We start from the raw sequence: 71,052 nt of genomic DNA, 5'->3' as shown, positions 1-71,052 counted from the left end.
GAGTAAAGAAATTAGCGTACTCCAAACTTTCCTTATTCGGGATTTTCTTCCATACATTGTGTATTAGTCAGCCAAAGGGGTGCTGATGCAAAATACCACAATTTGTTGGTTTTTATAAAGGGTATCTATGTGGGGTAGGAGCTTACAGATACCAGGCCATAAAGCCCAAGTTACTTCCCTCAGCAAAATCTGTTTTCACATGTTGGAGCAAGCTGGCTGCTGACGTCTGTGAGGGTTCAGGCTTCCTGGGATCCTCCCTTCCTTGGGCTGGTTTCTCTTTCCTCTGTGTGCTTACTTCCTGGGGCTCCAGCTTAAGGCTTCAGCATCAAACTCCAACATTAAAAGCCTTCAACTCTGTCCTTTGCCATGCTTTTTATCTGCGAGTCCCCACCCACCAAGGGGCAGGTACTCAATGCCCTACTGCCACAAGAGGTTTACTTGTGTCAAGTAAACCTCTGAATCCAATATAATCTCATATGCCCAGAGGAAAAGATCAGTTTACAACCATAATCCAATATTTCTTTTTGGAATTCATCAACAATATCAAACTGCTCTGCACTGTCAATGATATTCAGAGCAATTTTTTACATAATTGTAAATTTTGGCAGTTTTGATAAAGGGCAGTCCTCAGAAGACAATGAGGGGATGGTCTTCAAACCTATTTAGAAATAACTTACTTTAGACAGTTCTGTAAATCTTTTCTAAATTTTAAAAAAAAATTTTTGTAAATTTTTTCTGAAGGAAATGGTCAGCAGTGGTAGTGCCGCCTACCACCCTGGCTCCGTTCTGACAGCACCTGCTGCAGGATGTCTCCAAAGAGAGAGTCATGTCTAGGCCAAGACTTGGGTACTGGAAAGAAGACCCTCAGAATTATTCTCAACCAGCCTGGTCTCCACCCTTTCTCATCCCAGCTGCTCTCCTGGGCTTAGGGTCTCCAGGTTGTACCCACCAGCTTCACGGAACACGGAGAACAAATGTCAGTCATGGAGATGAGATGTTGGGTTAATCTTTCAGTCTGCTATCCTTTTGGGCTTGTCCTCAGAGTGAGTATTGAGCCAAGTGAATAATGGTTATTTTGAAGATCAGCAAGAGTTATAAAACACAAGATTCCCCAACGACAGGGGGCAGATGCTAAGGCTCTAGGCAGTAAGAAAATGGGAAATTTTCTTCTCCTTTTCTACTTAAAAAAAAAAAAAAAAAGAGTAGGAGGAAATAGAAGGGATTTGCAAAAATTTGCTGCTCTTAGAAATTAGTCTTTACCTTTAATCACCCAACTCAAGTTCCTTTGCTGCCCTATGCTTTGGTTTGGGGTTGCCAGGATACCTGGGAACACTTGGTTTCATATCTGGTGTGAGCCAGGACACCAAACTTCCTTCTATCATATATTTTCCGTGCATGGTTTACTCTTTGATGCCCAGAAGTGCCTAGGACATAGCATGCCTCTGCATCCATGTCTGACTGGCCATCTTGATCCTTTCTCTTGGGTCAGCTCATGATCATTGTCCACCGTGACTGCCCATCTCATCCATGTCTGTCTTCTGAACCAGCTCCTCTGGCAGAGGGTTGGGGGCTTCATGCCAGCAGATTAGGGGCTATGTTTCTGAAGCTGGCAGCTTGGCAGTCATCTAATTCCTCCAGTACCTTGGTCAGCATCTACCCCATCTATTGAGATGGGTGTTATAGTTATCTTTTGCTGTGTAACAAATTACCCCAAAACATAGTATCTTTTTTTTTTAATATTTATTTATTTATTTAATTTCCCCCCCTCCCGTGGTTGTCTGTTCTCTGTGTCTATTTGTTGCCTCTTGTTTCTTTGTCCGCTTCTGTTGTCATCAGCAGCACGGGAAGTGTGGGCGGCGCCATTCCTGGGCAGGCTGCACTTTCTTTCGCCCTGGGCGGCTCTTCTTATGGGGTGCACTCCTTGCGCGTGGGGCTCCCCTACGCGGGGGACACCCCTGCGTGGCAGGGCACTCCTTATGCGCATCAGCACTGCACATGGGCAGCTCCACACGGGTCAAGGAGGCCCGGGGCTTGAACCGCGGACCTCCCATGTGGTAGATGGACGCCTTAACCACTGGGCCAAGTCCGTTTCCCAAAACATAGCATCTTAAAACACCAAACATTTATCTCTGTTTCTAAGGAGGAGGCATCTGGAATTGACTTAGCTATGTGGTTCTTGTTAACAGTCTATTATGTGCTTGCAACCAAGTTGTCAGCTGGGGCTGCAGGCCTCACAAGGCCTGACAGGGGCTGGAGAATCTCCCTCCATGCTCACTCACGGGGTCCTTGGCAGGCCTGTTGCTTGCAGGTTGCTGCGCTGAGGTCCTCAGTTCCTCACTGGTTACTGTTCAGAGGCTTCACTTCTTCACCACGTGGGCCCCTCCTCAAGAGTTCACAACATGATCACTTGCTTTCCCAGTACAAATGATCCCAGAGAGAGAGCCCAACCCAGAAACTGTGGTCTTTCTCACCTAACCCTGGAAGTGACTTACCAGCAGTTCCGCTGTATGCTATTGGTCATATAGACCAATCCTGGGACAACGGGGGGAGGTAGGTGACAACCGAAGGGTGTGACTGTCAGGAGGCAAGGCTCACTAGGGGCCTCTTGGAGGTCAGACTCTGGCACCCTATCTGCTGACCCTGGCCCAAAGGTGTAGTTTGACCCATGCCACTTTTTGTTAGAAACTGTTGCCAGCACTTCAACTGAAGGATTTTGCATAAATTGAGTTTCAGGCTTGCATGGACAATCCTACATGGTCACTGCAGACTCACATTCCAGTGGAGCAATAATGGCCAGTGCTGAACAGCTGCCCTACAGTGGCACCTGACCCCCCCCTGACCCCCCAACCCCCTGCTCACCTCAGTCTGCACCAAACCAATTCGCTGTCCTTATCCCTTGCTGACCCTATGGGCATCCGTGTCTGTTGTTCCTGCTCTAGTTTCGAGGGCATGTACCCCAGCACTCACAGGCTGATTGCTCTGGACATTCTTTTTAACTTAAGGCCTGCCCAGCATGTTGGGCTGAACTGAATACAAGGAGAAGAAAGTTCAAACCATGCCATCTACATATTGTGAAAATTAGGAAGGGCCTTCTTGAACAGTTTGCCCCATTGGCTAATGTCAGCCAAAATCATACCGTTTCCTGTTTAGTAGGCAACCCCCAGTTTATCACTGGTTTATGTCTCACAATCCCAAGCAGCAATTTTTCTTGTGTGTCTGTCTTGATGTACACATTTTGCAGTTTAGTCAGGGCTGAAGAGATCTTTATTGGATGGAAATGTTTGTCCTTTCCATTGGAAGTTCAATTTATTCTCCAAAATGGACCTGAATTTGGGGTGGCAAGTGTAAAGGCCCTGGAGCGAGAGTGTGGTACCAGGGGGTGGGGTAAGTAAGCGAGGGGGTGCGCTCACCGGGGACTGGGGTGTCCAGTGCAGGTGACAGTATAGGAAGGGGGCGACTCTGGATTTGCATCGGGTCAACCTACGTGAGGTCCCCCAGGCCATCCTGCAGTGCAGGGGGCTAAGCAGGGCTCCTGAGGCTCACCTTTGAGGACAGTCCCAGGAGAAGTTTCTGGGCTGCCCTGTGACATGTGACAGCCTGCGCCGAGGCCCCAGGAAAGTGAGCAAATGCCCAAGGCTGCAGTTGGCAGTGCACAGGTCTAGGCCTTAGCTCCTGTGTGCAGAATTTCTGGACGTTCCCAGCAGGAGCTTTGCTCGAGCTCTGGGAGTTATCCCAGGGAAGGAGGCTCTTTACCCACCCCAGAGCCACAGGCAGTTGTGAAGTGTCTGACTTACAGCTCTAAATCTCCATCTTCCCAATTTTTTCATTGCCTTCTGGCTCATGCTCATGACCTCTCTCTCCCTAGAATGGGTCCAGCACAGAGCGGGCTTGACTTTGGAGACTGTTTTACAAAGCACAGTTAAGCCATGCTTTGACACGGCTTAAAGGAACACCATGAGTTTGATCAGCCACAGTCCCTTCCTTCAATCCTGGGATTGAACAAATGGCCCATAGTGGATCAGGAATGCTGAGCAGTACAGGCTGTTGCTCAGAGGCACCTTTTATTTCAATTTCTCCCTACAGTGTAGGCCAATTAAAGAGGAAGCCAGCAGGGTGAGGACCCCTGGTGAAACTTCAGAGGGCGGGAGGCTGGAGGGCTGCCTCACCAAAGGCTCTCCTCCTCCATTCACACCCTGGGCAAGATGCAAACCGGGAGGCCTGCCAGCTGGACCGAGGGCTACCCCAGGAACAGGAGCTGCAGCCCAGCACAGATGCCAGCACGAGTGGCAGGCACATGGCACGGTGTCTCCAGGGCTGAAACTTCCCAAATGAGATTTACCGTTCTCCTGACCCCCTTTCGAGAGGAAACACCTGCTCTGGCAGCTTCGGGAATGGCCTCTTATTATCAGCTTCCATGCAGGGATCGGACTTTGCAACTCACTTTTGCTTCGTGTGAAATAAAAGCTCTTTAGAGATGGGGGAATTCTCCACCATGTCCTCTTTGCGTTTGGGTCCTGATGAACTCCCCTTCAAGCCTTTACTGCAGAGTCCTTTTCCTTCCACAGTCCTTCCAGCTCTAACTTACTTTCTAACCCACTCTGCTCTCTCAATTTTCAGAACCTGTGTTCTGAAGATCAGGCCTGGGCCCACCAGGGGTTCCTAATCCTACCTGCCCGTCAGCATCATCTGAGGCATAAAACTATCCCTGGACACTTTCCAGGCCATGGAAATCGGCATCTCTAATGGGAAGTCTCTGGTAGAGAGCTGTGAGCCCCCATATGACTCTAATGTACAGCCAAGGTCGGGAACTGGTGGCCGCACAAAGGATGCTGAGAAAGCAGGCAGATCTGACCTGCCTGATCCTTCGGGGTTAGCTGATGCCACCTGCTGGACCCTAGAAACAGGACTTACCCCCAAAGGTGAGCTACAGGGAATTAGATGATTTTTTCCTTAGCTCTTCTCTGATTATTCAAACATTACCTTCCCATTGCATATGATTTATAAAAGACAGAGTAAAAAAACTACAATCTAACCACTCTGAACCACTGTCAGTATTTCGGTGTATGTATGTGTGAGTTCCTTTTACTCTTTCTGCACATGCACAGAGAGCTTGTTGCTTAAGAACAGGATCCCAGAGACGTGGCCTCGTGGCTCTTTTCTCTTAATATCATGACCACCTTTCCATGTGAGTAGATCAAGACAGGACAATTTTAATTGATGGCATACTCTTTTATAATCAGTCTACTGTAAATGGATTTTCAGCTACTGTGTTGTTCTCATGATAAACAGTGTCAACCCTTGTAGCTGCATCTTCAGACACCTCCATGGTATTGGCTCTTCACCATGACAAAGAAGGCATGTTTGGGCAGGAATAAAATGTCTGGTGTGCAGTGGCAGCTTTTGTGTCAAAAGGGAACTCATGGCTAGGCCAGGCAGGGTAACGAGGCCCCAAACAGAATTTATGTCATTACAATCTACCCTGTGCCACCTCAACATCATTTTTTCTCAGGTGTGAACATGACCATCGTGCCAAGCAGTCAGGACCAGCTTCTGGGGCTGCCACTTGTAGCATGACAGCCGGACCTGGGGCTGGCTCCCTGCGTGAGAGACTGCAGCAGGTGTTCTCTCGGGGCTGGCTCTCTGTCGCATTTGCCAGCCTGGGAGGTCGTGCCTGGCATGGGTAGCAGGCACTCGTGGTGGGGAAAGTGCCATCCTTCTTGATGTCAGGACCAACCCAATTAGCTCTTCTTCACCTCTAAAGCTGACCCGGTCTGTTCTGCCGATTGGTTTGGGAGCTATCATCTCCATTTCCTGGTGGCTCCAGAGTGCTGGGAAGTGTTCCTGTGTAAGGAATATGGTGATGGGGGAAAGGATTCACCCACTCCACAGAAACAACACCATCTACAGAGTCAGCGTTTGGTTAGGGAGCAGAAGACAAAGCCTTGCCACTATTTTGGCCTTTGGTGGTCCACTCCTCCAGGGCAGAGGAGCCTGTGAGGCCTGAGTTGTTAGGGACCCAGAGGCCCCGTTGGTGGGGGAAGCTTGCAGGGGCCAAGGGGGTGATCTCCAAGGGACCCGTTGGATATGCTGTGTAAGACTAAATTATAGGTGGCTTATCGGTAGTGTCATTGAACAGTGACTCTGCTTTGAATGGAGCATGTTTGGAAGTGGGTGAGGCTGTGCGGAGACCCCCACAAGGGCCTTTCTTGTGTGGGAGAACTATTTTGTTTCCATTGGCCTGTTCCATCCACCACCAGCCCTTTGGACACTCCTCACAAATTAGTGAAGATGTGGAGATTGGGCAATGGCAGCTCAGAGCCTCCTGGAGGGCTAACTGGATCGCTTCCAGCTCTGCCAACTGTGCATCTTGGCAAAGTGGGGTCTGAGGCGGGGAGATATGCTGTGGTTCTCCAGTGAACTGCATTGCGAAGAACCATAGCACAACCGCCGGTGAGATATACTCACTCCCTTCCCGTTCAGACGTTGGTCTAAAGGAGCTCCCCACTTGGTTAGAGGAGGGACCGCGGGGGTGCCACTGCTAGTGTACTGATATCTGACGGCAAGGGACTGAGTATGAGGGAAAGAAACCTCGTGCTCCTGTAATCTGGAAAAGATCTGTTTGTCAGGTTTAGCCCTATCCTGTAAGTACATTTCCATCTTTTTGTTACTATTATTATTACGGAAGTTTGGGTTTACAACTTCCATTTCCCAGTGGCCCTGCTGAGCTCCTGCTGGGAATCCTCTTACCCATAGCATTTGGGAATCTGCAGTGCAGGCTGGCCTGGTGTGCTTTGTATGCACCTCCATTTTTTTTTTTTTATGAGGTCTGGGAATTGAATCCAGGACTGCATACATGCAAATTATGCGCTCAACCACTGAGCTACCCACTCCACCATATATCCGTATTTTAAAAATTCTTTTTATTTTTAAAGAAGCTTTAGATAACATAAATGTTACATGAAAAATATAAGGGATTCCCATATGTTACACTCCTCCCCTTCCCACACTTTCCCCCATTAACAACATCTTTTGGATTATATTTACATTATAGTTTACACTCTGTCCTGCACAATTTGGTGTGTTAGGACAAAATATACAATGGCCTGTATCCATCACTGCAATATCATGCAGGACAACTCCAATGTCCTAAAAAGGCCCCCATAGTAAACCTATTCTCCCCTCTCCCATCCCTCAGAACCGTTGGTGGCCACTGCCTTTATATCTCTATTGAGAGTTTTTCCATTGCTAGAATAATAAGTCTGTAGTAGAATAATAACCGGAACTTTTTATAACTTCACAGAAGAGGTTATATAAGTAACATTTCCAGTTAACAGTGGCAATTTAAATACATGCATTTAATTCTGTTTGTTTAAAATACACCCAAATTCCAATATAATGAATGTAAAATGATTTTTTTATAAGTTATAATCATGTGAAGGGAAAAAGCATGGAAGGGTAAAATTAATAAAAACAACAAAACAACAAAAATGATCAAAACTTGAAAGCAGAGTTAGTGGTAATTACTTGTACATTATGTGTTTTATAAGGAGCCATGATTACTTATAATATATGATGCTTCTTTCCATGAAAATGTTTATCTTTTTTTAAAAAGATAGATAGATCACAAAAAATGTTACATTAAAAAATATGAGGTTCCCATATACTCCCCACACCCCCCAATGCTCCCACATCGACAATTTCTTCCATTAGTGTGGTACATTCATTGCATTTGATGAATACATTTTGGAGCACTGCTACACAGCACGGATTACAGTTTACATTTTAGTTTACACTCTCTCCCGGTCCATTCAGTGGGTTATGGCAGGATATATAATGTCCTGCATCTGTCCCTGCAATATCATTCAGGGCAACTCCAAGTCCCGAAAACGCCCCCATATCACACCTTTTTCCCTCTCCCTGCCTTCAGCAACTCTCGTGGCTGCTGTCTCCACATCAATGATACAGTTTCTTCCATTGCTAGAGTCACCATAATTCTATAGTAGAATACCGGTAAGTCTACTCTAATCCATATTTTATTCCTCCAGCCTGAGGACCCTGGGATGGCGATGTCCACTTCACCTCTAAATTGAGGGGGCTTAGCTCTCACAGGCTGATGGATGGAATTCTCCTGCTTGCAGCTGTAGATTCTCTCGGTTCCCTGGTGTGGTGGTTGACCACACTCACCTCCCTTAGCTGACCTGGGTATGTCCAATAAACTGGAAAGTAGGTGTTGCAACTCTGCTGAGGCTCAGGGCCCAGTCGGCACATATGCAGTTCAGAGATTCAACTCTCCTGAGAATGCACCACCCCCATTATGTCCATATTTAAGAGCCCAACAAGCAGCCGGGACTTGCCCTGCTTAGTGCAAGGGCTCCAAGAGGCACCAAGGTCTCTAGTTTAAAACCTGTTCAGTGGGACAAGAGGCATGCCTTAGGAAATGGCCTTCTGGGACAACTCTAGGTGCATTACTAAGATCTTCCCAAGTGAAAAGCTGCAGGTGTACGTGTGATTTGGTATTAAGGCTGTAATGAGAGTGAGAGGTGGAGTGACTTCCTCTAGAGGAGGAATAAGCCTCCTCGGTGTGCATGTCTGAGTGTCTGCAGGGGCGATGTGTTCAGCGAGAACCTGGCTGCCCTTCAATGATGAGGTGATGTTCAGGAATTTGGCAGGGTTTGGCCCTTGTATTTCATGGGTGCAATTGCCCTGTCTCATTTTTGTAAATGAATGAGGCTATGTCCTTCAGAGGCCCATTGTACAGTTCAAAATGGCTCCAGCGGGAGGCTGTTTTCATAGGATCCAGCAAGGGTAAGGAGCAAGTTAGGGAGTCAGGCAGGAGTCCCTTCGCTGAGAAAGCGGGGACACCGGAAGGGCACTGATCACTCGGAGCGGTTGGGAAAGGTCCCGGTACTGCGGTCTTCATTGAAATGACGGTCGATGAGCCTCCCGGCATTTTCCAGGGCTTCCAGCAGGGCTGCACAGACACAGCAGGAGGCGCTCAGGACACCAGTTTAGGGAAAAAGTCATAAAAAGAGGAAAATTAAAAGAAAACCCCAGCTCAGAGGCAGTCGGGCGCGGCGACTTGACGCATTTCCGGTTTCTTTGGACGGAGCTGGGCGGCAGCCTCGGGGCGCCCCTTCCCCGCCCCGCCGCTAGGGAGCGCTGCAGCAGGCGCCGTCGTCCCGGGGAGGCGCCGCTCTGGGCGCTGGAGGCGGGGCTCAGCGCCTCAGCTGATTCTTCCTGCTGCGTCTGGAGGGACGCACCGGCCCTTCCTGGGGCTGAGAAAAGTCATTCCCACCATGTGCACGTGCAGTAGAAATGGAAATGTCACAGCAGCTGTCTGCCAGAATGGAAGCAAACAGATCTGAGATTGAAATTTGACAGTTCATCTTAAATTCCACTATAAACAGACTCATGAACTGGGCACAGACACTTCTTGCCTGGCCTTTTCTTATGATGGTCATGTGCTTGCCTCTCATGGGAGTGGTGATACTTTAAAATTATGGGATGTCCGATGGTTTACTAAGCCACTTTTCTCAGCCTCTGGTCTTCCTAATATGTTCCCAGTGACTGTTGTTTCAGTCCAGATGATAAACTCCTAGTCACTGGTACATCTGCTCAAAAGGGATGTGGCAGTGGCAAACTTGTTTTCTTTGAGCACAGGACTTTCCAAGGAGTGCATGAAATAGACATCACAGACATGAGCATTATCTGCTAAAGTGTATTATGTCTGCAAGAAGAGTCAGAGAGGAGCAAAGTTGTGCGTGGCTAAAACCCAGCAGACGTAAAAACTAACCAAGACTCTAATCCAAGACGACATCATCACCCCTCATGCCTTGCCTACATTCCTTGAGCCCCGAGACTGGAGTACAAGGAAACAGCTGGAGAAGGACAGACTGGATCCCCTGAAGTCTCACAGATCAGAACCTCTTGTAGTGAGTCCAGGTGTTGGTGGCCAGGTTGGAACCCACGGGGGCACTCCATCATCATACATTGTGAAGAACATTGCTTTGGAGAAGACTGATGACAGCAATCCCTGGGAATTCATTTTGCAGCATGCCAAAGCAGCTGCGGACAATCCATATTGGGTTGTTCCCAGCATATTGCAAGACTCAACCCAAAACCATATTTGTCCAAGTAGAATCGGATGATGAGGAAGCAAAGATCAAGCCAGAATGGAAAAAAAAACCATGAAATTTGAAGAATCTCATGTGAGAGATATTTGCATAAGACATAGGTAACAGTTCTTTTTCATGATTATGAAATTAAAGTGAATATTTCAATAAAAGAAAAAAGAAAAGACTCCAGCAGGCTTAGGACCAGCGATCTCAACTTAGGGCACTGTCCTCTTCCACCTGACTGGGTTTGAGCCTTTACCTCCTGCTTCAATTCTCCAGTGTCCAACAATGCTTTGCCTACCACTTTGTCCCTCGGCTCCAGTAAAAGTTGCCTAGGCAGCCAAGAGGTGCAGTGATACTGCACTATCATAGAGTTGCTCAGGAGAAAGTCTGTCCCTCTGTGCATTCTGACACTTGGAGGTTTTTTGCTCAACACTGACATCTGCCTCTTTACATCAGATTGAAACTCACTTGCATTTCACAGAACCAAATAGTAAAGGATTAATGCATGGGAAACTGAGCAAAATTGGGCTCACAGAGATGAGATGATTACTGGAGCAAGTCACTCTGAGGCCGAAAGTGAGGACAACAGGAACTGTGTGCCCTATGTGACCTTGTGGCAGAGCCAACAACTGCTCCAGAAACTGCTGCAGTGACTGCAGAATACAAGCAGCAGGATAGTGGCAGCGGTCCCCAGGGTGCCATCCCTCTGGGGCCACAGTCCAGTATCAGCCTCCTGTGCCCAACCAGCTCATCAAAGGGAAGGCCAAGGCCCACAGAAAGTCTGTTAAAGAGAATCAATTAAAGGAAGAAGAAGATTCTGGAGAGTGTGACTGAGGGCTAAGTCTTGATGCCTTTGTAGGAGATGGCCAAGGAAATCGTATGTGACTACCCATCTGTGATGGTTAGGCTAACATGTCAACTGGGCCAGGTAATTGTGCCCAGTTGTTTGGTCAAGCAAGCACTGGGCTAACTGTAATACAAGGGCATTTATGGACTTTAGTCACCATTGACTTTACTGCAGTGGTAAATCATAGATAGCTGACTACAGTTACATCGATCATGGAGATTGCCATCAGCAATGAGTCACGCATAACCCAATCAGTTGAATGCCTTAAAAGGAGAAGTGATTCTAGCATTGAGATAATTTCCCAGCTCATCTTTGGACAGCAAACATCTCCCAGAACTTGTCAAGAACCTTCACTGGACTTTCATTAGAGCCCCTGGCTGCAGCCTGCCTGTGGAACCTGGACTTGTGCATCCCCACAGCTACGTGAGATACTCTGATAAAAGCGCATACTATCGACAGATATCTCTTATTGATTCTGTTTACCTAGAGAACCCTGACTAATACACCATCACTGTTCTACTTGTGGGTCTCTTTATTACCTATAAATAGTAATCCCTAAAAAGGGGCCTTCTTCCTCAAGATCTTCTCCTCCTAGATCAGGGACTTTAATTAAAACCAAGAATGGAAAGAAAAACAATGATGGATTCAACAGATAACTATCCAAATCTTCTGCTCAATGAAAGTTATGGTAGACAGATTTAAAAGACAGGTTACCAGTGGAGAAAACACTGGAGATATATAAAACCAGGAAAGTGGAATTATTTTTTAGAAAGTGCCTAAAAAATCCATAGAAAAAGGAAAAAAACTACCCTATGACCAGCAAGTCCACTCCTGTATCCTGAAGAAATTTATGTAAACATGCACCAGAATACATGTACAAAAATGTATATAGCAGTATTATTTATAAGACCCAAAACTCCATACAAGTGAAATGTCCATAAAGAATACAAATTTATAAATTGGGGTACATTAATACAATGAGATCTTGTCCAGGAATGGAATTGACCAAAGTCCAGCCACAAAATAGATGAGTATTGGCAACATGATATCAAACAAGACAAAAACTTCATGCTCTATGAGTCCCTTAAATAAAGTTCAAAATGAGGCAAATCTTCACTAGGTTGTTTAGTGCTAAGTGCATAAGTAGTAAAACTACAAAGGAGAGCAAGAAAAATGGTGAACACAACGGGCAGGAAGGGGGGAGGGCAGGCGGGCATCCCATAATCTGGCAAAGGCTCTGGGTGGTGCTCACACAGGAGTCTGTGTTACAGCTGTGTATTAAGTTATTCTTTTATCTACGAAGACTGCATTGCCCAATTAAAAACTAATTAGGAGTATTTGTAAAATACACGCACAGATTTGGTTCTTCTTGCTGCTCCCACTGTGTGAGGAGATTGGCTTGTAGGCATTTACATGAACTAGTTTATAACAATTGCAAACCGCCCCTTCTGCCTTCACGAGGATTTCAGTATGAAACTGTGGAACACGCTTCAGTTCCGTGGGTGTCAGCAGGGAGAGGAGAAGGAAGAGAGAGGAGACCTGAGGTCACCTGCACCAGGTTATCAGCCTCCGGTGACCTCAGAGGAACTCCTCAGCTCACGAGCCGGAAGGGGAGCTGAGGGGAAGGCCAGCGAGCGTGAGGGCCGGGGGGTGCTGCCCGAGAAGACGGGTTCTCGGCTGGCGGCGTGAGGCTGGGCTGAGAAAGAGGACCCCAAGTGCCCGCCCAGGGGAGGGCTGCAGCCACGAAGGCTTTGGTGCGGGCTGTGCGGTGAAATCCAGCGGCTCAAGAGAGGCTCCGGCTGAACGCGCAGGCTCCTGGGCGCTGGGGCACTGGACACAGCGCCCCTTCCCCGAATTTTTAATCCTTTCAACTGAAGCTTCTGTCAAAGAGACGGGCGGCTTTCTTGGTTGAGCCCCTATCGTCCAAATAAGAGGAGTTTTTTTCTTTAATGGACTGTCTTTGAGGTATTCTGAGATCTCCTATTCTTCAAGGTCTGGTCAGTGACCTAGAGGATCTCTATCAAAAAATCTAGAAATGGCCAAAACTTTCTGGCTAAACTAAGTGAAACTCTGTTTTACTCTGGGTTTTGGCAGCATGCTGGGACGCGGGGTCTCTGCACCCCGTCATCCTGAGGCAGAGCCGGCCCTCGGGTCGGGGCTGCCTCCACACGCCTGCTACCTTCTGCAGCAAAGCAGGTCCCTTCTCTCTTCTACTTCTGTCCCAATCTCCCCCTGATGGTTGTTCTTGCTTTACATGCACTTGTTCTTCCCTTTGACTCAAGGGTCCCCAGCCTTTCTCAGTGGTGGGTGTATGCGGGTAACTAAAATTCTCTTCTTAATTCTTCACGGGATATTCTCAACCAGAGGGGAAGGGTCATTCTCCAAGGTGATGCAGCATGGGGTGGAGGGAGTTACAGAGATTTTATTATTATTATATATTTTTAAAAATTTATTTCTCTCTCCTGTCCCCCACCCCTTGTCTGTTCTCTGTGTCTATTTGCTGTGTGTTCTTCTATGTCCACTTGTATTCTTGTCAGTGGCACCAGGAATCTGTGTCTCTTTTTGTTGTGTCATCTTGCTGTGTCAGCTCTCTGTGTGTGGCGCCACTCCTGAGCAGGCTGTGCTTTTTTCGAGTAGGGTGGCTCTCCTTGAGGGGCATGCTCCTTGCATATGGGGCTCCCCCATGCGGGGGACACCCCTGCATGGCACAGCATTCCTTGCATGTGTCAGCACTGTGCATGGGCCAGCTCCACACGGGTCAGGAGGCCTGAGTTTGAACCCTGGACCTCCCATGTGGTAGGTGGACGCTCTATTAGTTGAGCCAAATCCGCTTCCCTACAGAGATTTTAGAGCCTTGATGTTTGGAAGGAAGACCTGCCAGGCTCATAAAGATCATCCCATCTACTATTTGATGAAAATGAATTTCTTCCTAAAAAGTTTGCTTCACCAAACGTTGCTCAAAGGAGCCGATGGCCAGAACTCCCCTCCCTCCCTTGTCTGAGGGGAGAAGCGGATTCTCGGGGGTGAAGCGAGTCTTGCTGGGGATTTCCCTGGAGAGAAGCAAAGGGCTGCCCAGAGGCCCGGCCTGCGGGCTGAGCTGGGCCGAGCGCAGGTTCCCTGGGAACGTGGCACCTGCGCACCTGCGGGTGGGGCAGGCGAGGCAGACTGACAGGTGCAGGGGCGCACGAAGGCTCCCCCTCCCTGGGGAGCTGCTCCCGGTGATCTCCAGGGGCAGGGGCCGCAGGTCCCGGGAAACCCGCGCCTCTCAGGCTTTGGGAGGCGGTGCTGGGAGCAGCGGGAGCGTCTTCAACGCACCCCGTTGGGCCCGGCTCCCGCCCTGGAGGTGCTGGTCAGGTCAGGCGCCCAGGAGGAGGACGGCACCGGGGGAGGGGGCGGCGGCCCGGTGAGGCCTGCGGAGCTGGGGCTGCGGGCTGGGGGACCTCGGGGCCACGTGTGGAAACCGACGTGGTGACCCCAGGAGGGCCCCAGCTGCCCCGGCTCCTGCCCCAATCCTACCCTTCTCCACTTAGATGAGGGGCATGAAAATGACCTCCAGAGGACCCCTTGGTCCTCAGAGGGGACAGACCCTGGGGCCTCAGCTTACGACGAGCCTGCAGCTGCCTCCCTGCTGGCTTACTGCCCAGGGAAGGTGCCAGGAGGTCATGGGGCTGCCTGATCGGGGCTGGGGGTCCCTGACGCCCGGCCCTTCTGCTGGCTTCCCATGCTGGGGTGCAATGCTCCCCCAAGCCAGCAGGCTCCTGCCTCACTGCTCGGAACCGGAGGCGTGGCAGTGGTATGCCGGGGTGGCTCAGGTTGGGGGGGCTCATGAGGTGGTGGAGAATCACTGTGGCTGCATTCTGTGAGGAATGGGGTCCTCCAGCTTAGGAGGCCCCCGTGTGCGGGCAAGCCCAGCGGGGGAGGACACTGCTGAGTGACTCGGAGTCGGGTGCCCTTTCCTCAAGCCGCAGCTGCATCGGATTCAAGGTCAGTCGAAGGGCAGCAGGCATCGGTGAGGAGTCCAAGCCAATCCCAGGAAAACCTCCACCCCACCAAGCGCGACTGTCGCCCATCCCCGCACGGTCAGCTGAGCGCTGTCTGGAACCTGCCGAGAGGCGGCTCAGAGCAGGCTTCCCGCCCAGCGCTACCCGGAATCCCACCCCACTGAATCTCACGAGCCGGGCACGAAGGGATTCGCCACCAGATCTCTGACTAGACCCTCGTTTTCCAACTGAAGCCACATCAGAATGCCCTGGAGACGCTGCTAAGGCGCAGGTGTAAGGCCCCGCGCCGGGGGCTCCGATGTCAGAGTCTCAGCCAGGAGTTTGCGTTCCTGACATTCGCGGAGGCTGATGTGGAGCAGGAGAGCTCTAGGTGCGCCTCGCGGCAGAAACGGCAGAAGCGCTGTGCCTCCAAGCGCGGGGCTGGAGATGGTGAGTTAGGTTTGGAAGCGAGGGGAGATTTCTTACCAAGTCCCTTACTGTGTGTTCCTTATTCTGAACACAGTGGATGAAGGCTGGATCGTGGCTGCCTGAGTCGAGGAGGTTTCCTTTAACCTCCGACAGGCATTGCTGACCTTTTCGGTAAAGGGTTGTTTTGAGAAAGTCATAAAACTACCAAAGACCCTGCAGCAAGTGTTTAAAGACGAGAACTGCTGAGCTGCATTTGCTGTCTCACGGACCCGTTACTGATATGGGTGAAGTATTTGTCATCACAGCATAGCCAGAAAAAGTCTTAAGTAAATAAAAAAATTTTTGCATGATTAATTGATCTCATTTCCTTCGCTTGATTCCCTGTTTTTTTGTCACTCCTGAGTATATATTGTAGTGGGGAAATTGCTGTTTCGCTTTTCTATAGGTAGAGCTTGCATTTGGTGACCACATTGTTCAACTTACAATACACCGGTAATAGCCTGACGATTTCAACTTACAGAATGTGCCGTGATGTTTATCAAGACATCTGAGCTGCATTTTCAGGATGCTAAGTATAGCATGCTTGTTTCTTCTCTTTATCTCAGGTGACTTTGAGCATGTTGGAAATTCAGGTGGAAGTTGTGATAAAAAGTAAAATCAGAAGTCAAGTCTTAATCGATATAATGAATTCTGACTTTAGCATTCCCTCTGGGTGGGTGACATGAGTTTTGAGTGTTTGGCTTTTAGGTGGTTCTTCAAAACGTTTCTATACTGAGGGATTTTTCCCCTCGATGGCTCCCTCGTCTGTCTCCTTGTTGTCTGTTCATCTTCTTTAGGAGGCGCTGGGAACCGAATCCAGGACCTCCCATGTGGGAGCAAGTGCCCAACCTCTTGAGCCACATCCACGGCCCTGATTGAATTTTTAACAAAATACATTATAGAGTTCAGGAAGGTCACAGGGTCACCCTCACTTCTGACACCAATTTCAAGTTCGGGGGGTCCCCAAGATCATGCTGAGGTGTGCTTGTTCATTAGAAGGAAGCACAGACCTCAATGAATGCAGCTATGCTTAGGTTTTGGCTCAGTCCAGTGAAAGGATACAGGCTGAAACGGGCCCAGGCAGGAGACTCAGGAGGCAGAGGCAGGAGACTTCCGCCAGCCGAGCTCCCAGTTGTGCTCCCCCAGCTGAGCTCTGGAATGTGCTAAGTCCTCCTGACAGCGGTGTGACGAGGCGCACAGTAATGCAGGCAGGGAGGCTCAGCCAGCCTTGGTGTCCAGAGGCTCTGCCGGGGCTGAGGCATACACATGGTGGGGGGGGGGGCCACGTGGCTGACCTTTGCTCTCCAGCCCCTCTGCAGAGGGAGCTGACTGTGGCCCAAAGGCCAACAGAGATCACTTATCAGGCTGTGCTGTGCAGCCAAGGCCCCCAGGAAACAAGGACTCCTACAGGGCAGGAAATCCCAAGGCGTCAAGATCACATCGAGGAGTCTTCCTTTTGGGTGAGGTTCGTTCTTTGCTACACAGGCATGTATTTTTCTCACCAAAATAGACACAGATACTAGCTTTGGAAACATAAGAACTTTATATTTTCTCCACGAATTGCTCTTCCTTTTGTCATCTTCCAAACTCCGGGAGCTTTCAGTGTTCCTGTTACTTCTGGGCTTCAGAACAGCCATGGCTGTCTCCTTGCTTTCTCATCCTTCGTGCTAACAGATCATCTAGTGAGAGTGCTAGAATTAATTACATAACCCCAGACAGCCATTAAGGCGAGAAAAAAACGTGCTTGTCCATGAACGTGAAAATAAACTGGTACTAAAAGTGACTTGGTTGAGTCTAATGCCCTTTTGTTTTCTCTGAAATCTGCTCTTTTGAATACGTCAAGAGGCAATGCGATGTCTGTGTAAACAGAAGGTGCTCAAATATCAGTTTTAGTATTCTTGTGCAATGTCCCCAGTTCAAACATTGTGTTGTTGCCAGCTCCTGCTTATGGGAAATCAGGATGATAAGGGAGAGAATATAAAATGTAATAGCTATTCTCTATAAAAACATAGATCCAAATAGTAAAATGATGTGCTATAAGGAGGTGCGACTGCCACTGCTGGCTTTGGAGATGGAGGAAGGCGCCGTGAGTTCTAGACTGTGAGCAGATTTCCAGCGGCTGCAAAAGGCAAGAAAGCTTTTCTCCCCTAGAGCCCCCAGAACGAGCAGAGAACGCCACTGCCTTGATCCAGCCCAGTGAGACCCACCTCGCATTCTAGACCTCTCGAGCTGCAAGATCATAAATCTGTGTTGTAAGCCACTAATTTTGTGGTAATTTGTTACAGCAGCAAAAGGAAACTGATACAAATGGGGAATAGAGGTGAAACCAGGAAATTCCCACGTGGCACCACTGCCAGTGACAGATCAGCACATGAATTCTGAAGGTAGAAAAGTTACTTAGCTTTTTGTGCCTCAGTTTCCTCATCTGTAAAATAGGCTGATAGCAGCAGTACTTAGAAGAGTGCTTTGCGTAGAACAAGTGCTTAAGAGAGACCATCAGGAGCATCTATTACTATTAGGATGGTATGGGGGTGTCTAGAGTATTTCCCTGATCTGGACGATACCCCCTCTTGAAAATCATCAAAGAAACATCAAGATTCCCCAGTCACCCCCAGATTCTGCATATCCTCAGCTCTGACCCCAGCTCGCAGCCCCCTTCCACAGCGCCTCCTGGAACCCGCCAGGGAGGGCGTCCATCGCCGTTGTCCTCCTGCTGGTCTCAGCTTCTCCCCTGAGCTCACTCTGCTTCTGGCTTCCCCTCACCCGGGCCCCAGTCCTGTCAGCGTCCGTCCTGGCTGAAGAGGGCAGCAGCTACTCAGCCCCCACGGACGTACTTGGGCTTCTTAGGGCAGCAATGTGTGCAGATCCTCAGTTTTTACGAAAGATTATAAGCCCAGACTTTTAAAAAAAAAGTTTTTTAAAAAGATTTATTTATTTATTTCCCCCCCCTTCCCCCCGGTTGTCTGTTCTCTGTGTCTACTATTTGCTGTGTGTTCTTCTTTGTCTGCTTCTGTTGTTGTCAGCGGCACGGGAATCTGTATCTCTTTTTGTTGTGTCATCTTGCTGTGTCAGCTCTCCGTGTGTGCAGCGCCATTCCTGGGCAGGCTGCACTTTCTTTTCACGCTGGGCAGCTCTCCTTAAGGGGCGCACTCCTTGCGCGTGGGGCTCCCCTACGCGGGGGACACCCCTGCGTGGCGTGGCACTCCTTGCGCGCATCAGCACTGCGCATGGGCCAGCTCCACACGGGTCAAGGACCCCGGGGTTTGAACCGCGGACCTCCCATGTGGTAGGCGGACGCCCTAACCACTGGGCCACGTCCGCTTCCCCTGGATAAGCGCAGACTTTTATGGCGTTTTCCTGCCATTTAAATGTGGGCAGATGACCTAACAGGGCACAGCGGGTTTTGCTGGTTTTGCGGTTACACTGGCGTGTTTTCTGGCTGCAGAGACGGGGCTGAGAGCGCGCTGGTGACTCCTGACGTTCCCTTGTCCCGTCTTCTCAGCCCCTGCCCTGCTGCCCTCCTCCTCCACGCCACGCTGGCCTTCGGCTGCGCCCGCCGCACTCTCGCCGCAAGGACCCGCAGTCCCTGTGTTCCCTGTGCCTAGAACCTTCTGCCCCGGCTCTTTCAAGACTCCCTCCTTCCCCTTCCCTCCTGGTACTTTTTCAGGGGTGTCTGGCTGCCGTGTTCACGTGGCGAGCATTCCCTACGCCCTTCCCACCCCTGTCATCACCTCATCACCTGCCCCCTGCTTTTGAAGCACCTCGGAAGGCCCGTGCGGCTGAGCCTCTGTCTCCCCCAGGAACGTGGGCTCCAGGAAGCAGGGGCGTCCTTCTGCTGGACCCTGGGTCTAAAGCAGCCCTGAGGAGGTCGTGGGCCTCATACACTTAATTGTTCAACCACCTCTGTACCTCGGTGTTTTAGGCACAAATGCAGATTTATTTTTCCTTTTAAATGGTTCATATTTTTCCTTGCTCTGGGGGTTTCTACTCAGAAGACATTGCTTGAGAATAAGTACCTGCCAGTGACATCATAAGAAATGTAGTTAAAATCTAAATTATTCCAGTAAATGTTGATAGAACTTGCCCTTGACATTGACCACATTTGACCTAGAAGTGGATATCAGAAGTGGTGGTCAGGGGTGGGCAGGAAGGGAGAAGATTGGAGATGGTCGGTGTCCACATCCAGTATTGGTGGGTCAGATATTCAGGAGAATCACCGTCCCACTGAAGATAACTAGGGAAGCCAACTAAGCGTGAAAACTAACCTGCTAGAAGGACTAAACTCTACCGACCTAATGAGGGATTTCCAAGGCCAAGAGCCAGAAAACAGAAAAAGAAAAAGGCGAGTCTGGCAATAGGGAGCTCTAATTGTCGAGCAGTGGAGGTAAAGCAGGCTAGTAAGACAGGAGATCAATAGATGGATCTGGAACCTGGCAGAGAGTCCACGTGGACACCAATAACTCCCAAGACGGCTGCTGGAAGACCCTCCCCAAGATTCTGCTGTTCAGAACAAAGACTTCTTCTGGAAGCATGGAGAAGCCCCAGATACTCCCCGAGGGGAATAGCACTGGGCCCTCAAGGGGAATTGCTGGCGGGATAATCAGTCAAAACAGCAAACAGCTGGAGCCCCTCCCCGCCATTAGCAACGGGGTGGGATAATTAACAGTTTAAAAGCCAGACACAGGCCTGAGTGCTCCGGCATTTGCTCTCTCGCCTCTGAAACCATTCCTGCCCTCTGCACTCCACGCTCACCATTTTTCCTCTGCCATGTGACCACGCAAGTAAAACCTCGGGATTTATAACCTATAATGGGAAATTGTAGTGTGTAAATCAGCCCTCTTTATACCTTTTTAGTCCCTTCTTCTCTACCTGGGACCCCTGCTCTGTTCTTTTCTCCCATTTCTCTTCCCTCCCTACCTGAATAAATTACTGGCCTAACTCACCCAGTGTGCTCTTGAAATTCATTTCTGCAGCATAGCCAAGAACCTAAATAAAATCCAGTAACAGAGGTAGGGTTACCTGATTAAAAAAAAAAAAAAGTGAAATTTGGATTTCAGATAACCAACAAACTTGTCAGTATAAGTATGTCTCAAATATTGTGTTGGCATATTTATGCTAAAAAATTTATCCAATTTTGATCTAAAATTAAAATTTAACTGGGTGTTCGGCATTTTTATTTGCTAGCTTTGGGAACCTTAAATCCAGGAGCTGAGAGGATGTCTTTCTCCTGGGACAGCCTCTCCAGGATAGGGGTCAAAAGACAGCTGGGAGCTTATGAAAAGAGCTCAACCCCCACCACCACCACCGCTTAGAGTGTGCACTTGGTGGGCTGATCCTAGAAGTCCAAGTGAACCAAAGCAAACCCGTCCCTGCATCAACTCCGAAAGCCATTTACCTGGCCTGGAAAATCTCAAGTACTTGAGATTTTATTTCAGATGATCCCAGATTTCTATGGTCTCAGGTCCCTGGAAGAGAGAACTGGGAATCTTGTCTGGAGGATGTATCATCCTATGCACGATGTCATTCTGTGCACTTGTTTTCAAACATAACATTCAGCACACAAATATAAGCCACACAAAGAGCTAAGAAATATGACCAAGAACCAGCACATACAGATAACAGAACCAACCCACAAGTGGTACAGGGAGTGGAACTACCAGATGAAAGCATAAAGCACCTATGCTCCTGGAGATGAAATGTAAACAACATTTCAGCAAGGTCCCTGAAACTAGAAGTGACATTTTTAAGTCTGCAAGGAGGCAAAGAACCAGAGAACCAGCTACAAATTCCAGAACTGTGAAGATTAGAGACATTGTTTATGTGTATGTGTATGTGTGTAAATACACCATTGATGCACAAGGATGGTCGCCTTTTACTTTGGCAGGTTTAAGTCAATATACTGAAAGGGACTTAGCACCATATTACTAGATTATCTTCTGAATAGCTGAATTAAATATCAGAGGACAACTTCCAGACTTCCAAACTGAGCATACCCAATGGCTCATCCCTCTCTGAAATTCAGTTCTTCTAGATTTCCTATCCCATGTCTTTAAGAAAGTCATATTTAAAAATTTTTCTGAGTGTCATGATAGGAGCAATGATCTACTGCCATCTCTTACATCCTAGATGAAATCTGGAAGTCTGGAAGAAAAAACAATGAGAGACACAACAAAGCAGGGAATGGGGGTGGCTCAAGTGATTAGGTGCCTCCTTCCCACATTGGAGGTCCTAAGTTCAATTTCTGGTGCCTCCTAAAGACACAGCACATTTGAATGTAATATTAAAAAAATAAAGACAAAAAAAAAAAAAAGAGCACACAGCAAGTTCAAACAATAAGGGTGGGGAGAAATAAATAAATAAAATAAATCTTTAAAAAAACAACAACTGAGAATAATAGCTACAAACATGTGAGTAAAATATGACAATATTTTAAAGGGAGGGAGAGGATAAATGGAATTTTATTGTTAGAGTTCCTCATAAAGGTCATGAAGTGGTAAAATGCCAATTTGTGTATATGGAATGGGTTAAGGAGGTATACTGTAATCTTCCAGTTATGAAAAAAATAAGATTATAAAAAAGCCACAAAGAACAAAAAACAGAATAATGAAATATACTTGATTACTTTTTTAAAAGACAGGAATGGACAGTAAATGAACAGTTAGGATGATTAGAGAACAAACAGCAATGGTGGACTTAATCCAAACATATCAGTAATTAATTGGACTACTAATGGCTAAGCACTTAAGAGATTAAAATTAAAAGAGATTTGCAAAAAGAAAACAGCTAAGGCCCAGCTCTGAGCTCTTTCCCAGAGGCCCACAGAAAGGCTGAAGGTAAAACTCCACGTGTCCTCAAGGTGAGGCTTCTCCCAACTGGCCTTCCCGGCTGCCCGCCCGGCCCTGGGTCCTGGCCTTGCCGGCACCTGGCGTCACCTGGCGTCACCTGGCGTCACCTGGCGATGCACGTGGCGGCCTCTCCTCACTGCTCCCTCCTCCTCCAGGTTCCACTGACTCAGCTTCTGGCTGCTCCCTGGAGCCTTCTCTGTCTGTCTGTCTGTCTGACTGTCTGTCCCTCTCTCTCCCCTTCCCTACAAGGTCTTCAGTAATAGGACTGAGACCCATCCTGACTCACCTGGGCCGCACCTGAACTGAAGTTGCCTCAGCAAAAGGTCCCATTACGCACAGGCATGGACCAACTCTAAGGACGTGTGTTTTGGGGAACACAGCTCCAAGCACAGCAGACATCACGTGAAGGAGTCTCACCAGGAGAAGGAGGGGCGCTTCCTGGAGACAAAGGCAGGTGCTTCAGGAAGACACAGCGATCGGAAGTGAGGTGCTGGGGCAGGGTGGCCTGGGCGCAGCCTGTCCCTGTTCCCCGAGACCCACACGTACATCCTGTGCTTGGAAGAGTTGGCCTGCGAGGAGACACCTCCCCAGCAGAGGGGGAAGCGCTGCCACGTTCTTCCTCTGTGGTCCAGGGCGCAGGGAACGTTCCTGGAGGCAGGCTGGCTAACGCGGGTCCACTTTGCAGCATCGCTGACACCTCCACCCCGGGTGGCAAATCTTTCTGGCAGGGAGGGAGCAGGTCCTTTCACTAAGGCACAAGCGGGCTGTGCTAGGTGAGCTCTCCCTGCACGGGTGGCGGTGGCGTTTCAGGACCTCTGGCCCTGGTAAGTGGCGTCCCCTAGGGAAGCTGGCTTTGTTCTGTCCCTTGACATCAGCCTCTAAGCCGTGCTCATGCTGGCGACCCCGACACCGTGTTGACGAGTCGGCACCTCTTAGGTCTGGCCTTCCGGTCGACAGTTTGGCATAGAAAGCAGGGTGCTGACAATTCAACAGAGGACAGATGCAATTAATAATAAAGACGGAGGGAAGGGAAACAGATGTGGCTCAACCACTTGGGCACCCACCTACCACATGCGAGGTCCTGGGTTTGGGTCCCTGTGCCTCCTAAAAGAAGACGAGCAGATGCCACCTCCCGACACATCAGAGGGAAATGCTGCCCCACCGCGATGAGCTGGACTCTGCCTCTGGCACAACGAGCAGCCGGCACATGCGGCAGCAGCCCGCGGGGAGCAGATGTGGCTCAGTCCGTTCGGCACTCACCCCTGATGTGGGAGGTCCCAGGTTCAGTTCCCGGTGCCTCCTGGAGAAGGTGAGCAAACAATGGACAGACAGATGAGAGAACCATCCGGGGGAAAGGGGGCTATCAATTAAATTGAAAATAAGTTAACTTTTTTTTAAAAATTGAGGGAAGCTAATATGGCTCAGTGATTGAGTGCCAGCTTCCCACATGCGAGGTCTGGGTTCAATCCACAGCCCCGGAACTGCAAGAGAAAAAGAAACAAACAAACAAATAAACAGGATAAAGTACATTATTAAAACAGTTTTTAAAAAATGGACAGAACTAAAACTTGAAACAGATGAATACCAGAAACAAATATAAATTTAAAAACTTTTAATCATATTTCAATTTCATTTCTAACTCTTTAAATATTCATCCCTGCTATGGGAAAAATACAAAAAAATGCCGTACCTTCCCTACTCCTTCCAAATCAGGGGTTCCTAACCAGGGGTCCACGGTCCTCCAAGGGGTCCATGGAAAGATTTCAGGGGGTCCATGAGCTTGAACTGAAATTTTTTAAAAATCCACATTCTTGTGGGGACGCGTTGGTGTGGGTGTGATATATTTATTAAATAATACACAGTATGGTGTGGACTTAGTAGGGGGCCCGTGGTTTTCACCTGCCTGGCAAAGGGGTCTGTGGAACAAGTAAGGGTAAAAACTGCTGTTCTAAATTATCCCCTTGGTTATGGAAAAGCTTTATTTTGGGAGCTAAATTCCAAATAATATTTGCTTTGGCCATGGTATAGAAGAATACAGTTTCTTCAGTAAAAACTGAAAAAAATCAATGTCTAAAACATGTATTGGGGAAACAATAAAGTGGGGCAAGTTGCACAGTAGAAAATGCTTTGTTTGGAGGAGAAAGTTGTTTCTATAAAAAGTGTCTGTGTTTTCTAGGTATGTTTCTTGTCTATAGAACATCTGAGAAGTGGACACCAAGTCTAACAGCAGCCCTGGGGAGGGTGGTGGGAGGGGCGCCCGCCTTTAGCTCTGTGCTCCTGCGCTGCTGGACCTGCTCCCTGCACACGGAGCCCTGAGCGCCCAGCACTGGCTGAGCCCCCGCCTGGCACGTTGTCCTAGTGGCGGGCAGGGTGTGGAGAAGGCCCTGGACTAACACCCGAGCCCTCTCTCGCTCTCCAACGTTATCCTGTCTGGAACAGATTCCTTTGACAATGTTTTCAAGAGTATCTGTTTTCTTGACTGGACTCTAAGCTACAGTAAGGGCTACACTGGGAAAGTGTCTGGCACGTAGTAGCTGCTTGAGTACTTGTTGAGCAAATGGACCAATTTCCACTACCTGCACCTCACAGAGGGTGTCACTGGGTTTGCCAGGTTTTACGTGTAGAGAAGTAAGTGGTTTCTGGGGAGTGGGTGGAGCTCCGTGGTTGAGCACCTGCTTCCCACGCATGAGGTCCTGGGTTCAATTCCCAGTATGTCCTAAAAGGAAAAAAAAAGTAAATTAGTTCCTGCTTCCCCCCAAGCCAGCATCTTTTGACTTATGCCCTGTGCTTGGTAGCACAGCTTTGCCAGAGACTGCAAATTAGAGAGAGAGGACCCAGGGAATGTTGGAGAAGCCTTTGCAGTTTGTCAAGACATGAATGTGACCTTGAGCAAACCATTTGACCTTTGGGTCCTCATTTTTCTGTCTTGTAAAATACCAAGAGCTGTCACTGTGAAGTTTGTTTCAGTCAAAATACTGCCATTTCTCTCAGAAGAGTCATAAATGTGATGTTTTCCTAAAAAAAAAAAAATATATATATATATGTATATGTGTATGTATATATATATATTACTCCTAAGTATACTCCATATCCTACATTTCATGTACTTTTCCCCAAACCCACTTTATTATTAATACCCTGTATTAGTATTAAATATTTGAGAAAGAAAAAATGAATGGTGGTAAATCATGTGAAATCCCTGTGAGGAATGGATGCACCTGAGGCCGTGTGTGCGCTCAGCTCTCCAGGCAACCTTCTAGATTCTTCTCTTGGCAGAGAGGAGGAAACAATACTGAATATGACGTCATGAAGAACCTGGGACTGGAAGCTACAATCATTCACAGAGGATGTCCAAAGCTCCTGTTCCGCCGCGGCCTTCCCTCGTGCCCCGCGCTGTCTTAAACTGCTCTTAGAGCCTCAGGACAGTTGTTGAGATCCGTGCTATTTTTACTGAAGTAGAAACCGAGGCCGAGAGCGAGCACCTCCCCAGCTGAGGCTGCGCAGCTGGTCACTGCTGAGCGGGACTGTGACCTGGTCATCCACGCTGGAGCCGCTGTCCACTTTTTTTTTTTTTTTAAGATTTATGTATGTATATATGTATGTATGTATTTATTTATTTTTATTTCTCTCCCCTTCCCGCCTCCCCCCAGCCATCAGCTCTCTGTGTCCATTCGCTGTGTGTTCTTTTGTGACCGCTTCTATCATTATCAGTGGCACCGGGAATCTATGTTCCTTTTTGTTGCATCATCTTGTTGTGTCAGCTCTCCGTGTGTGCGGCGCCATTCCTGGGCAGGCTGCACTTTCTTTCACGCTGGGAGGCTCTCCTTATGGACGCACTCCTTGTGCAGGGGACACCCCCGCGTGGCAGGGCACTCCTTGCGCGCATCAGCACTGTGCATGGGCCAGCTCCACACGGGTCAAGGAGGCCCGGGGTTTGAACCTTGGACCTCCCATGTGGTAGACGGACGCCCCAACCACTGGGCCAAGTCTGCTTCCCCACTATCCATTTCTAACCCGTGTTGTGGCGGGTCCACGCCGGTGGTCAGTGCTGACGGATCCTGAGGGGATGGCGACAGGCCCAGGCCTCCAGGCTCCTCAGGCCCAGGGCTTGGCCCACGAGGGGGCCCCCGCGCAGAGGCTGCTGGGAGATGGTCTGGGGCTGCCCGCGCAGAGGCTGCTGGGAGATGGCCTTGGGGTCACCTGCGCAGAGGCTGCTGGGAGATGGCCTTGGGCGGTCTGGCCCAGAGTGCGCTGTTCTCCTGTAATCCCAGCCTTAGAGGGCAAGCAGGTGCTGAGGGAGCGCCGCGCGGGGCCCTCCTCTCCCTCCTCCCGCGCCCGCCCTCCTCCGTGTCTGGGGTCCTGGGGCACGAAGCCCCCGTAACTCCTCCCAGCCTGCCTGGACCCTCCAGGGGCCACGGGAACGCCACGTGACTGTGGTTTAGGGGTCCCCCACGCCAGGCGTGGCACCGGTCACTAGGAGAAGAGCCACCCTGGGCGCTCCCGGCTCTCCACGGGGGCCCAGTCTCCCCTGGGGTCTCCTGAACTGGGGCTTCCTCCTCCAGGGTCTCTCTCTAAAACGGGCATTCCCAGGGTCGTCAGTGCCCCGTGGACAGGAGGCCGGGGGTCAGTGCCCCGTGGACAGGAGGCCGGGGGTCAGTGCCCCGTGGCTAGGAGGCCGGGGTCAGTGCCCCGTGGACAGGAGGCCAGGGGTCAGTGCCCCGTGGATAGGAGGCCGGGGGTCAGTGCCCCGTGGACAGGAGGCCGGGGGTCAGTGCCCCGTGGACAGGAGGCCAGGGGTCGTCAGTGCCCCGTGGACAGGAGGCCGGGGTCAGTGCCCCGTGGACAGGAGGCCAGGGGTCATCAGTGCCCCGTGGACAGGAGGCCGGGGGTCAGTGCCCCATGGACAGGAGGCCGGGGTCAGTGCCCCGTGGATAGGAGGCCAGGGTCAGTGCCCCGTGGACAGGAGGCCAGGGGTCATCAGTGCCCCGTGGACAGGAGGCCAGGGGTCAGTGCCCCGTGGACAGGAGGCCGGGGTCAGTGCCCCGTGGATAGGAGGCCAGGGTCAGTGCCCCGTGGACAGGAGGCCGGGGGTCAGTGCCCCGTGGACAGGAGGCTGGGGGTAAGTGCCCCGTGGATAGGAGGCCGGGGTCAGTGCCCCGTGGACAGGAGGCCGGGGGTCAGTGCCCCGTGGACAGGAGGCCGGGGTCAGTGCCCCGTGGACAGGAGGCTGGGGGTCAGTGCCCCATGGACAGGAGGCTGGGGGTCAGTGCCCCGTGGATAGGAGGCCGGGGTCAGTGCCCCGTGGACAGGAGGCTGGGGGTCAGTGCCCCGTGGACAGGAGGCTGGGGGTCAGTGCCCTGTGGACAGGAGGCCGGGGTCAGTGCCCCATGGACAGGAGGCCAGGGGTCATCAGTGCCCTGTGGACAGGAGGCCGGGGTCAGTGCCCTGTGGACAGGAGGCCAGGGGTCGTCAGTGCCCTGTGGACAGGAGGCCGGGGGTCAGTGCCCCGTGGACAGGAGGCCGGGGCGGAGCAGTGCCAGGAGAAGGGCCGCAGGGCACTGGGCTGGGGGAACCGAGGCTGAGGGGGCCGGGCCCCGGGGCTGGCGAGGACTCTGGTTCTACCCTGCATGAGGGGGGCAGCCATCGGGGGTTTCTGGGCAGAGGCGACTTGAATTTAGACGGAGCCCTTGACGACTGCATGGAGGACGGGGACAGTCAGAGCAGGGAAACAAGGTAGGACATGACAGTCGTCCAGACAGGAAAGTCTGGTGGCCTCTCCGAGGCTGCAGAAGCGGGCGGAGCGGAGCGAGGTGGGGACCTGGACAGGTGCTTAGGGCAGAGCAGAGCTGCTGGCTGATGGCCTGGACGGGGATATGCCGGGATTCCAGCAGGAGCCTGAGGTTCTCCAGCTGAGCACCTGGACTAGAACTGCCACCTACTGCGCTGGGGACGCTCGGGGGAAGGCCGGGCCGTCGTGGTGGCATCCAGAGCTCTGCTGGGGCTGTGAGTGTAAAATGGAGGTTTGACGCGGTGTTAGCTGCGCAGAGCCCGGCACTGGCTTGGGTAAGTTGTCTGGGGCCCGCAGTGAAGGAACCGGCCGCACGAGCCCGGCCTTGGAAGAGTCAGCAAAGGACATCACAGCCTCGCCGCTCGGTGCCGGGGGCTGGGCCCTCCCGCGACTTCCTGAGAGGTGGACCCCGGGGGCTGCGGGCGGGAGGGGCAGCGCCTGTCCACCAGCGCCCGCCTCCTGGCCCACCTCCCGGGGACGGTGCCCGAGAGCAAAGCCGCCCCGTGCTGGGGCCTGGGGCGTCCTGGGGCCGAGGGACGATTCCTGGTGAGCCTGTGGGCAGGCTGGGGCCAAGCGGGACGAGCCTGGAGGCGCTGTTTATCCGCGTCGCAGGCTCGGCCAGGGCGACACCCACGGACACTGGCTTGTCTCCTGCCCGTAGCACGTGAGCGTGAAGGGAGCCCCTGGAGTGGGCCCCGGGGGTGGACGCGAGCGCGGGGCTGCAGGCCACAGCTGGAAGTCCTCAGCGTCCCTGCAGACACCCGGCCTCTCCACGAGGGCTCTCCTTATTCGCAAAGTTGCCTGTTGGAAGTGTTTATTTGTAACCTCAAAAGCAATATTCATGGCACATTCTTGGACATGCACGGAGTGGGGAAATTTTTTATTCTTCTAATAAAATTCCCAGGTGCGCTCAAATCAGACAAGGCTCTGCCTCCTTGTTTCAGTTCTTATACTGTAAAGAAGTGCCCTTTCCGGTGTATATTTAATGCCACACTTTTTGCATTTCTTGTGCTTTTTTTTTTGCAGTTTTGCTGCTTGCAATGGCCCCCAAGCATGGTGCTCAAGTGCCGTCTCGTGTTCCTAAGTGCAGGAAGGCTGTGGCGTGACTTACGGAGAAGAAAAACGTGCGGCAGATAAGCTTCATTCAGGCGTGAGCTAGAGTGCTGTTGGCGTGAGTTCAGTGTTAATTAAGCAACACCTTATTTAATGGACTCCAATGACCTGCCCTCCCAATGAGATTTATGATTAAACTTGCTTAAATTTATGTCCAGAGACTGTTTACATGTTGCTCTAAAATGTTCTGAAGGCAGTGATACTGCTTCTACATAAAGCTACATGGGAACAGTCCGTGAAAGGCTGGGAAGCCAAGGCCTTCCTGGGAACCCCTGCGTGCACATTTGAGGAAGCAAAAGTGGCTTTAGATGCACACATCAAACAAGGGGACACATTGACAGCTGACAACATGGACAGGTGCTGGCAGGAACCTGACCCTGTCTTTGCCTAGGGGCAATTGTCCAGGATTCACTAATTGAGCCTCAGCAGGGACCTGAGGGAACCCAATTACAGGGGACACGGAGAACCCGGGCAAGACTGTTCTGAGTGGGAGAGAGACTCCGTGGGCAGCCTGCCCGTCACACTTCAGTCAAACTGGGTCTTGACCCAGGAGCTCACACAGCCCCCCGCGCCCCCTGAGGCCGCCACGCCCGGGAACGGGAAGGGGGACTCGCTCTCGCAGCTGCAGGAGCCGAGAGGGCTGAACCCCAGGGCCCCGCGGAGGCGCCGGCGGGCGCAGGTGCACCCCGGGCACCCGGGCAGGGGCGCGGGGCGGGCGGTGGAGCGGCCTGGGCTGGCCTGCGTGTCCCTGAGGCTGAAGGCTCGTCTCCTGCGGGACGGGGCCCGGAGACGCCGGGCAGGTCGGCGGCGCCTGGAGCACGTGCTGAGGCGGGGGCGGCCTCCCGCCCTTTCAGTTCCGCGGCCTCGCGGCCTCTCGGCGCCAAGCGAGCAGGCTGGCCTGGACCATCCTCCAGGGCAGGTTCTGCTCGCCCGGCCCTTCGTGCTCACTGGACCGCCCACGGTGCGTAAGGGGCTTCTCCCCGAGCAGGACCCCCGGGGCTCTGCAGCCGGAAGCCCGCGCGGCGCCCGCAGCCTGGGGAGGCGAGGCCGCGGCGTCGGGGGCCGGGCTCTGGCGCCCCCTGGTGGACAGGAAGCTCAGTGACCTCCCGAGCCTGCACTGGGAGAGCCGAGCTCAGGCTGGAAACCCAGGGCAGCTTTTGAAATCCTGGATGTTTTCCCAGAGGTGGAACAGGATCGCTGGTTTTTGACGTTTAAGGGACACCAGCATTCCATCTTTTGGTGAACGCTGGATTGGATGGTATTCCTGGGCAGACGACTTAACCATCGAAAATTGAATAAGCTAAACCTGGAGAAAATACTAGAAATAGTAAGGGAAAGCTAACGGCCGTGTTTGGTGAGAACACACGATTTACTCTGGTGGAACGTAGAGTGGGGAAAGAACATTTCCTGACGCTGTGGCGGAGCAGAAGCCTCTCCTTCCCCCCCTCCGTTCCTTCCCTTCTTGCCCTTGGTGGCAGGGGAGGGGGTCTCTAGCCGCGAAAAGCTTGAACAGAGGAGTCTAGTGCAGGAAAGGGGGGCAGAGCCGAGCGAGCAGGCAGGGTCAGCCAGGTGCCTGGCGGTCCCTAAGAGCAGAAAGCCGCCACTGCACCTGGGCTTGGGGCAAGCGGACTCAGGCCCCGGCTGGAGCTGCCCCACAGGGCTCTGTCCAGCAGGAGATGGAGCTCAGGGCAGAGGCAGCCTCTGCTGGGCAGCCCGAGGCAGAAAGAGCTGGGAGGAGGTCTCCCTCTTCACTCCCTCCCGGTGCCCCTCATTAGCCAAGTCTCCCCCAAACCAGCGAACAGGGGCTTGGAACACGCAGCCTGCAGGGGCGGCCCCTGGGACCCGGAGCAGGGCAGAGGAAGGGAGAGGGATTGCTGAGCGCAGCCTGGCCCCGAGGAAAAGCAGAAGGTAAGATGGGAGCTGGGGACTCTCAGCAGTGGGGGTGGTGGTCTTGCAGGCGTCAGGAGCGGTGGAGCGGGCGCTGCAGGGCTGGCGGCAGGGTGTGGCCCCTGCGTGGTTCACAGGCCCCGCACATGATCTGATGCTCAGCTGTCGCTGTCGCGACATTCTTAAACGTTTTGAACAGGAGCCCCGGGATTTTCATTTTGCATCATGTAGCCAGTCCTGCGGAAATAATCTACAAGGTGTGGTTGTGGGATGTGGAGAATGGGACTCTGGTCATCTCTCCAGGATAAAGCTAGAACCTGCCACCCTGGAATTGGCCACAATGGATAGTGGAACAGGGGTGGCCCTTAAGTTGACTTCAGGGGCCGGGCATTAGTGTCATCCGGGGCATTAATTGTAGAGCATTTTTTAATTTTTAATTTTTTTATTTTTTAGGTACTGCGGCTGGGATTGAACCAGGACCTCGTATGCGGTATGCTGGCCCTCAGCCACGTGGGCTATGCCATCTCCGTAGGGGATTTTAAAGGGCTCTTACTGTGGCCTTCAGCTCTGTTGGATTTCTTTTCATAATTTCCACGTCTCTATTGATATTCTCTTTCCTTTAGTTCATCTATATTTTCCTTTAGTTCTTTGAGTATATTTAAGACCATTTTTTAAAAATCTTCAGCACAAACTTCTAGCCCTCCTCATTCTTGGTTTTTAATGCTTTAATCTTCTCCTTTGGGCCATCACTTCCTGTTTCTTTGTATGCTTTGTAATTGTTTGTTGAAACCAGGAAATTTTGATATACTTTAATGTGTTATAGCTGGAAATTAGACTCTGAGGCATGTTTCTTAAGCTTGCATCCATCTGGTGTACTAATAGGCCTTTCCTTGAATGCCAGAAGCTAACAAAAAAAAAAAAAAAAAAAAGGAAAAAAAGAAAAAAAGAAAACACCTTTCCCAGCCTTTGCAGATTGACCTGTGTGAGTACACTCCTTCAGAGTTTTCCCTACAATGAATTTATAGAATAACTCTAGGCCAGGGTGTAGGGGCCATTCTGGTACTTTCTGTACATTTTGTCTTGGGCATGTGAATGTGGCCCTAGGAATTCTCCCGTTAATATGGCTGTGAATGTCCCCTCTTCCCTAGGAAACAATTTCCTCATGTTCTGGGGCACTGCACTTTATGACCTACAGTTGCTGTAGCAGTTTGATATTATTTATGAATTCCGAAAAGTGATAGAGATTATGTTTGTAAACTGGTCTGTTCCTCTAGGGCATGAAACCCTTTGATTGATTTCAATTCAAAGACTTTACATTTAGTTGATTAAATCAAGATTAAGGCTTTGATTGGACCAACTCTGTAGGGCATGCAGGGTTGAGTCCCTGCTCCCTTAGTGGGCTACATAAACACATACGTAGACATTCACAGAAGAGAAGATACACAGAAAAGGAGAGCTCCTTAGACACAGCAGAGAAGAGAGCTTTGATCCTGCAGCCCTAGGAGGAGAGATGAGCCATTAGCCTGATAATTTATAGCTGATCTTGTGAAGAGGCCAGAGCAGCTGAGCCGGAAAGAAACAAGCCCTCAAGCCTACAACTGAGATAGGAAAAAGCTGGGCCCACAGAGCCTTAAGAGGAAGAGGAAGGCTGAACCCTCACAGACATGGTCTGCCATCTTGCTTCAACATGTGGCAACAGGCATTTGGTGAGGAAGTACCTCTTAAGTAACCTTGATGGGACTCTTGAGGGCCTTGTAACTGTAAGCTTCTATCCCAAATAAATACCCTTTATAAAAACTAACTGGCCAGTGTCTCTTGCCCCAGGCAGTCTGAGTTGACTGATCTCCCACAGCATTCTGTCACAGAGTTCTGTGAGCTGTCTTCTACACAAAGAGCAAGTTCTGGGACAGTGAGCCTCTGAGTGTCCTGGTTCAGTCCTTCAGGCTGCCAACAGAGAGACTGGGTCAGACATTCCTGCTCCCAGTATGTGCGTGAGGATTAATCTTCTCCCTCCAGAATGGGACCAGGGACCCAGGCTGGGAGCACAGGCCACCTCCACAACAAGTTGGTGAAGGTATGGGAAGGGCCAGCCATGTACCAGGAGCTTGTTCCACTCTTAAATGGGCTTTTTCTTGGTTCAGCTCTTGCTCTGTTACTACAGTCCTTTAACTGTTTTCTGGAGCTTTAAGAAAGATGTTTCTGCCAGTTCTTGCTGGTTGCTCAAGGCTTCTATGGGGGAACAGTCCTGAAGCATCTCATTCTGCCATCTTGATCAAGATGGGGCTCAACTAATAGCCTCATGGAAGTTTTGCCACCAATTGAGTTACGGAAAGCCTTCTAGTTTTCAGAGAATTTGGAAATTGGTAATTGTAGCTAAATGATGGTAGGTATGTTTTATCTCATTTCATCCTCACAAAAGCCCCATGAAGTAGAAACAATTATCTCCATTTTCCAGTTGAGCAAACTGTGGCAAGGAAGATGAATGACTTGCTCTAGGTCACAAGGCTCGTCAATGGAGGAGGTGATCCAAACCCTGCCATTGCTCCAGAGCAGAGCTGAGTCCCTAACCACGGTGTGACGCTTAGACGTGCGAATGGCTCTCAGTACCAGTTAGCTTGTACCCTGATTAGAAGGAGGAGCGGACGTATTTTGGAGTGACTTAGCTAAATAAATGAGTATTCTATTGTTGAATATATATTAAACCATGAACGGGGCAAGTGATGAGTCTATTTCTTGACTGAATTTCCTCCCCCCCCCCCTTCTGTTGGTTTTTAAAATATACATACTGTAATGGTCATTGTAAAAACAAAACAAAAAACTAGGAAATGACATAAGCAAAAATATTTCACATCCTACAATGAATGTGACAGACCAGGTCTCACAATGCCTGGTTATTCATGCAACCAGTTGATGGAGTGGGTCTAGATGGCCATATTTGGTGCCATGCACCATCAAGGTCAAAACTGATTGGATCAGAGGTAGGCAGAGCCAGGTAACCCAGTTATATGGAAGCCGCAGTTATATGGAAGCAGAGACTATGAGAAAGTAAATGATGCCAACCCACTGAAGAGAGTGGCACAGAAACCAAGAGAGAATCAGAGATGCCAAGTAATACTCCACTCGGCATATTACTCTTTCTTTGGAAATCTAATAACATCATTACCTAAAAAATATTATTTTAGTTTAATATTTCATTAACAATAAATCTGAGCTTTTAAAATTCTTTGCTCTTCTGTTTCTTCTTTGGTGAATTGCCTGTTTATATCCTCTACCCATTTTTCTATTGGTGAGTTTGTCTTTTTACATCAGAATGAACTTTAGTTAATAGCTAATTGTAATATTGTTTCAATTGTAACAAAGTGTTAATAATAGGGAAAACTGTATGTGTGAGTAGGATGGCATATGGGAACTCCATACTTTCTGCTTGATTTTTCTGTAAACTGTAACTTCTCTAATTAAAAAGAAAACATTAAAAATGAGTATAGAATGGTGCTCAGTGACAGATACAAGGTTTGTAAAAGAAGGGGTAAAACTGAAACACAAAAAAAAGAGGCATGAAATTACAGTTTGGATGAGGGGCTAAACTGTGAAAAAGTGAATTTAAATCTGAAAGACTAACAATGTCATTTTAGAGTTAAATAAAAACATGAGGGAAGTGGATGTAGCTCAGTGACTGAGCACCTGCTTCCCATGTACGAGGTCCTGGGTTTGATCCCTGGTACCTCCTAAAACATGGAGCTCATGACGCTAACCACGTTTTTCCAGCCTGATCACTAAAGGACCCCGCAGTGGTGTTGCTTCACTTCCGCTGGTATTGACACTGGTGACCTGCTGTGCTTCTGACAGCCCGAGCTGGTCTCTAGAACTAGTAGCCCTACAGGGAACTCGGGCTCCCTAGAGAGTGGCTCAAATCTTCTTGCCTGATTGTTAAGGAAAGCTCAATACAGGCCTGGAACACCTTGTTATTTTTGAAAAACAAGAATACTTTTACGTGTCTGGGCTAGCCCCGAAAGGACAAAGAGGTGCAAATTGTGCCAATTTGAGAATTAAAGAGAACAGTAAAAAAAACTGTAACAACTTGACTGTTTTGCCATGAATTCAAAAATGACTGTTAAAAAAGGTTAATATGAAGCATATAAAAACACAGCTGTGTATCCAAGAGCTGCTGATATACAACAATATTTAAAATTTAAATAAATACATAGGGGTATTCTTTTTATATTAAGTATACATGTTCAGAGTTATTTTTCTCCATTTGCATGTATCAGACACATGCAGCACTTTAGATCCTCTTGGCTTCACCCATCTCCTGTTCCAGAAGCTTCTGTGGCGACCAGCTCTGCCAGGGATCTGATCAACTCTGTGCCGCCAGTGCAAGCACACCTCTAGCCTCCTGCCCTAGGGCTTGTTTTTGAAACACGACACCCCACCTGGTGCCTACTCAAGAGCCACCTGAAGTGCCCCAAGCCACACCTTGACCGAAGGGAGACAGGAGCCCACAGGTGAATGACTCTCTTCCTTCTACCTATGGTTTCTCGAGCACAAGAAGGGGCGCCGTTCTTCTGAGTTGGATCAATAAATAGTTCAATAGGCCAGAAAGTGCACGTGCAACGGGGTCCTCTCGGTCCAGGTCAGGTTAAGGCAGTTCTACCTCACACGCTCGTGCCTGCCCTGAGGAAGTGTTTCTGGGAGAGGACGCCCCTGTCACCAAGGATCGAAACGAGACATGAGTTTTTCTACAATGTTCCACAGGGTGGCATCGAAACAATTCTTCCAGGGGATATTCTACAACAAAAAACTAAAGTCATGTACATCTCGACCATCTTCAACAATGGAATTGAGATAACTGTAAGCTGTCTTTCTTGCATCCCGGAAGTCCAAAGAAAGGAAAATTTTCTAAGAATTGCCTTCAATTTGGAGTCCAAAGGGAAGAAACTTTTTTCAAGCCTAGGCAAGAGTGTGGAGTGACCTGTTTGAAGGTGGCTGAGGGATGTGACGATACGCCATCAGATCGCCTCCTTGCTCATCAGGTGACGGGCCTCGCCGTCACGAGAGGGAGCCTGGCCACCTGCTTGCAAGAACGGGACTCGGCGTCTATTCCCGGGACCGATTAAGGACTGTGCGTCAGATGTGCCACTTGGAAGTTTCCAGGGAGCTGGTATAGGGACTAATTATGCCATACGCTATCTTCCCCTTAAAAAATCAAAACAAAACAAAAAACTTACCTTTAAAGGAAATCACCAGTTACCTTCTTATAATCCTTTTTGAGAAGGCACCCTTTATTTTTAACTTTATAGGGGGTAATGTTTATGAACAAAGCTTGTTTTATCTTTTTTAAAAAGTCTGTTGGCAATTATAGCACTTCTATTCTTCCAGGTGAACTTTAGCACAATTTTATCAAATTCCCAAAAAATTCATCTATTTACAAATGGCTAATAAAACCTCATGAAAGTTCAAGGTAACGTAGCCTTCGGCAGCATGCTGGGGCCCACCACGTGGCGGGCCTCACCAGTGGTCTGGAAGCAAAGCAAACCACCACCTTAAAGCAAAGGAAGAGAGGGAGTGGTTTAGACATGGGGCTCTGAGGAGGCGGCACTAATTTTGACTGAACACAGTGTTTTAATTTCCTCAGCTGCTCAAGCAAACACCATGCAATTGGTTGGCTTAAACAATGGTAATTTATTAGCTCGCTGTTTTGAGGCTGAAAGTTCAAACCAAGGTGTCATCAAGGCGATGCTTTCTTTCCAGAGATGGTGGCATGCTGAGGCTGGCTGCTGGCGGTGTTTGGTCCTTAGCTTGTTGTGGGGCAAGGTGCCTGGTGTCATCTCCTGGTCTCCCTTTTCTTTTTGATTTGTTGATGTTCAGCTTCTGGCTGCTCCCTCTGTGGCTTTCTCTGTCTGAATTTCATTCTCTTATCAAAGACTCCAGGAATAAGATTAAGACCCACCCTGATTGAGTGGGCCACCTTAGCTGAAGTTCCTCCTCCAAAAGTCCTACTTAAATGTGTTCTCACCCATAGGAATGGATTAAGTTGAAGAACATGCTTTTCCCAGGGTACACAGAGCAACGAATCATAGAGCAACGAATCATGACACGCAGGCTACAAATTTTCTTTCCTCCATCCTTGCTGTTGTTTATATAAAGCACTTAATGATATCTTAGCACAAGTTTCCTAGTAGACAGCCTAGAGCAAAGGCTTATGTGTGGATGCTTTTGGTGGGGGTGCATTGCCAGGGAAGCAAGAGTGGGGGGAAAGTAAAGATATGCAGAAGAGGAAGGCACCCTCCCCTGAGCCAGATGCAGCTTCACAAGGAGCACAGTTGGTTGCTCAACCTTCAGCACATCCTGAGAGGTTGTAGGAAACTATTGCATCTCAGAACAGTTTGTTGGGGGAGAAAGGGTGGGCAATGGACCTGCTGTCTCCTTCCAAACTCCTGTCTCTTATTGATCAAAGACTGCTCCCTGGGACTTTTACTCCAGGAAGGCCACTGAAGGAGCTGGAGCACAGGCACCGTGGTTCATCGCTCCAGTACTGGCACGGGGGCTTCACCTCAGGCTTTGGTGGTGGCAGCAGAGGCAGAAGCCAAGCCTTTACAAGCAAAGGTATAGTGTGGGCCATGGCTAGGACTCTGGCTGGGAAGCAAAGTGGGAAAAGCCCCATTGGAGAGGCAGGATCCTGTGTGGAGGTCAGGCCAGTGCATAGACTGGGTCCAGAACAAATGAAGACCAAGGACAGTAAATTCTGTCAAACGAGGATTATAAACCAGAAATATTTTTATATTACACCATGAAGCTCTTGGTAGGGAGTTAGGTCCACGTGGGCAGAAGTGATTCTGACTCTAAAACAATAATTCTTTATGCTTCCATTATGACTTGAATTTTTGCAAATGTTTTTGCATTCATAGTTTCATTTATTCCTCATACTGCTCTAAGGTGGGCAGGCATCAGAGTTGAAAAAGAGGTATTGGAGCCTGATGGATGTAAATCTTGAGCCACTTGCTGGCTGAGTAATGTGGTGTGGACACTGATGTTATCTCTCCGCAGGGATGGCTGTGGGATAGGTGTTACCTGGCACATCACAGGTATTGAATGTTTAATGATGGCCTCATGATTTTACAGAAGACTGAGTCACATGTTTGGTGGCTTCCTAAGGTCACATCTTATATGTAACAGGATCCAGATTTTGACTCAAGTCAAAAGTACCAGAAATGGCTTTGCTTTTATAATGGGAATTTTATTTAGGATAAAAGTGTATAGTTCTGAGGCCGAGAAATATCCAAGTCAAGGCACCATCAGAGATGCTTTCTCACCAAAAAAATCAGCTGCTGGTGATCCTAGCCAAGTGCCGCCAAGTGGTTGAGCAAGATGGCAAGTGACCTCTGCCGAGGTCCCTGCCTTCCCCTCCAGAATCTACCATCTCCCTGAGCTCAGCCGTGGGCAGCCAGGCACATGGCTTGTCTCTCCCTGGCCTCCTCGTAGTCTCTTGGGCTTCTCTGCCTTTCTGCAGCTTTAGGTGAACCTGGAGTCCTCTCTCACATGGCAGGATAAAAAATGGTGGCTTCCTTTCTCTCCGTGTGTTTCTCTGTGTCTCCACTTACATCAGACCCAGCAAGAGGATGGAGACCCAAGTTGGCTCACACCTCACTGATGTAGTCCAGACAAAATAAATCTAATCAAGTGATCTAAAGTGAATCTATTCCATTATAGGGCAGGGAGAGGGAAGAAGAGATGTGATGTTGGGGCATTTACAGGACTTGGAGTTGTCCTGAATGATATTACAGGGACAGATGCTGGATATTATATATCCTGCCATAACCCACTGAATGGACTGGAGGAGAGTGTAAACTACAATGTAAACTATTATCCATGTGATACATCAGTGCTCAAAAATGTAGTCATCAAATGCAATGACTGGGGAAACGGACTTTGGCCCAGTGGTTAGGGCGTCCGTCTACCACATGGGAGGTCCGCGGTTCAAGCCCCGGGCCTCCTTGACCCGTGTGGAGCTGGCCCATGCGCAGTGCTGATGCGCGCAAGGAGTGCCGTGCTACACAGGGGTGTCCCCCGCGTAGGGGAGCCCCACACGCAAGGAGTGCACCCATAAGGAGAGCCGCCCAGCGCGAAGGAGGGAGCAGCCTGCCGAGGAATGGCGCCGCTCACACTTCCCGTGCCGCTGACAACAGAGGCAGACAAAGAAACAAGACGCAGCAAAAAGATACAGAAAACAGACAACCAGGGGAGGGGAGGGGAATTAAATAAAAATAAATCTTTAAAAAAAAAAACAAAAAAAAAAAACCAAATGCAATGACTGTCTCGAAGCCAAATTCAGCATGTAAATGTGTTGCCTTCACCCCAGCGTGGGACATGACTCCCGGATGAGCTTCCCTGGTGCCGAGGGATTGCTACCAAGTACCAGCTGATGATGTAATAAAAGGGTCAATTCGGACCAGCAGAATATCTCAGTCTGCATATAATACCAGGAGTTAAAAATGCTTTTGACCTGAATAAATGGAAATGGAAAGGACAAATGAGTTTATATGGCTGAGTCTCTAAAAAGAGCTGGGAGGTTATCAGAGGGGTTACCCTTATGCACACCTGAGCAGATCCCAGAGACAGATAAAGTAGATACAACCCCAGGTATTGGTTCTTCTGAGGGCTACAGAGACCCACAGATTCTATGGTCATGGCAGATGGAGTTCAGTGCCATCTCAGTTGGCCCTACTTTGGAGTTTGTGTTTCTGTGTTGATGGAGCTGGACTTAGATGTGATCTTGTCCACAAGTCTCTCCTATTAGTTTTACCAGAACTGTAGTTGTTGCTGGGGTTTAATGTATACCCAGGGGACCTGAATCTCTGGACTGACCATGTGATAGCCAGGCCCTGAGGCTCAACAGACTTGCAACTCCTACACTCCGGTTTATTGAACTTACCCCACTCAGTTAACATGGAGGTGAAGAAGGTCAACCACCACACCAGGGAGCCAAGAGTGCCTACAACTGAAAGCAGGAGAATTGCATCCAGCATCCATGTGGAATCTAAGCCCCCTCTTGATATAGATGTGGAGTGGACACAACTATTCTAAGGTCCATAGGATGGAGGAATATAGTAGGATTAGAGTGGACTTACTGATATTCTATTCATGAACTATTGTGATTAGTAATCGAAGAAAATGTTGCATTGGTGTGGAGAAAGTGGCCATGGTGGCTGCTGGGGGTAGGGAGTGGGAGGAAGAGATGTGATGTGGGGGTGTTTTTGGGACTTGGAGTTGTCCTGGGTGGTGCTGCTAGGATAGTTACCGGACATTGTATGTCCTTCCATGGCCCACTGGGTGGACTGTGGGAGAGTGTGGGCTATGATGTGGACCATTGACCATGAGGTGCAGTGGTGCTCAGAGATTTATTCACCAAATGCAATGCATGTCTCATGATAATTGAGGAGGTTGTTGTTATGGGAGGAGGAGTGGGGTGAGGCGGGTGGGGGATATATGGGGATCTCATTTTTTTAATGTAACATTAAAAAAATAAAGACAAAAAAAAAATGCAGTGACTGTGCCACAATGATGTAAGAGGTTGTTGATGTGGGAGGAGGGAGGGAGGTGGGGTGTGAGGTACATGGGAACCTCTTATATTTTTTAATGTACCGTTTTAAAAAATCTATGTATCTTCAAATAAATACAATAAAAAAAATAAAGTGAATCTACAGCAATCAAAGGGTACCACACCCACAGGAATAGTTTAAGAACATCCTTTTTCTGGGATTCACAAAATTCAAACTGTTACAAAATCCCATAAACTTATGAAAGATAAGGGTAGAAATGTCCTTAAAGTTCATCTGGGCTTAAGGTTTTTAGTCTTAGTTACCCTGGGCTGTTATCACAAATACCACAAAATGGGTTTGGCTTAAACTATGGCAATTTATTGGCCCATGCTTTTGAGGCTAGAAGTCGTCCAAAATCTAGATATTGACAAGACTTGCCTTCTCCCTGGAAACAGGAGTGTTCTGGTGCTGGCTGCAGGCAAGCTGTGGGTTTCCCTGGCTTCGCTGTCAAAAGGTGATGTCCCCTTCTTTCTCTTCTGGGTTACCACTGGCTTCTACTTCCCCTCTCTGGCTTTTTCTTTATAAGGCTTTCAGTAATCTGGAGAAAGACCCACTGTTCTAGTTTCCTTTGGCAATGCAAGCAAATATCATGCAGTGACTTGACTTAATGGGAATTTATTTGGTCAGTTTTGAGGCTAAGAGAAGGTTTAAATCAAGGCATGAAGGTGAAGCTTTCTTCTTGAAGACTGGCATTCGGGGGCTGGCTGCCCGTGTTCCTTGGCCCTGGGGTCCTTTGTCACAAGGCACTGGGCGTGGTGGCCTCTCCTGACCTCTTCTTCTCGTCTAGGTTCCACTGAATTTCAGCTTCTTGCTTCCCATGGCTCGCTCGCTCTCTGAATTTCATTCTGCTTATGAAGGACTCCAGTAACAGGCTTAAGACCCATCCTGACTAAGGTGGGCCACACCTTAACTGAAGTAATCTTACCAAAAAGTCCTATTTACAAAGGGTTTACACACACAGGAATGGATTAAGTTTAAGAACAAGTTTTCCTTGGGGACATACAACTCCCAACCACCAGGCCCACCCTGATTCAGTTTGTTACATCCTTAATTTAAAAAAAAGATCTTCAAAAGGTCCTAAGTACAATGGGTTCAGATCCAGAAAGGGCATGGGTTAAAATTAAGAACATGTGTTTGTTGGGGTACACGATTCAACCTAACATAGTTTTCAAACTTTTGTTTTTAGCTTCAGAAAAAAATCCTAGAAAAGCCTAAAGCAGGAATCAGATAAAGGTCAGATTATTCTACTTCAGCTGGACTTGACCTCCAGACTGCTCTGTGACCCCTGACAGGGCAGTGATGCCCTGGGTTCTTTGGAACACTATTTGAAAATCTCTGGTCTGGACCTACCTCTGCTTTACTAATGAGGTCACTGAGCTCAAAGATGTCACATTACTTGCCCAAGGTCACATTTCTGGTCCCTGGAAAGGTTGGGACTTCAATGTCAGCAGGATCTGAATTCAGTGCTCTCCCCTCTCCACTACCTCCATGGCACAAAGACACCTGACACCACATGAGATAGTGCCATCTGATGACACTAAAGGGTACACCACTCCAACCCAGGAATTGTCTGCTGCTCCTCAGCCACATTCCCATCTCCCCATGCTCTCCTTCAGTCTTCATGTGCAGGCTTAATGTGAGAAGGCTGCATTTCCACTTAATCTGGCCAGTTCGGTTCCTGTCAGTCTTTGCTGACATGAGGTATTTGCAGGAGACTGGAATGCAGAACGGGATGACACCCTTGTATGATTCCAGAGCTGTGATTGACCTTGGGTAACTGAAAATTTCAGCAGCATCTGTATCTCCAGAAGCATTGCACAAGGAAACCACTCTGTGTTCTTTGTGGTCTTGGGGCGATTCCCTCTTTTTTTCTCCTTAGCATTTTAAGATCTCTTTGAAAGTATCCACTATTTCCCCTGGCTAAGGAGAACCAAGAGAATATATTGCACTAGTAAATGAGTTGCCGAAACATGGAGGGAGAACATAGATATATGTTGTGCCTGAATTGCATCTTCTTGACTGACTTCTGATTTCAGCACTAAGACTGCGGACAGCTCCATGCTAACCGAATGTGACCTGCAAGGTTTGTCCATTCAGATCCTCCTACACGCGGAAGCTAAGACTGGATAAAATGAGATTGGATAAGCAAGAAGTTTATCGGAGACACTTCTACGAAGGCTAAAAGGGAGAGAAGAAGTAGGCAGGGAGAGCCTCACCCTGCAACGCAGGTCTGACACATATCAGAAGAGGGAAGATGAGCAGGAAGAGGCTCAGACCATGGCATAGTTCTGAGACAGTCTTGGCCAGACTGATGGGGAGTCGGTCAGCCAAGATTGCCCAGAGGGGATGGGAGGTCTGTAGACACGTGTGCAGCCTTCCATCCTCAAGGGTTTCAATTCTTGATGAGGTTCCTTAGAAGGTCCCCAGCAGTATCCTGCTCATTGATGTACCCATCATTGCCGTTCCCCCATTTCCCACTTTCACCTACTTCCTGGGGTCACTTTCCCATTTCAACCAAGTCCTTATCTCAGATTCTGCTTTTGGGGGAGCCCAGACTCATACAACCGAGAAACTGAGCACTCCTGGGGGTCAGTGGCAAGTGACCCAAGTGAGAGATGGAGGTGGCATTCCAGAGTACAGGGATGGGGTTCCCTCAAGAGTGAAGCTATTTTCTCGAGGGAGGCTGGTTGCCCAACACACCCCATTTAAAGCACCTCCTCCTGTTCATACACAAGGTGGGTCTCATCCAGTTCACAAGGTTCCTGGTCACACGGGGTTTAGTCTCTTGGCCTTGCTTACCCTGACAGTGTCAAGTTTTCTGTAACTTTTTAAAACCTGGGCTGCTCCTTGGTAACCATCAAATACCCCAAGATCTTCCACCTCTCCCAAAAGTCTAATACATAGGGCTCACCAGCTTGACAAAGTAGTACTCTGATTTCTGTGCATGGAAAAGTGAGATTTCCCTGAACTATTTTTTCTGTATCTGTATTCTAAAAACACAGTACTCTCCAACCCCATATGAAATTATATTACAATGTTTTCATGCTAGGTGACTTCCCTTGGAAATCAATCTTTTCCTTCCTTCACCCTGAGAATTGCTTCACTAGAAATGTGGTGAGGGTTTTCTTTCTCCTTCACTCCCTTCCTTCCCTTAGTCTCACTACCAATAGAAATGGTGTTTAGGACAGTAAAGCGGCAGATAATCGTACTAGCTTAACAATGTGCAGGAGCCCCTGCTGGTGCCTGGCCCATATCTTCTTGCTCTCATCACCCTATCAGACTCCCAGCTGCCTGCACTTTATTTCATTACCTGAGGGCTTGTTTTGGCAGCTGAAGATACTTTCCCTAACCATGGGCAGGCCTGAGTTCCCAGGAAATTAAGAGTCCTGGAGGCACCCCTCAACTGAGGACCCCGGTTCTTGCATTTGGTGTACACTAGTTCCCAGAGCATCTTGGTGGATAACCTTGAAAAGGAACCATTCCCTGACCCACTTTTCCACTCCCTATCAAAGTTTTCTGGGGACACTTCTCCAGTAAAATTTCTTTCACTCAAATTTTTGTCTCAGGATCTGCTTCTGAGAAAACCCAAGTTAGGATATCACTCCTCCAAGCTCTGCTCTGAGGGAAACTGAGGATTCACCAGGGAGCTGTTTGAATACATAGACCCAGAACTTCCTCCAGCAAATGCCATGATGCCTCTCCAGGTAGAACCAGAACTTGGGGGAGGAAGGAAGAAAACAATCTAAAGGGCTGGGGAAGTTGAGAGAGGGAGAAGGAAGCAGGCAGGAATCCTAGTGATATGGGACTCCTAGACACCATCTTAGGGGAACTGGGGGAGATGTGGTGGAAATAAAAAGCATTGTATTGTACCAAGGACTCAATTCTTCTCATTATAAGAGATCCCTTCTTGGCAGTTGGATGGACCTGCCTCCTTTTTGGAAATACACAGGCTTAATGAAAGGTTACCATCTGTTCCTTTGTGTGGGTTTTACAGCTCCACTGCTCTGTGACAGAATTGGTTGAGCAAAAGGAAGTTCTGAGGACAGCAGAGCATGCACTCTCTTTAACGGGAAGTTCAGGGAATCTTGACTCCAGGCCCTTCCATTCCAATAAGTTAAATCTGCAGTGCTAGTCTTAAAGATTTGTCCACACCAGAAGCCTCCTGTTAATGAAAGTATTCCCCTCAGTCCATTGTGAAGGAGTGAGCGTTTGCTTAGGTGCCACTGGGAGCTGACACAGCAGACTATTTGTGTGGTGTCTCTGGGTCATGCTGAAAGGTGATCCCTTCATTGCTATGACCCTGGTTAGTGAATCTTCTTTAAACATTTCTTAAATCAATTAGCTACTTTCATGCCAATTTTTAAAGATTATGCTGAATCTTGGTCCAAATAGAGATGACTGTATGTCAAACAAGAAGCCAGGGAGTCTGAAGGTATAGTATTTCTGAGCGGAATTGGCCCAGAATACTGGGTGGAGGCAGAGACAGACATTCATTTCCTTTCTGATGTCAGGAAACTCTGAATGAATCCTGCCTGTGAAATATACATCTGCCCCATCCATGCCAACCACCAAAAGGCAGCCTGTTGCATTTCTTCAGGTACTATTTGATGTCATAATTTTTCTCTTGGGAGGGTGTGCATTATAGGTCCTGGAATGTCTATAAGTGTGGACCTCGAAAACCATATTCATGATGCACGAATCAAGATGGTGGAGTGAGAACCTTTAGGGCTCTGTCCTCCAACAGAAGATTTCAACAACCAGCAAGAACTGGAAGAAACATCTTCCTCAAAGCTCCAGAAAACAGTGAAAGGACTGCAGAAACAGAGCTGGAGCTGAATCCACAAAAAGGCTATTTAAAAGCAGTAGCATCTTGTGGTGCCCTTGCTGGCACCTCCAGCCAGCCATCAGCACAGAACTCAGGATAGAGCTGGCCTGTGCTCCCAATGCAGATCCCTGGCCCTGGTTCCAGAGGGAACAAAGTAATACTCCTGCATGTTCTGGGAGCATGTATGCCTGGCTCAATGTCTGGAAGTGGCTTGAAAGACTTGCTATACCAGAACTTGCCCTATGTGTAGAAGGCAGCTCACAGGGCTCTACAGAAAGCAGTCAAGTAGCTTCCTGTGTCAAGGGATTGCTGGCTGTAGGACATATAGTGCAGTGCATGAGACCACGAGGGAACTTTTCTCTGGAGAGGGGGACATTTGTAATCATGGAAACAGGGTATTACCTGAGGCCCCAGACAAGATGCACAAGAAGAAAGGATCAGGGAGGCCCCTAGGCTTTGGCCTGGAGCTACTCCCTAAATCCACTGTATGGATAAGCTCTGAAGGAGAGGCTTGCACAGGTCCATCTGCAAAGGCTTGGAAAAGTGTTTTTTTGTTATCTCCTGGCATTCAATGAAAGCTTATTTCATAACACTAGCTTGATTCAACCTTATGGAACAGATGCCTCAGAGTCTAAATTCCAGTGTTAACCACCTTATCACAATGTCCAAATTTGAACAAAATATTACAAAACAAATGGGAAGTGATGGCCTAGGAAAAGGAGAAGATGAAAGCATTAGAAACCATCAATGAGGAAGATCAGACCTGGGACATTCTAGAAAAGACTTTTAAAAAAATGGTCCTAAATATGCTCAAAGAGCTAAAGGAAAACATGGCCAAAGAACTAAAGAAAAACAGGAAACCACTAGATGAACACAAAGAGAATATCAATAGAGAGAAGGAAATTATGAAAAAGAACCAAATAGAGCTGAAGACTACAGCACAGAAATTAAAATAAAAAACTCCCTAATCTCTCTACAACTCAAAAGCAGATTGGAGATGGCAGAAGAAATAATCAGGGAACTTGAAGATAAGACAATTGAAATCTAGTCTGAGGATCAGAAAGAAGAAAAGTGAACAGAGCCTGGGACACCATCAAGTATATCAATGTACACGTTGTAGAAATCTTAGAAGAAATAAAGAAGCAGAGAGAATATTCAAAGAAACAATGGCTGAAAACTTCCCCAAATCAATGAAAGACAAGAATACACACATTCAAAACGCTCAATGAACTCCAGATAAGAGAAACCCAAATAGTTCCAACACCATAATGTATTATAATCAAATTGTCAAATGCTAAAGTTAATTCTGGAAGCCACAAGAGAGAAGCAGTGTCACATATAAGGGAGCCCCAATAAAACTGTCAATTTCTCAACAGAAACCACTGAAACAATATGGCAGTGGGATGACATATTTAAAGTGCTGAAAGCAAAAACTGCCGAATAAGAATTTTTTATCTGGCAAAACTGTTTCAAATATGAAGGAGAGATTAAGACATTCTCAGATAAACAAAAGCTGAAGGAGTTCATCACCCCTAGAGCTGTCTTACAAGTGATGCTAAAGAGTTCTGCAGGTTGGAAGGATGATAGATAATAGATCAAAGCCACATGAAGAAATGAAGATCTCCAGTAAGGGTAATGACAGGGGTGAATACAGATACCAGTATGATTGTATTTTTGGCAATTCTACTTTTTACTTCCCATAGGATCTAAAAGGCAAATGCATAAGATGTAATGACTAATTGATGTTTTTGGACTCAATGTATAAATATGTAATTTGTGACAAGAACTACATAAAGGTGGGAGGATGGAGGGGTATAAGAACAGTTTATACATGCTATGCAAGTTAAGTTGGTATCTAAGAAAATGAGTTGTTATAGAATTAAGGTGTTAAATTTAAGCCACATGATAACCACAAAGAAAATACCCAAACATGCAAGCTTTTAGAGACAGAAAGTAGAGCACAGGTTAGGTAGCAGGGGCAATATGGAGTTCTTACAAAATGAATGTAGGATTTCTGGTTGGGTTGGAGGGAGAGTTGTAGTAATGGATATTGGTGTGGGCACTGCAACATTGTGAACATGATTCATCACACTGAAAGGTATGGTTGGGTGGAGTTGGCATGGGAAGAAGATCGATGCTGTATATATGTCCTAACAATTATAAAAAAAAGAGAGTAACTAAAGATAATGACAAATGCAGTACATGATACTGGTTAGAATCCAGAGTGGAGAAAAGGCTCCAAATGACGCTGTTGGGCATATGAAAAAGCTGGAATACAGAAGGCAAGCTTTATATCAAGGTTAAGTTTCTCGAACTCAATAACCGCACTTAATGTGGTGACATAAGTGAATATCCTCATTCTTAGGAAATGTTCACGGCGGTATAAGTGTTCAGGAGCACGATGTACAGAGTTTACACTTAAGTGTTCAGAAAATGGTTTGCTAAATAGATATAGCAAAGGCGGCAAAATGTTAAAATTACTTTATCTGGATATCTGGGGTATGCTGGGATTCTCTGTATGGGGTTTAGATTTGTTTTTTAACTGTCCAGTCAGTTTGAGATTTCAAAATAGAAAATAAAAATAAGCATATTCATGCAATAGAATGACTGATTCATTTGTGGGTTTTTAATACTTGAGGTACATAATTCCTTGTGAAACATCAGACTTTCAAGCTCTACTAGGGATACCTCTTTTTGAGAAACATTGATTTTAAATTAAAAAAAATATTTATTTATTCCCTGCCTACTGTCTGCATTGTGTCCATTCGCTGTGTGTGTCTGCTTGTCTTCTTCTTAGGCAGCACTGGGAACCAATCCTGGGACCTTCTGGAGAGCGGTGCGCAATCTCTTGTGCCACCTCAGCTCCCGAAACATTGATTTTAAAGGAACCTCAAATCCTACCCCCAACAAATCAGTGTCCTCGAGTGGGACCTGGGGATCTGCATTTTTGAAAGCCCTTCTCTCTTCAAAGACTCATCTACACTGAGGTTTGAGAAGCTCTGCTCTAAATAGGAGGGTACTGTGGATGGAGGAGCTAACTTCTCTTTAATTTTCTGATCTAAATATTGTCCTGTGTCCTAATTTTTTTTTTCCTAAAAAACACACAAAGCAGCCCTGAGGAATTAAAGGACACAAAAGTCAGAGCTTAAAACACAATCAAGGGGATTTTGTATTAGAGGTCAGGCTGGGTGACCCACATTGAAAAGGTGGCAAGTTTGTGGCCGCAATTCTATTTTTTGAAAATATTGATACATTATGGAGTAGAATTCAAAAAAGCCTATGAAAGTTTCAGCTGAAACAGGATATTCAAAGGAAATTTTAAGTCTGGTACAAGCATGAGGGGGAAAACCTGCTTCCAGCTCTGTCTTAGATGGCCAAGGAGATGGGTCTCTCCCCTTCACCTAGAGGTCCCATAGTGCAATGGAAAACTTATCAGTCAGTCACACATTAGTACGAGCTTGTTCATGCTCTCATTTTCTATTTCAAGAGCTGAGGGAAGTTACCCTTTGCAAGCTCATGGGGTTCTCCTACATGGGAGAAGTTCTCTGGGCAGGGGGAAGGGATGTAAACCTGAAGAGTGAGGGGGAAAGAGTGCTGGGACCGTTGGAAGCTTTTTGTGGATCCCAGAAAATATCACGTTCTCAAAGCAAATCCACTCCTGTGGGTGTGGGACCCTTGGATTGGATTCCGTTGTAGGCCTCTGAGTGGATACTTCAGTGAGGAGAGGCCCAGGGTGGGTCTTGGTCCACCTGCTGGAGTCCTTAATAAGTGGGAGACACATGCAGAAACACACAGGAAAAAAGCAGCAGAAGCAGAGAAACCCCTAGAAGCCGAGAGGGAGGTCCCAGAGGCTGGAATGAGTGAGCACAGGGGCTCAGCGAGAGGTTCCCGAGAGGCTGAGTGCCCCCTGGAGGAGAGGGGAGATGAGCCCGGTGTCTGACCGCCCACTGCCCACCTCAGGGCAGACAGCGCCTGGTGATGCCGTGACTTGAACACCTCCACAGCCTCAGGTCGTAAAATCCCCATCGTAATAGCCAACTCAAGCTGGCACATGTTCCCAGCCTTTAGCAAACGAAGACAGGTGCCCACCGTAGAATCCTGCCTAAGACCTTCGCTGTTCCTGTTTGGGAATAGAGGAGAATTTTATTGGAAAAACTGGTCCAGGAGACAGAGCTTTAATCAGTGACCGGATGAGGATCAGGTGGAGGACCACCCACAGTCAGATTAACCCAGACTAAGCCCTCCCAGTTTAGGGAAAGCCGAACACCTAATGAGCCCCAAAATGTGCACAGCGAATTCACAGCTAACCTCGCCCCGCCCAAGGGTGCTCCCTGCACGACCAGAAATAGCAGGTGGCGTTAAAGTGCTCACCGTGCTGAGCTCGGCACACCTCCTCGTTGACTCTCTCCCAGACACTACGAGGCGGTGACTCCGGTTGGGTTCTCCCGAAACCGGGCCCTGAGACAAAGGCTCGGGCAGTTGATTTGGGAGGTGCTGCCGGGACCGTGGTGATGCCGTGGGGACGTGAGGCGGGGAGGGTGGAAGCTGATGCGGGGCGCAGTGATGAGCAGCTGCACAGCACGCAGGTGCAGGCAGGGTGACCTCAGGCTCACGGGGCTGGAAGAAGCCATCGGCCAACGCACCCAGGCGAGGGCAGGGCTCACAGCCACCCACTCCGACCCTTGCTGGTTGAGGGTTGCAGCTGAGCTTGCACCATGGCCAGGGGACGCCGTCAGGAAGGATGCTGGGCCATGGCTGGAGGATGGCCTCATGCCAGATGCTGTGGGCTTCCGGGAACTGTCCCCACGTACCTCCAGGGGAAGCCACGTGCTTCCAGGTGGCACCTGGCAGCACGCGCTCCAGGTAGGCGTCGTTTCCATTTGAAAGATGAGAACCGGGTTCCGAGGGCCTAGGAAACGCCGATGTCCAACAGCGAGCAGTGCCCAGCTTCTGCCAGGAGGACGCTCCATGAGGAAGTGACGGGCGCCGGGGCCCGCTCGGCCTTTCCCTCCATCTTCAAGGCAAGGCCACCAGGTCGCGAGCGGCAGGTCCCAGCTCCGACACGGCCCTGCTGTCCTCCTGGCCCTCCTCTCACCTCTGGTGCTCCTGGGGGCAGCACCCGCAGGCAGGGGCCTCCACAGCCCCCATGTGCCCCGCAGGGCCTGGGGCCTTTAAGGCCACCCACCCCAGGGCACCCCACGCCTCTGGCCTAGCACACGTCTCTCAGCTGCCTCAAAACACAGCACCACCTCCTCGACTTGCCCCTGAAGCCAGTCCTCCCCTCTCCAGGGCTGGCCCGGGAACAGCAGACATCTCAGTCCAGGGGCTCTTCACGGCCGCCAGACCAGGCCTGGTGAAAGCCTCAGCAAGGGCAGGCCAAGGGCCAAGGCCAGCACGAGCAGCCGGCCCTCCCCGCCGGGCCCCGTCGCCCTCCCGCCCCCGGCCCGGCCCTGTCACCTCCACAAAGCCAGAGCCGGCTCCTCCCTGCTTCCCACTCCGCCTGCTCTTCGGTCACCCTCTTCCCAAGCACGGCAGCCCCGGGCGATCACTTTCCTGTCCTGACGCTGGGATTCAGGACTTGGCCAGCTCCAGGCTCAAGTCCCAGCTCAGGTAGCTTACCAGCCGGGTGGCCTTGGGCAGGTCCCCTGATCTCTGTGGGGAGGAAGCTGGGGCTTCTCCATTTGGAGGCTGCACAGGGCAGTGACACCTGCAAGAGCCATGGAGAAGGTTAAATGCAGTCAGGCGCTCGCACATAAAACGGCTGCTAAGCCTTAGCAGTCCTTGTCATCAGTGTTGGAGGACTGTTTGGAGGAGAAGCCAGGCTCTGTGACCTCCCACTGGGGCTTCCCGGGGCACACACTGGAGGGCGCGCTGCTGAGCCCAGGCTAGACCTAGAGAGGGGCCCCGGGTCTCAGGGCCAGGGTGGCGGCTGGCCTGCACAGCCGAGGCAGGGCCACGCCAAGCTGTGCCGTCACCACAGCCGGGCGGCCCTCTGTCCACACCCTCCAGCGAGGACACTCCAGGGTTGTGCGTCTCCAAGGGCCTCAGATGCTAACGCAGGAGGCACCTCTAAAGGAGAGCAGAGGCCTAAATCGGGCCCAGGACTCGGGAGGGCGGGCCTGGGGGGACCCCTGCGGACAAGCGGACCCTCTGGCCCTGAAAGCTGCCCTGTGCAGACGCTCCACTTCCTCCCGGGGTGGGCGCTCTCCTGGTGACCTGTCCAGGCCCTGCCTTCCCAGGCCGGCTCCGCCCCTGGGGGCGCCTGTGTGTCACAGCTGTGAGGGGGCCCCTGCCCGTCTCTCCACGGTGACAGGTCTGGGGGGTTGTCTCCAGCGAGCCTGTCTTGCGCCATGACTGACGTCACTCTGGGGGTGCTCTGCGGGCCCCCCAGGCAGGCCGCAGCGCACCCCGAGGCCTCTGACCCTGCCTGCTTCAGGGGCAGGGAGGACGATCTCGGGCACGCACGGCTGCCCGCTGGCTCTTGGGGCCCCCAAGCTCCACTGCACTCTCGGGGCTTTTCGCTCTTCCTTTCCAAGGGCGTTTGCTGTGTGATTTAGAATAAGTATCGGGTCTTGCGGATGTTACTATGGCAACTGGTGTTTTAAATAAAACTAGGTCTGCACCCCCGGCACGTCAGCGTGAACTGCGCCTGGAGGCCCGGAAGGCTGCTGGGCCCGCAGGTGCACCCTCCAGGCCGGCGCAGGGACCCCTCAGCACGCGGGGGGCGGCTCCTGGGTGGTTTAGGACCGGGAGGGTAGTGAGCGAGCAGCTGCCCGTCACTGCCCAGGGGCCCCGCCCGGAGCCTCCGCCGCAAGACTGGGTGCCCGCGCTGGGGGTGCCCCATCCTCTAAGTCTTCTGGGCAGAAACGTTAATGGATTAGAGGCTGGCTCTGTCCTAGGGTGGACAAGCTGAGATGAGGGGGTGCCGGCAGCTGGTTTCTGGGGGAGGTGACCGCACAGCGGAAGGGCGAAGCAGGTGGGAGGGCAGCCACGGAAGTGCGTCTTCAAAGGTGACTGCTGAGGGCGGGGAGTGCCACCCCGCGGGGGACCTTTGGGAGACCCTGTCACCCACGCCGCCCCACCAAGGGGCAGGGGGCATTTATCGCGCAAATCCCCACCTGTCAGTGGACGAGGGCTTCTCCCAGCTGCATTACCTCTCCCATATTCCAGCTCCATCTGTGAGCAATCAAAATAAAACCCACCAGCAGGCAAACCCCTCAAGTCCTTCAGCAGAGGGTGGCGGGTGCTGGCAGGAGTGGGCGCCAGCACTTCAAGGTGATAACCGTCCTTGAGGACCTGTGCAGGAGCCACATCTGCCACGGGCCCCTGGGAGGTGCTGTGGGGACGGGGCAAGGAGCGTAACCTGAAAAGTCAAAGGAACATGAAATGGTTGTTCAGGATTTTAAAGAACAAGACCTTTGCCAGGTTGTCAAAATCCCAGAGGGCCTGGTAATTCCAATGACGACAATGACAATGACAAAATCCCAGAGGGCCGGGTGATCCTGACGATGACACTGGTACTACCCAGGCCGTGAACAGTGGGGGGAGGGTCTGGGTGGGAGGCAGGCTGTTCTCTTTGGAGGACAGGGGGGCAGTTTACTACATCCCAAACAAGTATTTAGAAAGTGTTTGATGCTCTGACTGCATATCTGGTACTTTAAGGAATGAAAAGCATTAATATTAGGCACAATGGTATTAAATCCCCCCCAAAACTCAAATACTTAGGGGAGGAATGGATGATGGTTTAGCAGGAGAGAAGAGATGGAAATACACTGGAGGTTTATGGCTTTGAGCTCTTGGACAAATTGGGACAGAGCAGGCATGTTTCCTTCTCCAGTTAGGTTGTGTCCAGTTCCGTGACTACAGGTGAGTTCGGTCCAGTTCCAGCTACAGGTGGCTGTCTGGCAGACCCTCTCCTTTCTGATTACAGGTGCCCTGACCTTGCTTTGCATAGTGTCAGTATGTCTGTCCATCAGTGTAAGAGGAGCTGCTTTCCAAACACCTCCTGGGCCAATCAGACACCGTCTCCCAAGAATGTGAACCTGGACTGGTGTTACAAGGACAGAAAACGAACAGAAGCTTACTGATCCCAAAAGTGCCGTCCTGAGAAGAGTTCTCTAGTTCCAGGAGCTTGCCAACTGTCAGGTCCCCCTCCCTTCCGAGCCTGGTTCTTTAGCTTTTCCTCAAAGTTTCTGAGGATCCCAGAGCATTCCAGGATATTCCTGGCCCTTTTCTTACGACATGAGCCAGGGTCCATTTCTGGTGCTTGCAATGAAGAACCCTGACTGACCTTGGCTCCTGTGCAGGCACCCCACCCGGGACCACGAGCCGGAGACCCTAAACGAAGCCCTCTGAAAACTCGTGTCTGCTGCTGCCAGATAGAGCGTCTCCTGCAAGAGGTCTGTTCAGAAGCGGAAGAAGAGAAAGATGTTAGGGTCATGCTTCTAGGGGACCGGGCAGGGAGAGCCCCAGATTGCAGTGTGGTGGGTAAAGCCTCAGCCAGCCACTGGGGAGCCCCGGAGCAGAGGTCTCCCCGCAGAGAACTGCCGTGTTGATGGAAACGGCCAGGCCCTAGCCCTGCCGCGCTTGCTCATCAGCTGGGCGCTGCCTGGGGAAGAGCGCGGCCTCGGCCGGAAAGCTGCGGCGGATCTGAAGGCGCTGCAGCCGAGCTCCCCGCGCTCACTGCAGCGCAAGTGCTTTCTTGAAGGGACATCTGAGCGGCACAGCCCCATGGCTGCCTTGGAAGGAAGAGGGCCCGGGCTTCCTTTGGATGAGCCTCTCACTAAATCCCGTGAAGGCAGTGCTGTTTCCACTCCCAAGCAGTTACTGACCCCAAAGGCTGCACTGCTAGTGGGTGGTGGGCAGGGATTTGAACCCGGGTCCGCCTGGCTCCGGTGCTCCTGCTCCCGTGTCCTGTGGAGGGAGCCATTGGGTCAGCTGTGGGCTTCCGGGGCTGTTTGGGCTGAGCAGGTCCCAGGAAAGCCTTCCCCGCAGAGCTCAGCCTGAGGCTCCGGACGGAACCACGGCTGGGCATGAACGGCACCTGCCACGCCATGTCGTCAAGTTTACTGGAAGGATCTGCCTGGTTCGGGGGGCACCTGCCAGGCCACGCAGTCAAGGCTTACTGGGAGGATCTGTCCGGTTTTGGGGTGTCTGACGCTGTGGCTCGGGGTTTGGGACCCAGGAGAAGCGGCCCTGGGTTCCCACTCCTGTTGGGGCAGGACTGGCTGGAAAGAGGACCTGGCTGCACCACATATCCTCAGTGGACAATTAGGACAATGGTCCTAGAGACAGGGAAGTGACAAACCCGGGGCCACACAGCTGGTGTGTGGTTATGCAGTGTTGAGTCAGAGGCAAATCCACCTGCCAAGTGCGACTTCAGACCAGGACTGGCCGTACCCACGGCCCCCAGGCATCTAGCCCGAGATGACTGCCCTCGGCCCAGTGTGGCTCCCTGCCCTTCCTGGGGCTCCAGGAGGGGGCAGATGGGTCCTGAGGCTCTGGCAGTGCTCCCCTCTGTCCATCTGTGAACCGAGGGCTGGGTGAGGCTACCATTCGGCTCCCCCAATCTATTTTTTGTGTTGGTAACTTTCGGGGGAAATAGGGTCTTGCATTGAGTACAGGGATTATATATGCATAGGCACACTCCACCTGGGAGGCAGCTTGGCAGACTCTTTCAAAAGCTCCAAAGAATGTGGACACCCAAGATCATTCCCTCCTGATAAAGACCCTGAGGGGTCAAAGGTTCAGTCATGAGGAGCTACGAGCCGTGGCTTCTCTCATTTCATTCTTATAAACGTCTAAACGCCCCAAACTGAGGGACTAGACAAATCCTGGTACCACATTCAATGGATCGTGCAGACATAAAAAGTGATTCTGCAAATAACACTTAATGATTTGGAAAGAGTTTCACAATATCAGATAAGTGAAAAGGCTGATTACAGAGCCACTCTTTGTATTGTTTCATCCATTTTAAGAATACAAAGAAAATCTGGAAGTATAACAAACCAGGAAAACAGTATTTACTTCTCTATGATGGGATTAGATTTAAAATTCTTTATCATCTAAAATAACGATGTGCATTCATTGGTTTTGTGATAAAACCCTGTGAAACAAGTCACTATATTAAAAACTAATGGACATGCCCAGTGGACTCCACCCTTGCAGGGTCAACTTTTCTATTCCCTGTAAGAGAATCCTCACCTTTCCAGCCTCCCCGACAGCCAGGGTGGCCAAGTGACAGAGTTCTGGCCATGCAGATGAAGGTGGATGCCATCCTGGGTGGAGGTGTGATGGCTGCTAGCCTGCTCCCCTCTGGAGAAGGAAGGGCCAGCTTTCACAGCACCAATCCCTAATGACCAGCCCCCTGAAGGCAGGTGCAATGACATCACAAGGTGACACCCAGGTGGAGTCCAAGAGGAAGGCCTGCAGGCAGTCCTCAGAATGCACGTCCCCTGAGAGCCAGGATGACCACAGCAATCTGCCTGGCAGAGTAAGGCATGCTGCTGATAAATGTAAGTTTAATAAAAAGCTTTGTCTCCTGGTGAAAGGAGGGGATGCCACTGGCTCCTCTGCTTCTCCTTTCTTCCTCCTAGGCTGTGAAAGAGAGGCCTTGAACAGCAGCGGCCGTCTTGGGACCAGAGGGTGGCAAGGGAGGTGGGGCAGAAGGCCTGGGCTTTTGTGACATCCTTGAACGTATCTCACTAGCCCAGAATCCACCCCCCAACTTTCAGGCTTCCTGTTATGGGGGATAATTCTGACCTAGGCGTTCTGGTTAGACCAGTTACAAATGCTTTGGGCTGCAAGTAAGTGTTCAGGTTTCTCCTAAGTCCCAGCTCACACCCACTGTCCCACACTCTCGCCATGGGGGAAATTAAGGCTGTCCTCACTGAGAGGCTCTTCCCCAGCTCTGGGTGCCACCTCTTTGGCATCTGCACCTGTATTTATTTGGAGGCTCTGAGGAGGGGCATTGCACGTCTCTTACCTGAGTGTAAAGGCAGAGCCGGGCACTGCACGAGGCCAAGGCGGCTCACCCCAAAGCACTTACCATGTCCTAGGAGCCGAGCAAGGTGCTGGGAAGGTGAAGGCCAGAACAGGCCTGGACCCTGTTGGGATATTGTTACAAGTAGTTAATTATTTGCTTAATTGTCCGTGCAGTGTTTAAAAATACAGCGTGTGTGTGTGTTACACGGGTTTGTACTGGGACCTTGTGTGAGACCCAAGGCAGCCTAGACGCCTTTTCTGTGTCCTTAAGCTCAGGATGCATCCAAAAATTCCCGGGATTGTCTGAGACAGCTTCCTTATCACAAGGCCCATGGACAAGGGCCCTCACCTGTGAGTCATTATTGTCTGTATTGGTAAAACGAGGGGACCAGACCAGATGAACTTCTAGCTCCTCCAGAGCTTAGATGAGATGTGAAGGTGGCTGAGAGGGCGGCCGGCCACTGCCATCGTGCAGAGGCAGCTGGGCTGGCAGGCTGGGGCTGTTAGGACATAGCCAAGCTGTCGACTTCCCAGCCTTGGCAAAGACGGGTCTCACACTCACTCATCTGACAAGCATTTAACCTATTCCGTGCCAAGTACTGTTTCGGATGCTGGGGACCCATCAGTGAGCAAAGTAGACAATGATCCCTGCTGCAGGGCCGTCTCCTCCGGTCCAGGGCAGGAGAGGGAAGATGACAAGTAAACCGTGGAGGAGATTGAAGGACAAAGGGCAGGGCAGGGTAAGGGAGGGGAGGGGTTCTTGCTGTGAACAGGTGTGAGCCTGGGAGCTCAGGGGGCCTCACGAGGAGAGGAAGGCCAGTTGACACCTGCGGGAAGAGAAAGCTGGGAAGGGGAACCGAAGGTGCAAAGGCCTTGGGGCAGGAAGGCTGGGGGGATGCAGGGTCGGGGGCAAGGGGCTGTGGTCAGTGGAGGCCAGAGTGATGTGCTCTGACTCGGGATTCCAGAGGAGTACAGGGCAGCCCTTGCTCGTTCTATCCACACAGTCAGCAGTTGAGGGGCTCAGTGGGGGGGTGAGGGGTGGGGGGGGGGAGCCCAGGCTGCCGCTGCACTGATGGGCGTGGACCAGAAGGAAACACGTGCCTGGGGCCGACAGCACCCTTGGCTGTGGTGTGCACAGGAACACACTCAAAAACCATCCACGGAGTTGTCACAATTGTACCACACTAATGCAAGGGGTTGATATCTGGGGGAGGGCTGGTATATGGGAACTCTGTGTTGCCTGCATGGTTTTGCTGTATCCCTGTGACTACTCTGAACACACACACAAAATAAAAGGGCGTTCAAAAAAAGACATCCATGGGGCCTGCTTCAGGTTCCTTAGCTGCCCAAGCAAGTACCATGCAGTGGGTTGGTTTAAAAAACTGGAATTTCTTGGCGGGGGACTTGGCCCAGTGGTTAGGGCGTCCGTCTACCACATGGGAGGTCCGCGGTTCAAACCCCGGGCCTCCTCGACCCGTGTGGAGCTGGCCCACGCGCAGTGCTGATGCGCGCAAGGAGTGCCCTGCCACAAAGGGGTGTCCCCGCATAGGGGAGCCCCACGCGCAAGGAGTGTGCCCGTAGGGAGAGCCGCCCAGTGTGAAAGAAAGTGCAGCCTGCCCAGGAATGGCGCCACACACACGGAGAGCTGACACAACAAGATGATGCAACAAAAAGAAACACAGATTCCTGGTGCCGCTGACAACAACAGAAGTGGACAAAGAAGACTCAGCAAATACACAGAGAACAGACAACCGGGGTGGGGGAGGAAGGGGAGAGAAATAAATAAAAATAAATAAATCTTTAAAAACAAAAACGGGAATTTCTTAGCTCACGGTTTTGAGGCCAGGAAAAAGTCCACATCCAGGCATCATCAAGGCAACGCGTTCTCCCTGGGGACTGGTGTTCTGGGGAGGGCTGCCCGTGACCCTTGGTTCTGGGCTCCTGTGTCACAGGGCAGGGCACACAGTGGCCTCTCCTGGGCTCTCCCTTCTCTCCTGGGTTCTGCTGGCCTTCGGCTTCTTGCTGTCCTTGCCTCCTCTCTGAATTCCGTTCTGCTTATAAAGGACTCCGGTAATAGGATTAAGAGCCATCCCGACTGGGCTGGGACAAACCTTAACTGAAGTCAAAAGGGCCTATGGACAGTGGCTGCACACCCACGGGGTGGATCAGGTCCAAGAATCTTTTTCTGGGGAGCATCATTCCAAACTATCATGGGGCCTACGGCAGAGATCCAGTGACATCTACCAGCAGACAAAACCAGCCCATCTCCCCCACAGCCCCCACCACCAAAGAAGGAACCCACCTCAAGGTGAAAGAACAAGCTTTTTTTGAGATCAAATGAAATGACTGCGCTGTGAGCTTAGTTTTTAAGGTATACGTTTTAGGCTCACGCGTTCCAAGTTAGCCACCCACTGTCAGCGGCTTTTAACGGCTCAGGTGGAGCCAGGGCGCTCTAAGCTGGGCACGGCGGGTGCCCAGCTGTACACGGCAGAGGTGGCCAGTTGGAAGTGGTTCCCAGCACAGGTCTGGAGACCCCATGGGGGTTCAGCAGGGAGACCCCCACCTCTGGGGAGCAGGTGCTTTCATTTCTCTTTGCTGCTCATTTGTCTTCAAATAGGGTTGTTCAGGTTAAAGAACTGTAAACACTTGAAACGTGCCATGGACTGTTAGGAAGTATGAGAAAAGTACGTCCAAGCCTTTCACTTGGTGGAAGGTGACCTTCCCCTTCCAGCTTCTCTGCTGGGGGGTAAAAGGAGGCTGTCCCACACACATTTGTTTACTCAAGCGCGATGGGAAATGATGGGCTTCCACAGCCCCAGAACAGCTGGGGTTTGCTTGTCAAGTTCATGGTTTTTATCACTAGGTACCTTACAGTAAACGCTCCAAATGCCTCGCGGCGTTTGCAAGGGCAGGCAGAGGCAATCCCCCCAGTCACGCGGGGCTGCTTTTTGCTTTCCGTGACCCCCTTTACTCTATTCCCACAGCACTCAGGCTTGAGCCAGCTTGGAAGCCCCTGGCTGGAGGGCTGGTCGGTGTGCAGCCTGCAGGGCCACGTGGGCTCCTGACTCAGCACGTCTGCAGGACGTGCCATCCTGACACGTGCCCTGATGCCGCTGGGCCGCGGACTGCGCTGGGAACCGCTGCTCCACTTGATGGCAAATCGTACTCGGGAAACGTCCTTTCTCACCCCCGCCCCCCCAGGAGGGCTGATGGGGCCGGCAGGTGGGGACCAGACAGTGCTTGTCATCAGCAAGGTCCTGGGCTGCCGGCCAAGGGGCCTCCTTTGGAACACGGCTAGCTGCGAGTGTAGGAGTGCAGGGAGGTTACGAAGATTCTGAACGCCAGGCTTCAGAAGAGGGGCCTAGAGGCTCTGGAACGTTCTGGAGGGAGGGAGGCTGTTCTCGGGGAGGTAGGACCCATGTTGGAAAAGCAGCCGTGCTGTGGACAGGCTCTGGCTGGTGCAGGGCGCTGGGCCGCCACCCCAGGGCTGCATACCCCGAGGCAGGGCTCCCAGAACCGCTTCCGAGCGGCACGTGTTCGCTCTGCCTCTGCAGCCTCTGACCCCTGAAGGTCCCTGCAAACCTCAGATGGACTCGCCAGCTTGCCCGCAGAGTTAAGTGGTTCTCTCCCTGGACTTGGCCCTATTTTACATTTGACGAGGTTTTTAATTGGGTTCTATCGTGGAGGATTTAAATGAGGTTAGAAGGCCATGGGTTCGAAGCCTCCTGGTCTACCCGGCTTAGACCTCTGAGAAGGGCGAGGGCCTCACGGGGTGCCTGGGGACCGCCCTGGGGGCCTCTGTGCTCAGGGGCATGGAGCAGTGGCTGGCGGTGGGGACAGGCCCTGCTTTTGTCTGGCTCTTGGGGACAGCAGCAAGAGCCTGGTGTGACAGCTGCACAGTCCTGAGGTCGTGTGGAGCCTGCGTTCCCAGAGCAGCCGGCTCTGTTCCCAGGAAGCCAGTGCCATGGGCAGCCCCCACTTGTGCCACAGGAGGGACCCGCCACCTCTGCTTGGACACTCCGGCCCCGCAGCACGGTGGCATCACGGCGAAGATGTGCATTAGGCGTGAAAATGCCCGCACCTGCAGACCCGGGCATTTTCCAACTTTGCCGGGTGCTGGCTGTGGGCACGTGGGGAGAGGAAGCCCAGGGCAGCGCGGGGGCAGCAGGGGGCACCGGCGGGCGCGCCTGGCCGACCAGCTGCCCAGGGCCGCTCTTCTCTGGGTCTGGCTCTCACCGTTCCCATCAGGGGTGCACACGTCCACCACAGAGAGTGAACTAGAACCCCAAAGAAAGGCTCCTTCCCTCGAACCCCAAAGAAAGGCCCCTTCTCTTCAGGGAACGGCGCGTCTGGGAGGCTCCCCGTACCTGCTGCCAGCACGGCCGCCCCCTCCAGAGCGTTCCCGAGTCTCCGTCCTATAAAGAGGGACTCCCTCTCCTCCCGCTTCGTCCCCGTCAAAGCTCCCCCCGCTGAGCGTCACATCAAAAGACCCGGCTGTAGAGGCGCCTCGGGAGGTCAGGTTCAGGCTCATGGCACTCAGCCCGATCTCCACGGGCAGCTGCCCACACTGTCGGCTCTGGGGGAAGCCCCTGCTGCCGGGGGCGCCCGGGCCCCCCAAGGGCAGCGACCAGCACCGGGCAGCGCGGCCTCCGGGTGGGTGTGGGCCGTGCGCGGCCTGGCGCTGAGCAGCGTCCGGCGCTGAGCCACTGCGGGGGGTGGCGTCCGGTGCAGGTGTCCAGCACCCGGTGCTGCCTGGGGTGAGGTGCGGCCCTGGTGTTGTGAAGTAGCCGTTTTCCGATGGGCGCCGGCCTGATTCACAACACCAGCTGCCCCACCGCACCTGCCGCGGGTCGTGGGGTCCCTCGGCGCGCTGCCGGGGCTGGGAGGTGGCAGAGGGCAGGACGCGCCGCGGGGTAACCCAAGAGCGAGCGCGCCACCTGCCTCGTCTTCCTCTCTGCCCCACCCGGCAGCTGTCCATCCCTTGTCCTTGGCTGATTCTCCCACCTCAGCGGGTAGGGGCGGGCATCAGCGGCGCCACGAGCCCGGACCCTCGACACGAACCCCTGCGCCGGCGCCTCTCTGGGAAGGGGGGGCCCGCTGCCTTCAGCAGACCCTCACGAGCCCAGGGACTCTCAGCTGGGGGTCTCGGCCCCCCGGGAACCTCTCCTCCCCACACTCGCCTGTGTCCCGTCTCTCCCCCGCGGTGGGCCGACACCCGCGCCTCCCGACCTGCAGGCCCGGGGGTGGCCAGACCTCGGGGGCCACACCCCGAGCAGCTCCCGCGTCTCCTAAGGCCGAGGCGGGGCCACGACCGAGCCCCTTCCTGCTGGAGAAGGGTCAGAGCCAGCCCCACCCCGCAGGTGCAGGGACGGGGGGAGCCTGCCGGGCATCGCCTCCCTTCTTCCTCTCCTCACCGTCCTGTTGACAAAGGGGACACGGTCCCCTGTCAACAGAGGCAGCGACGTTTCCGAGAGACCTACGGAGCGGGAAATGCCTTCTCCTCGCCCCTCCTGCCCGGGCAAGGCAGAGCGAGTCGGGCCGAGGCTCTGGTCCTGGCAGCCCCGGGGTGGCGGGTCCCAGCCGTGGTTAATTCCCGACGCCTCCCAGGTCCCCGGAGGATGCCGTCAGAAGAAACGTTCAAATCTACAAAGCAAGAGGGCAAAGAGGTTTGTTCCTGGAAAACACCGGCAGTGGCGCCAGGATGGCCTGAGGGTCTCCGTTCCCCTGAGGGAAGGGCACGCCGTGGCCACCGTCCACACCGCAGAGGGGTGATTCTCAGGGAAGGGGGGGGGGAGCTGCAGGGCCGCCTGGGAACGGCCGAGGAGGGGGTGCGCTCAAGGCCAGGGCCGAGGGGGCCTGCCCGCCCACACGCGCCCATCCTCCCAGCCCTTCTCGGGGGGCGGTCACTCCCCGGGAGCTCAAGGTCTTGGGTGGGACGCGGAGACGGGAACAGGTACTCACGGCGGCGGGCTGCCTGCGCTCGGAGCGGGGGCCGGGTTGTCCAGACGTCGTGCCCCGTGCGCCATCTTCCTCTGCCGTCGCCGACGCCATGCCGGGCCGCGCAGGGTGCTTTCCACGCACGGCCTCCGTCCCCCCGCCTGTGAAACGGGGGCAACGAGGCTGACCTCATGGAGGGGCGACTGGGACGCAGGTGACTGGCCCAGGAGCTCACAGCCAGGAAGGGGCAAGGCCGGGACTCGAACCCAGGCCTCCGACTGGGAGGCCTCGTCTTCGCCACACTGCCCCAACCACCACCCGGCCTTGCGAGGGAGGGTCTGAGGCCGCCGCGGCAGGAAACGCGGTGGGCTGCGACCCCCGTGACTCCTCAATCTGCCACGGGCGGTGCTCCGCGGCCGCCGGGGAAAGACGCTTGCGGGAGGAGAGCCCTTAGCCAACTGCTTCGAGCGCCCGCTTGGCGAGTGCGCAGCGCCTGGGGCGCGAGGACCGGGCCCCTCCTCAAAAGCCGCCCTTGCCTGGCTCAAGACGAGACGGGCCGCGCGTGACTCCCGACGCCTTCGCTCCCGAGTGGGGGCTGCGTCGGGGCCAGCTCTGGGGGGGGAAACCCCCGCTGAGAATGCATCGGACGCCTGACGCGGTGCTGTGGCCAGAGGAGGGGGCTCATTCTGGGGGTCCTCACAGGTTCTGTCTAAAGCAGTGTTTTATCGCAAGCCCCTCGGGCTTCAGGAAACCTCGCAGGGACGCTTACATTACTCTGGCCCTGGCTCCTCTGGACCTGAAAACAAGGGAAGGAGGCGACGGCGTGGGAAGGGTGGACTGGAGTTAGGCACGACCTGGGTTCAAGTCTCGCCAGAGCACGTACTGACCCCAGGGCCTCTGGACGGGTAATGTAACCCCAGGGCTTTGACTCTTACATAGAGAAGGACAGTCCCTCCGCAGGTTGAGAACTCCAGAGGGTGGGACACAAGGCGGACCCGGAAGCCCGCGGGAAGCGGCAGCTGGCGTGATTCCCTTTAACGCTTAAAGGCAAGGAGGCGGCGTGGCCGCTGCAGATGCAGCAAAACACCTCCAGAAAGGAGCACCATCTCCCCAACTCAGTCCCTAGGGTGGGGAACATCCTGCATACGAAATGAGGGGGTGACTGCGGATTCGGGGCAGTCACGCAACCCAGCACAAGCTGCGGCTGGCCGAGGCGCGGCAGTGGTCACTCAACACACGGCCATCCCCTGCCTTCCCCAGGAGATGCCAGGCCGGGGCTCTAACCCCCAGAGCCAAGTCTCTCTACAGCGAAACCCAACAGCCAAAGGGCGCTGGCAGTCGCATTTTGGTAGCCGCCTGGATTTGATCACCGTCGTGAAATGATGTCATGTCAACTGATGTGAAGACAGCATTTGAAGTTGAATCCCTATTTCCAGGTGTCAAAAAACACTTTTAAGTGAACAGCTCCCTGGCCCAAAATGGCTCCCACCTGCTGCGTGGTTCTTAGTTACCCTACCGAGAAAAATCACGTTTTCCACTTTCTGCCATCTATCTTGGAACCTGCTTTATTTTAAGGACGCCGACTTGGCAAGTTCCTAGTTCTGGATGTGGCACCCAAGTTCTGCCAAAGTCCTTGCAGGAGCTGGGGGAGGTGGGAAATTGGACTAATTCATTAACCATCGGTTCACGGGGCAGCCTGGAGAGCAGGGATGTCTTGATGCTCACATTTGTGATCAAGGCACCTACGCTGGGGCTGATACAGCCACGGAAACACCGCGCTGGTGACCCCCACCCACTGCAGATCGCTCTGTGCCAGGCTCCCAGGACGAGCGGCTCACTGTGCGTCAGGAGCGGGGACGGCTGACCTCTGGCCGGCCGTGGCTCCAAGCACATGGCATGCTTTTACCCGTGGATCCTCGCCACAGCAGGAGGTTCGTGACTGTTCGCTGTGCCCATCGGATGGGGTGTTCAGAGGAGGAAGGGGCTTGTGTGAGGGGAGGGGAGGGGCTGGGGGCGCGGGCTTCGGCTCCGTGTCAGCTGCCAGCGCTTCCCGGAGTGGACACACTGAGCCAGATGCCTCTCCTACCTGGCGTCCTAGTCTGACAGGGGGGACGGGCTCTCAGGCCCCTCCCAGGCTGTAGGGGGGCACCTGTGATCTGGACACAGGGTTTGGTCTCATGGGGGCACCTGGGTAGGCCCCGGGGCTCTGGACAGACCGGGCTGGGCCAGCACGCGGCCCCTTCCCTTCCCACGTGTGCTCCCAGGGCAGGTTTCAGAGCCAAGGGGGCCTCAGTTTCAGCATCTGCAAAACAGGGTAAAGACAGTAAGATCAGACACCCTGGCATACAGCAAGCGCTCAATAAATGCTGAGCACCCCGTGGGCAATGGTGCCGGCTGAGTTACTGGGGCTGGCTTCCCGAGCACTGTGCAGAGAGCCTTGGCATTCCTCTTTCTCGCGGGTCTGAACTTGCGGTGACCACCCCCTCCTGAGAACAAGCGAGCACTGGAAAGCGGGTTAGCGCCTCGTAAAATAAAGTGGGGGGCACGAGCTGCCACGTGGGGTGCCCGGCGCCTTCAACAAGGTTGACGTGCTCTTCTGGGTAAGACGGAGCACACGGGAAGGGCGTGCCGGGACCAGTGAAAGTGGCACAGACCCGAGGAGGTGAGATGCCACGAGGCGGCGGCTCCATCCTCGTATCCACAGGTTAAGAGGCGACCCAGGAGCAGTCGAGGAGCCGGGGCCGTGGATGCCCCCATCTGCAGCCCACTGCTCCTGCCTCGAGCCCTCCAGAGCTCAGGGGGGCAGAGAGAGGCCAGAGAGGACTGTCGCCAAAGCCACCAGGTCCTTCGGGTCTTAACCAAAGCTGGCAGGGCACGGTGCTCACCCGCAGCAGACCTGGCCCACCCTCCTCTCTCGGGGATTTCTCAGCTTCTCACGTGTCCAGGTCCCTCCCTCCACCTAGAAGGACCCCCCCCACAGCACCCCCTACAGTTTAATGCCAACTTCTCCTTCAGACCTCAGCTCCCCATCCTGTCAACCCCCCAGACCAGCCCAAGCCCTCCCCATGCCCTCCAGGCACCTGTGTCCTTCCTTGAGAGCAATGACCACATCGTGGGAGGACTGCCCTCTCCTCAACGCTAAGCTCGTGGGTGCCCAGTGTTGGCCGCCATGGAGATGCTCGACAAAGAACAGTAGAATGAAACCAAGCATCTTGTGGCTTGGCTACTCTTTTCTAAGAGCTTAAAGGAATCCAAATGGCGTCAAGTATCTTAGGGATACACACAGCGTTATTTTTTAATGACTGTAGCAGTTTGATATGGTTATTCCATAAAGTTCCAAAAACAGATATTGGATTATGTTTGTAATCTGGTCTGCACCTGGGCCTGATTGAGTTATGATTAGGGCTTTCATTGGGCCATGACATTAGGGTGTTGCGTCCCCACCCCTTGGTGGGTGGAGATTCACGGATAAAAGGCATATAGCAAAGGACAGAGGTGAGGGTTTCTGATGTTGGAGTTTTGATGTTGGAGTTTGATACTGAAGCCTAAAGCTGAAGTCCCGGGAAATAAGCTCACAGAGGAAAGAGAATCCAGCACCAGGAAGAGAGGAACCTTGAACCCAGAGAAAAGCAAGCCCCAGGAATATGGGAACTCAGGAAGCCTGAACCCTCGCAGACGTCGGCAGCCATCTTGCTCCAACACGTGGAAATAGACTTTGGTGAGGGAAGTAACTTATGCTTTATGGCCTGTGTCTGTAAGCTCCTACCCCAAATAAATACCCTTTATAAAGGCCAACCAGTTCCTGGTATTTTGCATCAGCACCCCTTTGGCTGACTAATACGATGACCAGTGTCACTCAATATCATCTCCCTGCCTCCAGGCAAGCCCACCGTGTTCCACAGGGCACCAGGGGGACGCTGCCCGAGGGTAAATCTGCTCGAGCTCAGCCGTGCACTCCTCGTTCCCGCGGCCGGGGCTCTTGGGTGGCTCTCAAGGTCTTCCTTGACCGTGCTCAGTCCAGCTCCTAGCCCCACCTCCGTGCCCTGGAGCCCTCTGTGTCCGTCCACCACCACGACTTCTCAGCCACCACGGTGCCCTCGGCGCACGTGCCCTCATGTGGCAAGGAGTCCCTGTAACGCTGGGGGAGCCGCATGGACACCACGACAGTAACATTTTATTCTTGTCCCCTACCTGCCATCAGAATGTCCTGAAAATCCCGACATTTTGTCCTCTAAGTGACTCGACTTCACGCCACGGACAGCCCACCTGGGGACACCGCAGGACGCACCTGCTCGTCTAGGAACCTATCCTTGCGCCCGTGGCCCTCTCTTCATGGAGCGGCCTGAGCGAGCCTTGGAAAACACGCCTCGGGCTGTGCCGCTCTCCTGCTCTGGCTCCTCGCCCATGTCCTGGCACACCCAGAATAAAACCCGTATTCCCCAAAGGCCCACAGGGCCCAGCCCTGCTGCCTGCTCGCCGTCACCTCCCCGGACTCTTGCCTCGTGTCTGTCCTCCAGATCTCGAAGCACAAGGCTGGTCCGAATGGCGCTGTACCAAGTGAAGAACGGCGCCTTCTCTGTGGGTGGAGGGCTCCAAGCAGCCCCTGCCCTGGGCCGTCGCAGCCCTGGGCCAGAGGCCACCTGGGAGGGGGCTGGCACTGGGCCTCAGGGCCCCTGCCCCCGGGCGGGTCGCCCTTGTCACACAGCCACACCCAGTGGCCCCACTGGACACTGCCCTGCCCCTCCCACCACGGGGCCTTTTCACCTGTTCCCCCCCCCCCCACGACGGTCTCACTACCCAGGGGCATCTGAAGAGAATGCGAGACTGCCAGTGCTCCGAAATTCTACACTGACTTAACCGCTGCCCTCTAATCTCGTTTCCTCGTTTCCTCCTCCGCCTGCTCATGTCATTCCGTCGTCACTCTGGCTTGGCAGGGTTGAGTTGGTTAAGTCTGATTTTTTTTTTTAATGTCACATAATGATCACTCTGTACGGACAACACCAAAGACATGACATTTATCGCGTTTTTAGAGCATCAGGGCTCTCAGATCGATGGGGCGTCTTCCTCCTGGTACCTCTGGGAAAGACGACGACGGCAGTGCAACTGTTTCCTGAACCGCCTCCCTGGTTCATCACGGGGCAGCAGATCCTGCGCAGGGCTCGCCATCGGCCGCGAAGCTGGCTGGCGCATGGCACCTGGCGGCTGGGGGGGGGTGCTTGAAGTGGCACAGACCGGGGGCCCCGCCCTGCTCCACAGCCCTGATTCGGTCGGTTTCCAGGCTTGGAAATTGCTGCTCTAAACCTAGGGCTGCAGCACAGTGCGACTCTAAGACGCTTTCATTGTATTTAGAGGAAAAAAACTAAACCTTGGGCCCACATGGGCTCTGCTGGTGCCTGTCTCCACTGCCGCCAAACAGGATGCGGCTCGGCCTGGGGCCAGCTGACCGCTGGGGGGCTTTCCATCTGAGCACCTGTCAGCTGGCGGGCACGTGCCCGGCGCCCTGGCCCCGGAGGTCTGCTTGCCGGGGCAGCAACCTGAGGGAGAGCACGCACCTCCCTCGCGCCCGTTTCCCCCATCGCTTGCAATGCTTCCTGGGCCAGCTCCCAAAGAAACCACCTGCACTCCAGTAACTCTCAGGGCCTGCTTTGGGGCACCCACGTTTTTGAATGGTTTGCACAGTAACTTTCAGCGGTGGGGACCGGAGGGCGGTGGGCACGGCACGCACCGACCTGGCTGGTGTGAAAGCCAGACCGTGAGTGGCCCCAGAAATTTTCCAAACTGGGTACCCCACTTGCCTCACCCTAGGCCCGGTCTGACTTTCAGGAGACTGGAACACACAAACCAGACGAAACAGCCCGTTCTGCACGCGTGCTCCCTCCGGGCCTCCCCCACCGTCCTCTGCTTCTTACAGGCAGTAGCGCTCTAAACGGGAGGCCTTTGGCACCCAAATTCCGAGGTATTGGGATGGTTGCGCAGGGTCATGAAGCCACACAGACGGTCACAGGCCTGTAAGGCAGCACTTCCACCTTAACCTGATGGCGAAAATAAGTCAAAGGTACTCAAGCAGCTTGCGCCAGCCTCCCTTGGCAGGCGCCGTCTAGGTGGGCTTTAAAATAAACTCACTCCTGGTTCAAAAAGGGCTGCCCGGCCTGCCAGGCCAAGTTCATTAGCACAGCAAATATCACATGCAAATAGATTTCCCCGCCGCGGTCATGGCAGTCCATTAATTCAGCCCCTTGTCTGCTACATCTTTATCCCTGGCAGGTTAATCCTGCCAGATTCCTTTGCCATAGCACATGTCATGCTGTGACTGTGTCCAACAAGGCAATTTTGCTAATCCTGTTGTACCAGCTTTGTGGCCCGTCTGGTCAAGCCAACGGTGGAAAAAGTGCATGTCAACTTCAGGCCGTGATCTGCCTCCTCCTCCGGTCCCGTCCCCTCTGCTTTTTTTTTTTTTTTTAATATGGTATCAATGAAGTGGCTTGAAAGTCAACCAGTGTTTGGACACCTGCCAACATCCTTCAGACAAGAATGTCAAGGGACCAGGGGGCCTCCAGACTCTTCCCATCCGGCCCACCCAGCTGCAGCTGAACACGCGACACGGGAAGGGTTAAAACAGGAACACGAGGACACCTCCTTTCCAAGGCGCTCCCCACCTCAAGTCCCAGAAGACGGCTGCCCGGCCGCCACACGTCCTCCTACCTTGGCTGCTTTCTTCTCGTGGCGTCGTCTTGAAGGCGCGGACAGCTACAGGTGGCACATCCCCGTGGCCGCCTGTCAGGTGAGTGTGCAGGAGAAGCTCCCCAGGTCCCACGGGGTGTCAGTTCTTCCGCCTGGGGCCGAGGGCGGTTAAGAGCAGGGGGTCTCGGAGCCAGATTTGTCCAGGTTCGAATCTCGGGTGGTCCACTTGCCGTGCCCACAACCTCGGCCGAGTCGCTCCCCTCACTTTCCTCATCCGTAAATGGGCATAATCACAGCACCTGCCTCCTAGAACTGCCGAAAGGATTCAGTGAATTCATCGCTCCAAAAGGTGCTGGCACCCAAACAGCAGGCGCTAGGCGAGTGCTGCCAAGGGAAGCAGACGTTACAAAATTTGCCAACCCCAACCCCACCCGCACCTGACCCTGGCTCACCCGTGGAGTGCGTGGCCTTTTAGGGCCTCCAGATGTGCACTCCCCTCTCTGGGCGGCTAACCACAGAAACATGCTACGCGGGGGGCCCCTTTAGTTCCTGCCTGCAGGCTATGCTTGGCACCCAGCAGCAGCGAGAGGCCGGGTGGCTTCTGAAAAAGCAGGGTGGAGAGGCTGCCCTGGCTGTGGTTAGGCCGCGGCGCACACTGCCTGGCTTTGCGTCAAGGTCTTCAGCTCCATTTCGTCCCTTTTGTTCTGCTCTAAACTGAGCCCTGTTTAAGTGGCCACGTGCACGTGTGCAAGTGGGTTTGGACACAGCTGAATACGCACCCTGATGTGAGCACTTTGCTGTCTGGACGAGATCCTTGAGGGCAGAAGTTGGAGCCTATTTGGCACCAGATCCCTCAAGGCAGGATTTCTGCCCTGGTGTGGAGACGGTGCTCTGCTACCAGGAAGAGCTGCCTGCTTCCCTCGAACTCAGCCACCAAACACCGCCCTCTCCTTCCTACTTGTCCTGGATCCTTTCATACCTTCCAGGAAATGAAGATCTCCTCATTAGTTGAGCACTTATTACATGCCCGTTATCAGGCCTGATGTTTCAAGTTCATTATCTCGTTGAACTGTTACTCATTTACCACTTTAGGAAATGACAACTAGCTTACCAAAGCTGCTGCTAGAAGTGGCCAGAGCTGCTGCTTCTCCAGGACCCGGGCTACGACAGATCTCTGGTGGCATGGTTTTTCTTCTCTTGGACACCCGAATTGATGGTGAAGTTCTCAAATTACCAACTCCCTTTAGCATTCATCTGTCAAGTGCAGTATTTTCCTTTTATTTTTTAACAAATCCTGTACTTAGAATTTTTTGGCCATATGGCAGAAAATAAGACTTCTTTTCTGCAAAAATTAGGAAATTGTAGCATTTCACATGCTCCAGGCGTTAGAAAAATGATATCTCCCAGGTCTTCTGCGCTGATCTGGGCCCCGTGTCCATCTGCCAAGCTCGTGAACAGAACCAGTTTAGAATACTTCACTCTGAATAAAATGGCATAGAATTCAGCTATTTGCAAAATTAGCAGTTCCAGCCCCCGGGGCTCAGAGAAGTCCTCCGAGGCTCCCCTACTGCTCCGCCTGGGCGAGACAGCCCATCCGTCTTGTGTCTTCCAAGAGCCACGCTCCCCGGGCAGGGCGGAAGCAGCTCTGAACTCTGCTCACTGGATAAAAGACAGCAGGAGCTTCTCACTGCGCTTCCTCCTCCAAGATCAATCACACCCCGGCCAGACGTGCTGCACCTGCCTGCTTGTAAGGAATCGATGGATCATGTATCGAGTGCGGCCTTCTGGGGGCAGGGGGAGGAGGGGGAGAGGAAAATGAAGGCTGGGAGGGGGAGAGGAAAATGAAGGCTGGGAGCAGGATAAGCAGCAACGATCTTTCCAGAAGCCTGCTCCATGCGCCATGTCACAGGAAGCTTTTTCAGTGGTTAATTCATTGTCAGAAAATTTCATTTGCTGTGAATGCTATGGCAGCAGGGAGGGGATT

General features: G+C 51.8%; 1 long non-coding RNA gene across 1 annotated transcript; it reads right to left on the bottom strand.

Moving 5' to 3' along the window:
• Positions 1–36,705: 36,705 nt before the first annotated feature.
• Positions 36,706–55,639, bottom strand: LOC131276047 (uncharacterized). The gene is made up of 2 exons (XR_009183528.1): positions 49,839–55,639; positions 36,706–49,587 (listed from the first exon to the last, which is right to left on the bottom strand). It is a non-coding gene; the product is annotated as an uncharacterized lncRNA (long non-coding RNA).
• Positions 55,640–71,052: the final 15,413 nt, after the last annotated feature.

This window comes from Dasypus novemcinctus, chromosome 26, assembly GCF_030445035.2.
Source record: "Dasypus novemcinctus isolate mDasNov1 chromosome 26, mDasNov1.1.hap2, whole genome shotgun sequence".
NCBI classification, from domain to species: Eukaryota; Metazoa; Chordata; class Mammalia; order Cingulata; family Dasypodidae; genus Dasypus; species Dasypus novemcinctus.
Note: the sequence above shows the minus strand (reverse complement) of the source record. Positions and strands in the feature narration are given on the sequence as shown.